The sequence below is a fragment of the Balaenoptera ricei genome, chromosome 5 (genome assembly GCF_028023285.1).
Source record: "Balaenoptera ricei isolate mBalRic1 chromosome 5, mBalRic1.hap2, whole genome shotgun sequence".
NCBI classification, from domain to species: Eukaryota; Metazoa; Chordata; class Mammalia; order Artiodactyla; family Balaenopteridae; genus Balaenoptera; species Balaenoptera ricei.
In genome coordinates, this window is record NC_082643.1 from 19,113,057 (window position 1) to 19,185,145 (window position 72,089).

A 72,089-nucleotide genomic window follows, 5' to 3' on the forward strand; every position below is an offset into this window, starting at 1 on the left:
CCTTGCTGGCTAGAGTAATCTTGGTTGTAGTTTCTTCCCTTTCATCACTTAAAATATATCATGCCTCTCCCTTTTGGCTTGTAGAGTTTCTGCTGAGAAATCAGCTGTTAACCTTATGGGAGTTCCCTTGTATAGTGTCATTTTTCCCTTGCTGCTTTTAATAATTTTTCTTTGTCTTTAATTTTTGTCAATTTGATTACTATGTGTCTGCATGTTTCTTGTTGGGTTTATCCTGCCTGGCACTCTCTGAGCTTCCTGGACTTGGGTGGCTATTTCCTTTCCCATGTTAGGGAAGTTTTCAACTATAATCTCTTCAAATATTTTCTCAGGTCCTTTCTTTCTCTCTTCTCCTTCTGAGACCTCTATAATGTGAATGTTGGTGCTTTTAATGTTGTCCCAGAGGTCTCTTAGGCTGTCTTCATTTCTTTTCATTCTTTTTTCTTTATTCTGTTCTGCAGCAGTGAATTCCACCATTCTGTCTTCCAGGTCACTTATCCGTTCTTCTGACTCAGTTATTCTGCTATTGATTCCTTCTAGTGTATTCTTCATTTCAGTTTTTGTATTGTTCATCTCTGTTTGTTTGTTCATTAATTCTTCTAGATCTTTGTTAAACATTTCTTGCATCTTCTCGATCTTTGCCTCCATTCTTTTTCCGAGGTCCTGGATCATCTTCACTGTCATTATTCCGAATTCTTTTTCTGGAAGGTGTCTATCTGCAATTCATTTAGTTGTATTTCTGGGGTTTTATCTTGTTCATCATCTGGTACACAGTCCTCTGCTTTTTCATTTTGTCTATCTTTCTGTGAATGTGGTTTTCGTTCCACAGGCTGCAGGATTGTAGTTCTTTTTGCTTATGCTGTCTGCCCTCTGGTGGATGAGGCTATCTAAGTGGCTTTTGCAAGCTTCCTGATGGGAGGGACTGGTGGTGGGTATAGCTGAGTGTTGCTCTGGTGAGCAGAGCTGAGTAAAACTTTGACCTGCTTGTCTGCTGATGGGTGGGTTGGGTTTCCTCCCTGTTGGTTGTTGGCCTGAGGCGACCCAACACTGGAGCCTACCCGGCTCTTTGGTGGGGCTAATTGCAGACTCTGGGAGGGCTCACGCCAAGGATTACTTCCCAGAACTCCTGCTGCCAGTGTTCTTTTTCCCACGGTGAGCCACAGCCACCCCCCACCTCTGCTGGAGACCCTCCAACACTAGCAGTTAGGTCTGGTTCAGTCTTCTGTGGAGTCACTGCTCCTTCCCCCTGGGTCCTGATGCACACACTACTTTGTGTGTGCCCTCCAAGAGTGGAGTCTCTGCTTCCCCCAGTCCTGTCGAAGTCCTGCAATCACATCCCACTAGCCTTTGAAGTCTGATTCTCTGGGAATTCCTCATCCTGTTGCTGGACCCCCAGGTTGGAAGCCTGACATGGGGCTCAGAACCTTCACTGCTGTGGGTGGACTTCTGTGGTATAATTGTTCTCCAGTTGTGAGTCACCCACCCAGCAGTTATGGGATTTGATTTTATTGTGATTTAGTCCCTTGTACCATCTCATTGCTATTTCTCCTTTGTCTTTGGATGTGGGGTATCTTTTTTGGTGAGTTCCAGTGTCTTCCTGTCAATGATTGTTCAGCCTTTAGCTGTGATTCTGGTGTTCTCACAAGATGGAGTGAGTGCACGTCCTTCTACTCTGCCATCTTGAACCAATCTCAACATAACATTTAAGTTAAACATAATATTAAAGGTTATATGTAAGGCAACACATGAATACTTGACATATAAGCTGTAGGAATATCTGTTTAGAGGTCAGAGGAGGAGAAATCTGCTGCCATGTCTTGTGATGTCCATGTTCTCATTGCTGTGCAGCTGTTGTTACAATAAAGGTGCTTTGATGTCTCTTACAGAAATATTTTAGTAGCTCATTTGTTTTTTCACATTTTTGTTTCTCTCATCAAAGGCTGTTGATAGTAATAATAGCAGCAATTATTTATCAATAGCTTTCTATGTGCAGGCAGTGTTCCATGGTAGTGAGTGTTTGATGGCATTTTATGTTTGGCAGACTTACCTGTGGGAGGAAGAGTAGGCTAGGTGGTGGGCCTCCAGTTCAAATTTTAGTGTGGGGTTTGGGAAGTCTAAAGTAACCCTAAGAAGTGTATTAGTTAGAAATGTATTCAAGAGCAAATAACTGAAAACTTGACTCTGAGGGGACTAAACACTTAAGAATTATTTTCTTACCAAATAATCATAATTTAGAAGTAGGGACTTTTCTGCATGTGTTCAGCAGCATGGTGACATGAAACCCAGGGTTTTTTTTTTTTCGCTGCATTGGGTCTTTGTTGCTTCACGCAGGCTTTCTCTAGTTGCGGCGAGTGGGGGCTACTCTTCATCGCGGTGCACGGGCCTCTCACTGTCGTGGCCTCTCTTGTTCTGGAGCACAGGCTCCAGACACGCAGGCTCAGTAATTGTGGCTCACGGGCCCAGTTGCTCCACGGCATGTGGGATCTTCCCACACCAGGGCTCGAACCCGTGTCCCCTGCATTGGCAGGCAGATTCTTAACCACTGCGCCACCAGGGAAGCCCAGAAGGGATTTCTTGAGGGAGGTATTTCTTTGCATAAGCAAAGGGATTTCCATCTGACTGGTGTGAGGTGGTAACCTCACTGTAGTTTTGACACTTAAATCACAATTTTGCATCTTGTAATTTTTTTCGGGTGGGGGCCATGGGAGAATTCAATGCTAGAAAAGGTGGACTTATACTACAGGGAATTATCAACATGGGAATCAACCCCGAATCTATATATTTAGCTCAGAACTTAATTCGTAGCTGCAGACTTTGTATAAACAGCTCCATATGAAAATCTTAGAACCACTTCAAACTTGTCAAGTCCAATGCCAATCTTAACCATCTTCACTACAAATACTTGGTGCTGTTCTTAGACCCCAAGTTGGTGAAGGGGCCTACTGTCCACACCCAGTTGCCAAGACAGACACATTGGAATAAGCCTCAATTCTGTCTCCTTCTACCTTGCATCCTGCACTCCATCAGTCTTTGTGCCAAGTCACCTATACTTCCTAAGAATATCTCATTTATCTGATGCACTCCTTCCCCTTTGACACTGCTCTAAAACAGGCTCCATTCCCTCTTGCCTGTACATAGCTAAAGCCTTCTCACTCTGTTCCTCTCGTCACTTCTAATGTCCCCTCCCCAGGGTTGCAAGAATGAATTTCTAATGTTTTAATATGATCATATCACCAATCTGCTCAGAAAATTTCAACAGAGGTCCCATTGCCCAGAGGATAAAATCTAAAGCTCTTGCAAGGAATTCAGAATTCACTGTTACCTGACCCTAGACATTTCCCACTGTGAAGTCTGCAGGTCAGCAGTACTAAATGCTTACATTACCTAAACATATTCTGCTCTTTCATGCTGAGCCCTCTGTCTGGGAAGCCCAATTTTCCTTCTGTCGAACTCCTCTTCATCCTTTCAATTTAGGTATAAATATTTGCTTCTAGGTAACAATCAACATAATCACAGAATGCAAATCTCAGGTTAAACAAAGACAATTTCTCCTTTAGGTATTAGTTTTGGATGTACTTGTTATCCTCTCCCCTACCTTCTTCACTCCCTTCTTTTTCTTCAGAACTATTGGAGAGATGGAGAACAAATGGCTCAGAGAGACTTAAATCTCTCTCACACTCAAAAGTCAACCAGCATATTCTTCAAAGATCTATTTTTCAATGTCCTTGAAGGAAGGGAAGGTAGCAAATATAAAATAAATGGTCATTGACAGCTCTAAATCTTTTCTGCTATTCATTATAGTTTGAAGACTTTAGAAAGATAAAACCAAATGCCTTAGAATTTCCTTCCATTAATGCAGGAGTGTACTTCACTCCAGCTTTTCTTTCACTTCTAATTTTCTGATGCTTGAATTCAGGTGCAAAATGAAATAGAGATGAAAAAGACTATAGAAAAGTTCAGTGAAACTAAGAGCTGGTTCTTTGAGAAGATAAGCAAAACTGACAAACCTTTAGCTAGACTTAACAAGAAAATAAGAGAGGGCTCAAATAAATAAAATAAGAAATGAAAGAGGAGACATTGTAACTGATACCACAGAAATACAAAGGAGCATAAGAGACTGCTAGGAACAAATGTATGCCAACCAACTGGACAAACTAGAAAGAAATTTTGGGAAACATACTACCTTCCAGGACTAAATCAGGAAGAAATAGAAAATCTGAACAGACTACTTACTAGTAAGGAGATTGAATCAATAATCACAAACCTCCCTACAAACAAAAGTCCAGGACCAGACAACTTCACTGATGAATTCTACCAAACATTCAAAAAAGAATTAATACCAATCCTTCTCAAATTCTCCCAAAAAATAGAAGAGGAGGTAACACTTCCTGATACCAAAATCAGACAAGGATACCACAAGAAAATAAAATTACAGGCCAAGATCCCTGATAAACATAGATGTAAAAATCCTCAACAAAATATTAGTAAACTGAATTCAACAATATATAAAAGGGATCATACACCACAATCAAGTAAAATTTATTCCAGGGAGGATGGTTCAATATCCTGAAATCAATCAATGTCATATACCACATTAACAAAATGAAAGCTAAAAATCATATAATCATCTCAACAGATGCAGGAAAAGCATTTGACAAAATTCAACATCTGCTTATGATAAAAGCTCTCAACAGACTGGTTACAGAGGGAATATACCTCAATAAAGGCCATATATGAGAAGCCCAGCTGACATCATACTCAATGGTGAAAAACTGAAAGCATTTCCTCTAAGATCAGAAACATGACACGGATGCCCACTCTCGCCACTTTTATTCAGCATGGTATTGGAAGGCCTAGCCAGAGCAATTAGGCAAGAAAAAGAAATAAAAGCATCCAAATTATAAAAGAAGGAAAACTGTCACTATTTGCAAATGAGATGATAGTGTATAGAGAGAACCCTAAAGACTCCACCAAAAAAACCTGTTAGAAATAATAAATAAATTCAGTAAATTTGCAGGATATAAAATCAATATACAGAAATCTGTTACATTTCTATACACTAATAATGAGCGACAAGAAAGAGAAAGAAAAGAATCCCATTTACCTGAAACCAAAAAATACCTAGAAGAAAATATAGGCAGTAAGCTCCTTGACATTGAACTTGGTGATAATTTTTTGTATTTGACACCAAAAGCAAAAGCAACAAAAGCAAAAATAAACAAGTGGGACTACATCAAACTAAAAAGCTCTGCACAGGAAAAAAACTATCAATAAAATGAAAAAGCCACCTACTAAATGGAACAAAATATTTGCAAATAATCTATCTGGTATGGTGTTAATATCCAAGATATATAAAAACTCATATAACTCAACAGCAAAAAACCAAACAATTGGATTAAAAATGGGCAGAGGACCTGAAAGACAGTTTTCCAAAGAAGAGATCCAAATGCCCAACAGACACATGAAAGGATGCTCCATATCATTAGTCATCAGGGAAATGCAAATCAAAACCACAATAAGATACCACCTCACTTGTTAGAATGGGTATTATCAAAAAGACAAGAAATAACAAGTGTTGGCAGGGATATGGAGAAAAGGGAATATCTGTACAATGTTGGTGGGAAGGTAGAAATTGATGCAGCCACTATGGAAAATAATATGGAGGTTCCTCAAGAAATTAAAAATAGAACTAGCATATGATCCAGCAATTCTACTTCTAGGTATATACCTGAAGAAAACAAAAAACTAACTGGAAAAGATATATCCATCCCCATGTTCACTGCAGCACTATTTACAATAGCCAAGATATGGAAACAAACTAAATGTCCAGATGAATGGATAAAGAAGAAGTGGTCTATATATACAATGGAATTTTATTCAGCCATAAAAGAGATGAATACTTGCCACTTGTGACAATATGGATGGACCTCGAGGGCATTATGTTAGGTGAAATAAGTCAGACATAGAAAGACAAATACCGTATGATCTCACTTATATGTGGAATAGAAAGACAAATACCGTATGATCTCACTTATATGTGGAATCTGAAGAAAAAAAAAACACATAGATACAGAGAACAGAATATTTGCCAAAGGTGGAGGTGCCGGGGGTGGGCAAAATAGGTGAAGGGAGTCAAAAGGTACAAACTCTCAGTTATTAAAAAAATCCTGAGGATGTAATGTACAGCATGGAGAATATATTAGTTAATAATATTGTATTGCATATTTGAAAGTTGCTAGGAGACTAAATCGTAAAGGTACTCATCACAAGAAAAAAAAATCAGTGTCAAAAGAAATACTTAGTCTTCATGTTATTTCCCAGTCTCTCTCTCAGCCATGCTGAAACATGGAATTACCTAGGAGATATTCAGTATTTAAATTTAGAATGAACTAAAATTCTTCTTGCTTCAAAGCTGTAGTTATGACCCTTTAAGGCAATTAGACATCTCCCAAATCACTATAAATTATTGGTTTATGGTGAGTAGTAGTCTTTTTTTTTTTTTAATTTTTGGCTGCGTTGGGTCTTCGTTGCTGCACGCGGACTTTCTCTAGTTGTGGCGAGCGGGGGCTACTCTTCGTTGTGGTGTGCGAGCTTCTCATTGCGGTGGCTTCTCTTGTTGTGGAGCATGGGCTCTAGGCGCGCAGGCTTCACTAGTTGTGGCACGCCCTAGAGCACCTGGGCTTCAGTAGTTGTGGCTCGCGGGCTCTAGAGTGCAGGCTCAGTAGTTGTGGCACATGGGCTTAGTTGCTCTCTGTGGCATGTGGGATCTTCCCAGACCAGGGATCGAACCTGTGTCCCCTGCATTGGCAGGTGGATTCTTAACCACTGCACCACCAGGGAAGTCCTGAGTGGTAGTCTTTAAACATCATTTTTAGATAAGAATTGTCTGATGATTTCTGACTTGCTTTTGTTCCTAATAAATCTACCGAGTTATTTTTTGACATGGCAAATACCTCAAAGAGCAAGACTGGAAAAGGAAACCAGATGCTTTACTCTGTCTAGTTATCTTTGCTCATGAGTTAGTTTTGTCTACAAGTTATTCAGCAACCTCTGGGTTCTTTTGATGACTGTGGTAGGGCTGTGCAAGATGATCTTCTGGCCCTTGGATCCCAAGTGAATGAAATGAGCAAACCAGGTAGACATATATGACAAAAAATTTCATCAAAATGGTGTTTGGCCTCTAGTGCTCCCACTCTAGTTTTATTCTTGCCACACTAATTTTGGTTTCTCTTCCTATGCAATGGTCCATTTCCTGAATGTTTGCTGGGTATTTGACAGATAAATATAATTTGATATACTTCCAAAAAATGGTCAATTTCACATTTTTGGAGAATACTTAATAGAGGTTATTTGTGCAATAATCATTTACTAACAGAATTAAGTTGTCAGGTGTCTAAGAATGTAATTATTAAATACATACTTGCTCTTACTCTACTTCAACTTCTGAGTAATTTTTTAATGCTTCTGTCAAAATGACTTTTTTTCTAATCCTAGAGTAGCTTGTGTCATTTGTAACGTAGCAAAGGGTTAAATCAGACTTTGATTATATGACTCCTTTTTGTTTATTTACTATTTCTGGAGGAGCTAAGTCACTGTATCAGAGCTATTAGTTAAACCATCAACATGAAATTCTTTCTCTTCAAATTTTGAAAATTTTCTTCATTTTGACTAAGTTTTTTTGCAGCTGGCTAAAAGTGAGTGCAAGCTATGTGCATTTATAGTTACACTTTTTAAAGGAGACCAACAAATATGGAAATTCTTGATTGTAGAGTCAAAATTATTGCTGGAGGCCAGCAGGACACACTGACCATGTGTACCGTTACAGGTCTGTCAGGATACCAGCCACTCTGTGGTTCCATTTTTCTGCTTTGATTTCAACATGCCTCCTTCCCCACCAGTGTCAGAGTAAATAGAGAGGAAGTTCTGAGTGCAAAAGGCACCCCCCAACCTCCCCGCATACACCTCATGGAGCACTGTGCCCCTCCATGAGAAAACTGACATGCCAGCAAATCCTGCTCTCCGCCTGCTCCCCACAACCTGGGAGGAAGGAGGGTTGGAGCTGGATGCAGGCCTCTGTGCAACCAGTAGGATTTTATGCCCACTATTGTGACATGGGCATTTAGAACTATCTTTTTTTCCTCTGAATCTCACATTATCAGCACCAATATAAAAACATTAGATTACCCAGTAACATGGGAACATAGTGTTCCATGATGTTAGGACATTCTGAAAACTTAGGGACATTCTGAAAGCTCCCCTAACCCTCAATATCTCCTTCAGTATCTTTGACAAAAGAATTAAACTGTTCCCTACATTTACGTGGCACTTCATAGTTGACAAAGCCTTTTTACTAGCATCATTCCATCTAATCTTCATGAAGCTGTAATGGGTTGGTAGAGTAATTTTTTAAAACAAAGGATAAAATGGGTTTAGAGAGGTTGAGTAATTTACTGAAGGTCACAAATAAGTGGTAGATCACTTGCTCTAAGTCTAGAGTCCTTTCCACAATGTCAAACAAATTGTAGACGTGGAAACAAATCACACTTTTAAAGATAGCTAAAACTCCTTAAAGGAATAAGCTTTTCATTACACATTTAGAGATGAAGCTGAAAGTGCAAATCTTCCCCTGAGAAAGCACTAACAAATGGGGACCATAGACTTTCACATGTTCAAAGAATTAATTCCAGGATTATAAACTTAAGACATGGTAGTTAATAGAAAAGTTCTAGTTTGAAAAGATTTTTTCAAAAATGTACATCTCTATGTATATATACATCTACTTAGAAAATCTATTGCTTTGGATGTTTGTGCCATTTCTTAGTTACCCTTTTTACACGCTGTTTCCACAACTGCTTTATTCCCATCCCTAGACTTCAAGCCACCGTATTATTTTTAATTACCTTAGGACTTATTTTCAGTCAGTTGTAATAATGAAGATCATTTAACCAATAAAGTACTTTCTTGAGTAAAAATTATAGACTTTTGGAATATGGTTCCAAGAGCAGTTCAATTTTCAGATTTACTATTCAAACCTCACATTTATCACATGTAGTATGAAACTGTAGTATAAAACACTTCCCTTCACCTTGAAAATATGTGACATTTCCCTAAGAAATTCCCTGCATTTAGAAGTTCTGGACCTTCTCCACTTATAAATCTGAGTGTATCCTTTCGCAGGCTACATGTTTTTACTGTAGGGTTTTGCTACATTTCATAAAAAGGAAAATACAGACAGTAGAAGTACAGGTAGAAGACTTGGAGCACAATAGTCCATCACATGTATGTTGGGGAATAAGTATCATGAGGACTTTCTCAATGACTAAGGCTTCAAAGACTAAGGGTGGCAAAGATACAAAAAGTGCAAAAGGTCAAAAGAAATACCTTTCCTCAGTGGGAAAGATGACATGATTCAACATGAGTGGAATGATTAAGAAGGAGGGTTTATTGGACTCAATTACCCATGTGATGGTTCATCTAGCTCTCACTTGAATTTTAAGCATTTGCTTAAAAAATGATTTCACATTAATTTTATTTCTTTTGGAAAGCCCCCATGTATAATTTATTGGTAGTATCTCTGAAGAATAGAATTATTGATGATGTTTGGCTGATGTTTCAGATGATGGAGGAGCCGGGAGACTGCTACAAGTGAAGGCATGTGTATAGTCTCAAAATGTCAGGACGGTACGGACACTGAAACAGAAAATAAAAGATACTAATTGTTTTAATGTTTAGATAATATACATTCTTCCATGTGAGAGTACAAGGAGCACTCGATTTGTCTCTTTGAAAAGCTATCTTTGTTTCCTGCTATTTCATTCCCATCCGTAATGCACTCAAGTCAAGTCAAGTAAAACGTCATCTCCTCTTTTCCTGTTGTGTTTTCTCCAACCTGAAGCTCTATTATATCCTGAATATGACTGCGATTTAGGCTTCATTAAGTATTAGATTTTCAAAATATAATTTTTGAGATCCCACATGCCTTGTATAATAAGGAATACAAAATAACAATGTGTAATGATATGTAATAAGTTCATGCTATTTGTCACATACTATGTAGATGCTTTTCATGTATTTTATCATTTAAACCTTTACTTAAACAACAATGCTAGGAGGCAGTTTCTAATATTATTTCCATTTTAGAGATTGTAGATACTGAGACTTGGAGAGACTTGTAACTTTCTTTAGATCACACATCTAGTGTGGGATCCTGGGATTTAAATCCAAACACAAAGTTGCACAAATTACAAGATGATAGGTAATGTGCCTAAAGGTGCTGATAATGTAATAAAGTTAAGAGCATGTTGAAAGTTTAATAGAGCTTTGATAAAGAAATGTTTAAGGAGACTTAGAAGTAGAAAAAAAAAGAATTGATTTGTACTGGGTGAGACTTTATTCTTGGAAACATCAGAAATGTTACATTTTACTGGAACTAATGTCCTTTCCAGAAACCATCTTCTGATGGGTAAATACTTTAGAAAAAGGTGGTCTTTGTATTTTAAAAAAATTATATATATGTATACGTGTGTGTGTATATATATAATATATATGAAAAATGTATGTAGATAATTAGAAAGTAAGGGACAGTATAAAGAAGAAAGTAAAGATAACCTGTAATCCCACAGCCCAGAAATAATCAGTGTTAATATTTTCTTGAATTTTGATCAACTTTTTCTAAACATATGCAAGTTTTTATTGCTCTTATTGAAAACTTGGAACCCTATTGTATATATAAGTTTGTTTTCTCTACTCTATAGCCTAAAATTACATCAGGAGAATTTCCCAATTTAATGAAATCATTTCTTTTTAAATGGCTTCATTGATTTCTAGTACATGTTTGGAATTTATTTAACTATCCCCTTAATGTTAAACTTTTGGGATGTTTCCAATTTTTGATATTATAGATAATAGATGAACATGCTTAAACATATGTACATTTGCATATCTCATAATTTCTGTAGAATATATTCTCAGAAATGGCATTGCTGGGACATGGGATCTAAGTTTTATTTTTTTGTTTTGTTTTTTAAGGTTTCTGATACAAATGACCAAACTGCTTTCTAGAAAGGATGTAATCTGGTACTGTTTGGATGCTAGTTTCTTTTCTTCCTCAATAATATTTATCAGACTAAGTGCCTAGTATGTGTTATGCGTATGGGTGCTAAACAAATATTGCTTAAAATTGAAAACCTCATGAGAAGAAGTGTGAAGTTGCAGAAAAAAGCAGGGACTATGGAACAAGAAGGGGAGAGTTAGGTAAAACTGCCTATTATTAATTGTGCCCCATATATAAATGCAAATGATAAAATTCTTCTTTTTAGGTTGTAAAAGTTAAACGTTAGAGGTAGAAAATGGAACTGGCTTGTTTTCCTAAGCTTTGAAGAACATGTAAGATTTAAAGATTTAAAATAGCATTATGTACCCTTCCTCTTTGCAATAATTTTTATATGTGAAAAATTCTTTGTAAATGGAAAAAAGGAATAACAATAATAACATTTTAATGAAGAAAGTAATATCTGTATAGAAAATAATGCCTATATAGCTCCACCAGCTCCCATAATGAGTTTTTGGGATGTCTTGAATGTAATTTAAATTTATAGCTATTAATAGTCAAATAGTCAATAGTTTTAGGTGGCCAGGCAGGGACTGCAGTAACTCCATGTTATAATATGACTGTGTGTCTCATTCTTTTTCCTTGCAAAGGTGAGAGTTCTCTTGTAAAGAAGGCAGAGGGCTCTGATCATTCAGATTTGCTGTGACCAACATAATTTGGGTTCAACAAAACAGGCAATGCAAAGCATTTAACTTCTCACAACGTGATCTTAAGTGTTCTACATGCAAAGATTGAACTGGGAATGGAAAACCAAGGTACTGCATCCTTGTCTTTCTCTCATCCTTCTACCTTTTTTTCTCTGTTAGTCAAACTGCACCATAAAAAGAAACTTAAAGTCTACCTCTTTCCTGAGCGAAGCAGGTCAAATCCTTCATTTATTTTTTCAAAGGGTAAAACATGGGTTATTAATGGATCCAGTGGAAACTTCTTAGCCATAAAATCAGCCACAAGTTTGGGGACAGAATCTTTACTTTTAAAGCCTGAAAAGGAAGTGACATCAATGTTAGATTCAGCCAGATATGAGGAGAATTGGAGAGGAGACTTTCCACATAGAATTTAAATGAAAGTTTATAAAACGTCCACAGACTACTATTACTGAGGTTAAGAGAGATGGTGTGTTTCAATATCCTTTTGGAGTGGTTTGACTTTTTAAAACAATCTCCCCAAACAAACTAGAGTCCTTGGTTACTATTTCTCTCATAGAGAACTCGTAGTACAGATGGTTATTCTCAAAGTGAAGAAGAAGATTTAACAACTGTCTAAATTTGGGCAGTGAGTGCAGACATAAATTATCGCTATGGATTTCCTGGATCCTCCTAGGTATTTCAGTGCATTGTGCAGTCACAAGTATCAAAAGAGATGATGTTGAAAGATCCTTGTTAGTTTATGGGGACTCATTAAAGTCTATCTTGGGACTTTCTGTGTGCATTAGTTCCACATCTAGTTGATTTGGAACCTATAGATACAAAGGAATTTTAGTTTATTTTTAAACTACATTGCATTTTATTTTTTAAAATTAATTAATTTTGGCTGTGTTGGGTCTTTGTTGCTGCGCGCGGGCTTTCTCTAGTTGCAGCGAGTGGGGGCTACTCTTCGTTGCGGTGCGCGAGCTTCTCATTGTGGTGGCTTCTCTTGTTGCAGAGCATGGGCTCTAGGCGCCCAGGCTTCGGTAGTTGTGGCATGTGGGCTCAGTTGTGGCTCGCAGGCTCTAGAGCACAGGCTCAGTAGTTGTGGTGCCTGGGCTTAGTTGCTCCGCGGCATGTGGGATCTTCCTGGACCAGGGATCAAACCCATGTCCCCTGCATTGGCAGGTGGATTATTAACCACTGCACCACCAGGGAAGTCCCTACATTGCATTTTAAAACCTGGCCTTGTCACTTGTAAAAAGGAAGAAATCCTGATGTTAGTAAGAATTTGGCCCTCAAGCCTAACTACGTACCACCAAAAATAGCTCCTTTCCAGGTACGTCCAGTCAACAGCAACATGGGGTTCACAGAGAGATTTTGGGCACTAGGAGGTATTCCTACAATGACGCTTACACCATATGCTTCTTGACAGCACAACAAGGCAGCCATCTGGAATAAAATTAATATGTAGCATCATTAAAGTGGATTTTCTGGTAGTCCCAACTTATGATACACAGTATCATGTAATATGGATCTAGCTAAATTGTGAGTGTGTGGCCGGAAGAGATTATGCCTTTTTCTTCATTCCCCATTATTTCCTAAAGCCACTAGGTGTGGCTTTGGAAAATGCCCAGAAAATATTTTTGAATGAGACAATAGATGAATGAATTTGTATGTTTGTATGTACTTAAGTCTTCTTTAGAAAATAATAAAGAGGTAAATATCATTACATATATATAATCTGATTCCTCAAATAAAGGTAATGTTTATCATCACATGACCCCTGGGCAATCTGAGTTAGTTAACTCATTCTTCATTTACTTATTAAGTAGATATTTTGAACTCAGTACTTTGAACCAGGTATTTTGATGGTGAACCAGATACAAGGTCAATTACATCATCAACATTTCTCTCTTTCCCACTTCACAGTCTCCCTTTTTAATGGATCCCCATTTCTACCACCCATTTCTAGTGGACACTTTTTTCCTAATTTGTGTACTTTATTTTTTTTCCAGTTTTGTTGTAGTATGAATGACAAATGAAAATTGTTTATTTTTAGGTTGTACAACGTGATTTTTTAGGGTGAACAATGTGATTATTTAATATACATATGCCATGTGAAATGATTACCACAATCAAGTTAATTCACATTCATCACCTCACATAGCTACTACCTTTTTTTGTAGTGAGAACATCTGAGATCTACTCTCTTAGCAAATTTGAAGTATACAGTACAGTAGTATTAACTATAATAACCATGCTGTACATGGAAGTTTCCAGAACTTACTCATAACTAAAAGTGTGTACTCTTTGACATCTACCCATCATTCCTCCCCCACTCCTCCAGACCCTGGCAACCACTGTTCTACTCAGTAGAACATGTCCATCTGTCCATCATGTCCATCATGTCCATCTATGTCCATCTGTTGTCAGTGGTTCTAAGAATTTGATTTTTTTAGTTTCCACATATAAGAGAGGTCATATAATATTTGTCTTTCTGTGTCTTCCTTATTTCACTTTGCATAATGTCCTGCAGGTTATTCCATGTTGTTGCAAATGGCAGGACTTCTTTTTTATGGCTGAATAATACTCATTCATATGAATTAATATTATATATATTATATATACATCACAATTTCTTTATCCATTCATCCATCAGTGGACATTTAGGTTGTTTCCATATCTTGGCTATTATCAATAATACTGCAATGAACATGGGGATGCAGATAGTGATTTCTATATTCTTTGGATATATACCCAGAAGTGGGATTGCTGGATCATATGGTAGTTCTATCTTAAATTTTTGGAGGAACCTTTATACTGCTTTTCATAATGGCTGTACCAGTTTTACATTCCCACCAACAGTGCACAAAATTCCCTTTTCTCCACACCATCTCCAACACTTGTTATTGCTTGTCTTTTGATAATAGCCACTCTAACAAGTATGAGGTAATATCTCTTTGTGGTTCTGATTTGCATTTCCCTGGTGATTAATGATGCTGAGCACCTTTCCATATAGTTGTTGGCCTAGAATGGGCATGTTTTAAATGTGCTTTTAACTCCGGTGTGAATTTACTTTAAACTACACCTATTACTCTGGAACTTGAAAAGAAAGTCTTTCCCCTCCAGTCAGGTTTTTAAGCAGGTTTGCAGTAAGAAAGTTGTTTAGGATCCCCCCCCAAAATATATAATAATCAGTCCTTTGATTTTGGAGTATGACATTTGGAAGACCAGAGAACTTTAGAACATGTGGCTATCAGATATTTAAAACAGTCCAATTCCACAAGAGAAAATGGAGGGAAACCCATAGAAAAATGGCATAAGGAGAAAGGCTAGAGCCTTGGAAGAAGTTGGATTGTATTGGAACTTCAGTCATCTATGGCATATTGTCCCAGGTCAAGGCTGCAAAGAGCTTTACTTTTTAGGTGCTGCTTCCTACTACCAACACTGCTGGGACTTACTGGAGAACCTTAAAAGTGGGCTTTTTTTTTTTGTTGGTCTCTGGGGGTTTTTTCATTAGGATTCTAGAGAATTCTGGTTAGGTGAAATGTAGCTAGGGATGTGTTCTCTGTTGCAATTGATAATTGTAATTATTTGAAAGTAATATCATGTATATTTTAAAGATGATGTAAGTGCTGCAAGATTGCAAACAGTACTGTATGTTGACGACACCAGCTGACGTTTATTAAGAGCTTGCTACTGACAGGTGGCACGTGCTAAGTATTTTACATGTTTATCTCACTTAATCCAGAAACAACACTATGAGATACGTATCACTTAAATTTTTTTGGTGGAAAAACCTGTTGACTTTTTAAAGTATTCAGTTCAACACACAGATTTGGATGCATATTATGTACCAGGCACTGTGCTGCCTGCTGTGGTAAAACAGGGCATATTTTCTGTTAATAAAATGATACGGAGCCTAAAGTTGCTCATTTTTTCTTTTGGCCAAAATATGATACCCATTAAAACCTATAAAAATTGTCAAACCATTTTTTGTTAAGAATGTGGGGGAAAAGTCAAACTTGCCAACTTGAAAACAGAATTTATATTCTTTATATTGACTTGAGTTTGAATTTTTTTTGAACTAAAAATTAAAATAAATTTATGATGGCTCAGTAAAAAAAACCCTCTTCTGTCTCTAAAAAGGAAATAATACTTGTGACAGTTATACTTAACTGATGGAATGAGATTCCTCATAATAATAATTAAGCAATCCAGGTAACAAATAGGAGATGGAAAATAGCCATAATTTAAAAAATATTCTTTATATATAATGTTTATATTCTGCTGCATAAAAGTAGACTCTAGAATACAGAAGCTGATATCTCAAGGCATTTCAGGGTACATACCATGGTGTCAAAACGACCAACGACTTCAAATGAAAAATCCACACCTCCACCACTCATTTCCTTCAGCACCTCCTCGATGGGTTTCTCATAGTCCCGAGGGTTGATGCACTCAGTGGCACCCACCTCTTTGGCCTTTACAAATTTGTCTTTGTTGATGTCCACTGCAATGATCCTGGCTGCTCCAGCTGCTTTACAGCCCATGATAACAGACAGGCCAACTCCTCCGAGGCCAAACACGGCACAGGTGGAGCCCTGGGTGACCTGTGTTTTCAGAAAATGCAAAAACAGATTAAGTAATGATTGTTAGAAAGAGCCTAAATTGTATAAAGTGCCATGCTTTTCCCTTGTCAGGAGCTACTCAAACTATGTCCATCTGTTGTCAAAACTTCTTTTGGCTTCAGCTGCTTCATGTTTAAAATGAAGGGGTTGAATTAGATCAGTGGTTCTCAAATTTTGCTGGACATTAGACTCACCTGGGGAGCTTTGAAAAAAATCTGAACACCCAGGTCACAGCCCATAAGCAATTTATTTATTTAGTTATTTATTTTTTAAATTTATTTTTATTTATTTATTTATTTATTTATTTTTGGCTGTGCTGGGTCTTCGTTTCTGTGCGAGGGCTTTCTCTAGTTGCGGCAAGCGGGGGCCACTCTTCTTCGCGGTGCATGGGCCTCTCACTATTGCGGCCTCTCTTGTTGGGAGCACAGGCTCCAGACGCACAGGCTCAGTAGTTGTGGCCCATGGGCCTAGTTGCTCCGCGGCATGTGGGATCTTCCCGGACCAGGGCTCGAACCCGTGTCCCCTGCATTGGCAGGCAGATTCTCAACCACTGCGCCACCAGGGACGCCCCCATAAGCAATTAAATCAGACTCTCTGCAGGTAAGACCAAGTCTCCAGGTGACTCCAATGGGAAACCCAAGCTGGGAGCCAGTGGACTGGATGATCTTTGAGCTCTAAATGCTAGTGACCCCCTCTTAAAGAGAATCTATTGACAGCCAGCTTCAGTCCATCACACATACACAAACACAATTTTGGGGAAATTAAATAATAAGTAGAAGAGAGGAGACTGAAAAAAAATAATCCAATTGAACCCTCAATAATTAACTCCTTGGTTCATTAACTTTCAGTAGTCATGACCAGTATAATGAGAGCAGAAATTAGCTGTGAATCATAGAAGAGTTATCCTCAGCTTAAAGCAAACTTAACAACAGGGGAAATTTAACAGGTAATTTTAAGATAATACTGCTTGGGAACAGTGTGCTCTGAGTGGGTCTTTATGTCTGCTTTTTAAAATACACTAATGAAGAATAATGCAATGAAAAGCTAGTCTATATTTTAATAATGGATGAAATTCATCATCACAAGTGCCCTTGGCTTCTGCTCTGTGTGTAGGTTCAGTTGGACCACCTGCTCAGATGATGCAGTTGCACAGGGGACTTAGTGCTAGGGTCACAGAAATTTGGAAAACATGTGCTCTCAATTGTTTAACTTGCCTAAGGAATTGTTTAATAAACCTAGTCTGCTATAGTTAGCCTTCAGTGTGGGTGAAATGTTCCTCCTGTCCCAAGTAAACTTTCTGTGGGGTACAACACCACTTTTTTACCTTAGAAAAACATGAGGCTTGTGATTGTGATTTAAAAGTGCTGGTAATTATGTATTATGGTTTATGATTCAGCAGGAGTTTTGAGAAAGAGGCTAGTCACAGCTGTCATATTAACCAGTCGTGAGATTTTGGGCAAATAGCTTTATGTCTCTGGACCTCAGTTTCATAAAATGAAAGGATACTACTAGATTTCCAACCTTTTGGGAAGAGGAGCCTTTAAAGAATTTCACCTTAAAATCTACCACTTCTGAAGTGTGTGTGTGTGTGTATTCGTGGCAGGGGTGGAGGTATAGCAATGGAATAAATGCTTCATGCATCATTGAAGCTTCATTGCTTTCCTCATAGAGATCCACAGAGTGGGTATGTTGGCGACCCTCAGTTTGGAAGTATATTGGGATATCAGGTAAGGCTTTGAAATCTACTGTTGATCCTAATTCTGGGAGTAGAAGATCCATGGACTAGATACTCCTCAAAGGCAACCCCTTCATTTCATTTACTTTTCCTGACTCAGAACTTAGTGGAAACTGCTGTGTATGGCTCATGTTGGTGCTAACTACAAAATGAATGACAAAATGAGCTCTCAGCTCTAAAATTTAGTAATCCCATAAAAAAACACATTCAGAAGAATAATTATTGAAAGCATCTTTACTTTCTCTTAGTTAATTATCAACAGCTTTTCATTTGTGATTAACATAAATTTTCTAGGATGTGCTCTCAATTCCTTCTGAGGGCATTTTCTACTTATAATCAACACCCTCAATTCTATGGAGCATGTCAATGTTATTATGGTGGTGGGGGGAGAAGCTACCAGTAAATCTGTGTAGAATGATCTCTGATTCCTGTGAGAAACTGCTCTCCTTTTAGCTCCTGACAGTCTGAGTGTAGCTGATTTTATCACCCATTGTAATTCCTACCTTGGCAACTTTGACTGCAGACCCATAACCAGTAGAAAATCCACAGCCAATGAGACAGACTTTCTCCAGCGGTGAGTCTGCATCAATCTTGGCCACTGACATCTCATCCACCACTGTGTACTGGGTGAAGGTGCTGGTGCCGATGAAGTGGTAGATGGGCTTCCCTCTGCAGGTGAACCTGCTGGTACCATCCATAAGGGTCCCCCGAGGCTTGGTCACACTGGTCAGTGCAACACACAGGTACATGAGGGTATGAGACAGGAGTATAACTGATGTGCAAATTCCTTGGCTGCATAAGGAGAGTATCAGAAACTTACGTGTTTTTCAGGCAGAAATTGCCTTCCGGGTGTTTACAAAGACTGCACTTTCCACACTGGGGAACAAAGAGTGGGATGACTTTATCACCTGGGGAAGGGGTAAAACAAATTCTTCTTAAATTTCTACCCAGGAATTAATAGAGCTAGAGCTTAAAGCTTACATATATGTATTAGAGGCACTTGACTTTGAAAAGTCTCCAAGAATAGGGTCCAGTCAGCACTATGTCTTGGTCATTGCCTGCCAGCATCGTTACCAGTTTGGGTTTACGTATGCCTGAAGATGCCCAAAGAAAATGCAAATGTGGAAAACAACATGGAGTTTTAGAAGTGGTTCCACTGTGTTGATAGTTATCTTTTATTGTGTGCCCTTTCTCTTGAGGATTTTATATGTATCATCTCATTTAATCCTTATAATTAAAACAAATATTCTCACTGTAAGTGTAAATATAAATTTAAGTTGTGAGCAGGCTGCCATAGTTCCACTAGATGATCCAGTATTTTGTAATAGTTTGGGGTACAATAACAGTGAGAATCTCAACAACTATTTCTTGGCTTTTCAAAGTGATTATGCTTATCTCTACTATGAAATGAGTCCTTTTTTTAAAAAAAAATCCTTTTTAAGGAAAACATACAAAAATAGGACACATAAGAACTTAAGAAATGCCTTTGAAAACCTCAACCCTCAATAATAAGTTAGACACTTTCTTTTAGGATAAGAACTGACTTTCCAATGTTTGTAGCTGATAATTTGTGGATAGTTCATTTTTACTGCTATGGTGGAGGGAGCAGGGGTGAAAAGTAGGGGTGTCATTTATTATTAATAGATTTCTAACTAAAGGAAATACTGAGAGCTGAAACTCAAACCAGACAACTTATTTTATTATTTTCTGTTCACAGGTCAATTAAGTATTTGGTAAGCAGGGAGGTCATATCTACTGGCTAAAGTGATTTTTTAGAATTAAAAATATTTATTTTTAATCATCTATACTACTTATCCAAAAGACTCAGAAAGATAACATTTAATAGATAAACTTTATATGAGATGATAGCATGGAAATTTTCTGTTTATTCACAGTTTACCTCTAAAAATATTTATCTGTATTAATACACAATAATATTAGGATAAAATAAATATTAAAGAAAAATAGTACTTGGTAACCAGTCACATTTAATCATGGTTAAAGGTAATAAAACAGATATTGTTTATGGCAGGATGCCTTCTGCTAGTTCTCTTTCATTTCCTGCCAACTAGTCTGTTTTGTTCATTCCGTGTTCAGGAAAGAAGGCCATATTGGAAGGGGAAATCAGTGAATGGGCTCCACTTCCCACCTGAGAAGAGATCATGTTGATTCAGTCATGGCCTCACAATCCCCATTGTGTGAAGTCAGCACAGAACAGGTTCCATACACTGATCTAGAGGCTCAGGACACAGACATGTTTTTTCCCTTGTCTCATTTGTAGTTTTCTTTGGACCTGATAGAAGACACTGCTTAGCAACACTAAAATGGGAATTAATTCATTATGAACTCCACCCTGGCAGGCACTGGGTCTTTTTTGATCCTCATGTATTCCCAGGATCTAACATGGTGGCTGACATCTAGTAGGTCCTCAAGAAATACTTGCTGAAGGAGAGAATACAGGAGTGCATGGATGCATACATGCCTGAGACAGGCAGGGAGGGAGGAAAGGAAGAGACCTCCAGTCAAGTCCTAGCTCAGCCTTGAGCAAGTGCTTTCATCTCTTATTACTTCAGTGTCATCATCCAGGCTGGATCGTCTTGGAGTCCTGAACCAAAGCACATTCCCCAACTGTGAATTCTGTACCTGGTTTTACTGTAGTCACCCCTTCTCCAATGCTCTCCACAATGCCAGCTGCCTCATGGCCTATGATCGCAGGAAGAGGTGTGAACAAAGATCCATTAATCGCATGGTCATCTGAGCGACAGACTCCTGTGGCCACCATCTACAGGGTAAAGGGGGGATGATTACATTCAGAAAAGATTATGACCCTCACTCAGATGGACTTAACATACCCAGTTTCCTGAATTTGCGCTAAAGAGTTTTCACGGGTTTTACTGATAATTCCTACTCTTCCCAAATACAGATTCAATTTATACCCAAGATTATTCAGCCTAAAACCCTCCTCTACTTTCCTTTCATGCATTAAACAATTTGGAATAATTGGTGAAATAATTGTTTCTGAAATATTTAAGTCATATAATATACAAGGAGGCCATTGTTTGTATAGAAGTAGGAAATGCAGATTAGCACCAAGAAAATAGTTACTTAAATGCTACCATCTAATGCTAATTGATTTAAAATCTGGATATATATTCCTTTGCACTTATTTTTCTGTATTAACACATAAATTCTTTTTAATTTTACTAGATTTATACTGTATATACTCTTTGGTCTCTCTTTTTTTTTTTAATCAGTCAATTTTATACACATCAGTGTATACATGTCAATCCTAATCGCCCAATTCAGCACACCACCATCCCCACCCCACTGCGGTTTTCCCCCCTTGGTGTCCATACGTTTGTTCTCTACATCTGTGTCTCAACTTCTGCCCTGCAAACCGGTTCATCTGTTCCATTTTTCTAGGTTCCACATACATACGTTAATATACGATATTTGTTTTTCTCTTTCTGACTTACTTCACTCTGTATGACAGTCTCTAGATCCATCCACTTCTCAACAAATGACTCAATTTCGTTCCTTTTTATGGCTGAGTAATATTCCATTGTATATATGTACCACAACTTCTTTATCCATTCGTCTGTTGATGGGCATTTAGGTTGCTTCCATGACCTGGCTATTGTAAATAGTGCTGCAATGAACATTGGGGTGCATGTGTCTTTTTGAATTACAGTTTTCTCTGTGTATATGCCCAGTAGTGGGATTGCTGGATCATATGGTAATTCTATTTTTAGTTTTCTAAGGACCCTCCATATTGTTCTCCATAGTGGCTGTATCAATTTACATTCCCACCAACAGTGCAAGAGGGTTCCCTTTTCTCCACACTCTCTCCAGCATTTGTTGTTTGTAGATTTTCTGATGATGCCCATTCTAACTGGTGTGAGGTGATACCTCATTGTAGTTTTGATTTGCATTTCTCTAATAATTAGTGATGTTGAGCATCTTTTCATGTGCTTCTTGGCCATCTGTATGTCTTCTTGGGAGAAATGTCTATTTAGGTCTTCTGCCCATTTTTGGATTGGGTTGTTTGTTTCTTTAATATTGAGCTGAATGAGCTGTTCATATATTTTGGAGATTAATCCTTTGTCCGTTGATTCGTTTGCAAATCTTTTCTCCCATTCTGAGGGTTGCCTTTTCATCTTGTTTATAGTTTCCTTTGCTGTGCAAAAGCTTTGAAGTTTCATTAGGTCCCATTTGTTTATTTTTGTTTTTATTTCCATTATTCTAGGAGGTGGATCAAAAAATATCTTGCTGTGATTTATGTCAAAGAGTGTTCTTCCTATGTTTTCCTCTAAGAGTTTTATAGTGTCCGGTCTTACATTTAGGTCTCGAATCCATTTTGAGTTTATTTTTGTGTATGGTGTTAGGGAGTATTCTAATTTCATTCTTTTACATGTAGCTGTCCAGTTTTCCCAGCACCACTTACTGAAGAGACTGTCTTTTCTCCATTGTATATCTTTGCCTCCTTTGTCATAGATTAATTGACCATAGGTGTGTGGGTTTATCTCTGGGCTTTCTATCTTGTTCCATTGATCTATGTTTCTGTTTTTGTGCCAGTACCATATTGTCTTGATTACTGTAGCTTTGTAGTATAGTCTGAAGTCAGGGAGTCTGATTCCTCCAGCTCCGTTTTTTTCCCTCAAGACTGCTTTGGCTATTCGGGGTCTTTTGTGTCTCCATACAAATTTTAAGATGATTTGTTCTAGTTCCGTAAAAAATGCCATTGGTAATTTGATAGGGATTGCATTGAATCTGTAGATTGCTTTGGGTAGTAGAGTCATTTTCACAATATTGATTCTTCCAATCCAAGAACATGGTATATCTCTCCATCTGTTGGTATCATCTTTAATTTCTTTCATCAGTGTCTTATAGTTTTCTGCATACAGGTGTTTTGTCTCCCTAGGTAGGTTTATTCCTAGGTATTTTATTCTTTTTGTTGCAATGGTAAATGGGAGTGTTTCCATAATTTCTCTTTCAGATTTTTCATCATTAGTGTATAGGAATGCAAGAGATTTCTGTGCATTAATTTTGTATCTGCAACTTTACCAAATTCATTGATTAGCTCTAGTAGTTTTCTGGTGGCATTTTTAGGATTCTCTATGTATAGTATCATGTCATCTGCAAACTGTGACAGCTTTACTTCTTCTTTTCTGATTTGGATTCCTTTTATTTCTTTTTCTTCTCTGATTGCTGAGGCTAGGACTTCCAAAACTATGTTGAATAATAGTGGTGAGAGTGGACATCCTTGTCTTGTTCGTGATCTTAGAGGAAATGCTTTCAGTTTTTCACCATTGAGAATGATATTTGCTGTGGGTTTGTCGTACATGGCCTTTATTATGTTGAGGTAGGTTCCCTGTATGCCCACTTTCTGGAAAGTTTTGATCATAAATGGGTGTTGAATTTTGTCAAAAGCTTTTTCTGCATCTATTGAGATGATCATCTGGTTTTTATTCTTCAATTTGTTAATATGGTGTATCACATTGATTGATTTGCGTATATTGAAGAATCCTTGCATCCCTGGGATATATCCCACTTGATGGTGGTATATGATCCTTTTAATGTGTTGTTGGATTCTGTTTGCGAGTACTTTGTTCAGGATTTTTGCATCTATATTCATCAGTGGTATTGGTCTGTAATTTTCTTTTTTTGTAGTATCTTTGTCTGGTTTTGGTATCAGGGTGATGGTGGCCTCATAGAATGAGTTTGGGAGTGTTCCTTCCTCTGCAATTTTTTGGAAGAGTTGAGAATGATGGGTGTTAGCTCTTCTCTAAATGTTTGATAGAATTCACCTGTGAAGCCATCTGGTCCTGGACTTTTGTTTGTTGGAAGATTTTTAATCACAGTTTCAATTTCATTACCTGTGATTGGTCTGTTCATATTTTCTATTGCTTCCTGGTTCAGTCTTGGAAGGTTATACCTTTGTAAGAATTTGTCCATTTCTTCCAGGTTGTCCATTTTATTGTCATAGAGTTGCTTGTAGTAGTTTCTTAGGATGCTTTGTATTTCTGCGGTGTCTGTTGTAACTTCTCCTTTTTCATTTCTAATTTTATTGATTTGAGTCCTGTCCCTCTTTTTCTTGCAGAATCTGGCTAATGGCTTATCAATTCTGTTTATCTTCTCAAAGAACCAGCTTTTAGTTTTATTGATCTTTGCTATTGTTTTCTTTGTTTCTATTTCATTTATTTCTGCTCTGATCTTTATGATTTCTTTCCTTCTGTTAACTTCGGGTTTTGTTTGTTCTTCTTTCTCTAATTCCTTTAGGTGTAAGGTTAGATTGTTTACTTGAGATTTTTCTTGTTTCTTTAGGTAGGCTTGTATAGCTATAGACTTCCCTCTTAGAACTGCTTTTGCTGCATCCCATAGGTTTTGGATCGTTGTTTTTTCATTCTCATTTGTCTCTAGGTATTTTTTGATTTCCTCTTTGATTTCTTCAGTGATCTCTTGGTTATTTAGTAACGTATTGTTTAGCCTCCACGTGTTTGTGTTTTTTACGTTTTTTTTCCCTGTAATTCATTTCTAATCTCATAGCATTGTGGTCAGAAAAGATGCTTGATATGATTTCAGTTTTCTTAAATTTACTGAGGCTTGATTTGTGACCCAAGATGTGATCTATCCTAGAGAATGTTCCATGCGCACTTGAGAAGAAAGTGTAATCTGCTGTTTTTGGATGGAATGTCCTATAAATATCAATTAAATCTATCTGGTCTATTGTGTCATTTAAAGCTTCGGTTTCCTTATTTATTTTCATTTTGGATCTGTCCATTGGTGTAAGTGAGGTGTTAAAGTCCCCAACTATTATTGTGGTACTGTCGATTTCCTCTTTTATAGCTGTTAGCAGTTGCCTTATGTATTGAGGTGCTCCTATGTTGGGTGCATATATATTTATAATTGTTATATCTTCTGCTTGGATTGATCCCTTGATCATTATGTTGTGTCCTTTCTTGTCTCTTGTAACATTCTTTATTTTAAAGTCTATTTTATCTGATATGAGTATAGCTACTCCAGCTTTCTTTTGATTTCCATTTGCATGGAATATCTTTTTCCATCCCCTCACTTTCAGTCTGTATGTGCCCCTAGGTCTGAAGTGGGTCTCTTGTAGACAGCATATATATGGGTCTTGTTTTTTTATCCATTCAGCAAGCCTATGTCTTTTGGTTGGAGCATTTAATCCATTCACGTTTAAGGTAATTATCGATATGTACGTTCCTATGACCATTTTCTTAATTGTTTTGGGTTTGTTTTTGTAGGTCCTTTTCTTCTCTTGTGTTTCCCACTTAGAGAAGTTCCTTTAGCATTTGTTGTAGAGCTGGTTTGGTGGTGCTGAGTTCTCTTAGCTTTTGCTTGTCTGTAAAGCTTTTGATTTCTCCATCAAATCTAAATGAGATCCTTGCCGGGTAGAGTAATCTTGGTTGTAGGTTCTTCCCTTTCATCACTTTAAGTATATCATGCCAGTCCCTTCTGTTGTAGAGTTTCTGCTGAGAAATCAGCTGTTAACCTTATGGGAGTTCCCTTGTATGTTATTTGTCGTTTTTCCCTTGCTGCTTTCAATAATTTTTCTTTGTCTTTAATTTTTGCCAATTTGATTACTATGTGTCTCAGCGTGTTTCTCCTTGGGTTTATCCTGTATGGGACTCTCTGTGCTTCCTGGACTTGGGTGGCTATTTCCTTTCCCATGTTAGGGAAGTTTTCAACTGCAGTCTCTTCAAATATTTTCTCTGGTCCTTTCTCTCTCTCTTCTCCTTCTGGGACCCCTCTAATGTGAATGTTGTTGCGTTTAATGTTGTCCCAGAGGTCTCTTAGGCTGTCTTCATTTCTTTTCATTCTTTTTTCTTTATTCTGTTCTGCAGCAGTGAATTCCACCATTCTGTCTTCCAGGTCACTTATCCGTTCTTCTGCCTCAGTTATTCTACTATTGATTCCTTCTAGTGTAGTTTTCATTTCAGTTATTGAATTGGTCATCTTTGTTTGTTTGTTCTTTAATTCTTCTAGGTCTTTGTTAAACATTTGTTGCATCTTCTCGATCTTTGCCTCCATTCTTATTCCGAGGTCCTGGATCATCTTCACTATCATTATTCTGAATTCTTTTTCTGGAAGGTTGCCTATCTTCACTTCATTTAGTTGTTTTTCTGGGGTTTTATCTTGTTCCTTCATCTGGTATATAGCCCTCTGCCTTTTCATCTTGTGTATCTTTCTGTGAATGTGGTTTTTCTTCCACAGGCTGCAGGATGTAGTTTTTCTTGCTTCTGCTGTCTGCCCTCTGGTGGTTGAGGCTATCTAAGAGGCTTGATGGGAGGCTCTGGTGGTGGGTAGAGCTGACTGTTGCTGTGGTGGTCAGAGCTCAGTAAAACTCTTTGGTCTCTTTTTAAAAAGTTTAACAATTTATACTTACAACTTTCCTTGGCTATGAATGTAATTCCACTGTCTGGATAACCACATGAAAAGTGCCTCTTAATGGATTTTGGTAATTTTCATTGTTACTCTCTGAAATTTTTAAACCTAAGATTAAATAGAAATGGAAGAAAGTTTTACCTTAATACGAACTTCATTGGCCTTAGGGGGTGCAACCTCCACCTCCTCAATGGAAAATGGTTTTTTGAGCTCCCATAGCACAGCTGCTTTGCATTTTATTACCTGAAAATTGAACAGAAAGATGATACCAGTTTTTCCCCACCCTTGAAGTCAGGGGTTGTGTCTTTTACCTTTTTACGTGCAACATCTAGCCCCATGTCTGGAACCTAACATTGTTACACAGAAATGAAAACCTTTGATTTGCAAAAAGAATAATAGTACCTCTTTATAAAAATGTGTAAAGCAATACCACAAGGAAAGAGAAACAGAATTAACTATAGTGAGACACTGAGATAAAATGGAATATATTCTTTTATGAAGAAAGAACATCATGGGGTTTTTTTTTCCTCTAAGGATTGTTTATTGCTTCTATTTCCTAATGCGGTCCTGAAATTGGTTGTTTACCCAAAACTATTGGCTCGTATGTGAAGTTCTAAATCACTATCACTTTGCCGACAGATTCAGCGTCTGTTCACATTATACTGATTTCTCCCTTGCTCAGTTCTGCACTTAAGCCAAAATGATCTGACTTTATGATTCCAATTATGGACTTGCCTCCCTGCCTAGGGTTTCTCTCTCTCTATTTGCCTGTTCCTTTGATTTTCTCTCTACACTTGTTCTATGTGCTATTTGTTTGCATCGCTTATTTGAAAGTTAGCTTTGGCAGCTCTGTTTTGTTATATAATTTGTGTATAGGGATTTCTTCCAAATTACACTTGAACCCAAAATTGTAGAGGTTAAAACGCTACACACACACAACACACGCATGTATTTAAAAATGGGACAACTGTGTATTTGACTTTCTAGCTAGCATAGCTTACTTACAGGTGTTCTTACAAATAAAAGTTGAACACATTTTTAGTACTTGGGAATGTAGTATAAGACTTGTGTTCATTTTTGCAAAGCTTGTGTAGTTGACAGTGTTTTCTAGAGAGAATTAACATATTGCAAATATGATAAAAATTCAATTGAAATTTATCTGATAATTTATTTTCATTATTTGTATGTGAAATCCTTCTACTTTGCAAAGTGTTTGTCATGGTCAGTTCCACAATAAATATAAGAGTATTTGGAAATAATACACTAATGGTAGATAGGTGTTGATTATTGGGTGCCAATGATGTAGCAGGCACAAGTGGCTGTGCTGGGTGAGTTATTGATACATGTTTGACTTTTAAACTTCACAGGGCAGTATTATTGAATTATTAGTTTTATTTTACAGATGAAAAGATTGAGGCTCAACTGAGTTAGTAATTGACTAAGCACTTTTCCCAGAATCACAAAGCTGGGTGTCCAAAGAATTAACATCATTTTATCTTTTCACTACTTGATGGTAGTAAAAGATTAACAAAAGATTAGAGGTTAGATAGCAATAACAACAGTAATAGCAGTGACTAATATTTATTAAATTATTTCTATGTGCCAGGCACTATTTTCAATGCTTTCCAGTATGAAAAAATTTGATATGAATTTATTAAATTCTCACAACCACCTTATGAAAGTAGGTATTATTATTGTTGCCATTTAGCATTTGAAGAACATACAGTGCAGGAAGGGTAAACATAAATGAAGTGTTATCATATAGCTAAAATTTATTGATGTTGCACCTGAGGAGTGAGGATTGATTGCCTATAATTTATAATTATCATTAATACATTTGGTTTACCCTTTTGATCTCTGTGAACTCTTTCAAGCTGAGTTTTGGAAAATTTAATTTTTCTTTTTCTTTACTATTCTTCATTTGAAATGTAATATGCCACTGTAAATGCTAATCAGTAATGGATGAAAATAAAGTTAGAATAAGAAAACTGACAATTGGTTACCCATACGATTTCCAACCAATCTCATTGATATAGGCCTTCTGTGTGTCACACACACAGAAAATGTGTGTAGAAACCTCAGAATCTTTCAGTTGAGTCATTATAGCAAGGTATTATATTGTGCAATCAACTCTTAACACAGCAAACCTACTGGAAACAGTTACACAGGCTTTTGCCGTGAAGAAGTTAAACAACATGAATTGATTGTACTGAATAACCACATGTATTTCTCTGTAACTGTAAGCACATTGAACAAATAAACATGAATCTATGGAAGACTTAGACCCAAATATCTCTGTTCCCAGTGCTAATAAGTGGTTCAAACTGTATCAGTATTAACTTTGTTTTTTTTAAATCACATTGACTTTTACATGAAGAAGATGTCGTTCTATAGCAGTGGTCCCCAACATTTTGGCACCAGGGACTGGTTTCGTGGAAGAAAATTTTTCCACGGACCGGGGGGTTGGGGAAGGGGGATGGTTTAGGGGGTAATTCGAGCGATGGGGAGCAGCAGATGAAGCTTCACTCGCTGGCCTGCCTTTCACCTCCTGCTGTGAGGCCAGGTTTCTAAGCAGCCCAGGGGTTGGGTACAACTGTTCTATAGGATTTCTATGGAAATTTCCTGAATTGTGCCATAATAGGACCCTTTTAAATCATAATTTGCATGTTGATGTTGGTTTGTTTAGTCTTGATGGTTCTAATGCTTTGAGATCAATAAAAGTTTTGTCACACTTAACTTTACTGTATTCATAAAAAGAATATGATTATAAAGAATAACATTCATATTATGGTATCTTAACATAAAGATAACTTCTTGATAAAAACATTTCATTTCTAACTTTAGATTTGAAAATTACTCATGATTGGACGTACTACTTCACATTTATTTAATATATGAAATATAGACTGTAGTAGGTATAATGCTATACATTTTGTTAAAGATATTTAGGTATTGCCCATCTCAGTTGTAGTTTAATATACCTTGTATATTGAAGCATATATTCTATGTTGTATTTCAGTATATATTATTTCTAATTTTTATATGAATTTTAAGTTATTCATTAAATACTGTATCTCTTTGTGTATTATATTAATTAGAATATAATTCCAAAAGTAAAAGAAAAGTTGCCTTACTTTTCCTGCTGTACTCATGTTTCTGCTTTCTCTGCAGGCCAGGAGATGTGAATTCTTACAGACTCTTCCCTGCTTAAGTATGTACAACAGATATATTGCACAGATTATTGTTTGCTTGGATAATGCCCAATTCTACACATGTGATCCGCGATCTTTAAGTCCCGCCCATAAGCTTATCTTTAACCAAGTCAAATCAGGAAGAACAGGGCACTCAAACACTGACTGTTTGCAATATGCTGATTTCAGATAACAAATTGATTTCGTCAGGTTAAATATTTCCCTAGATATATCTTTTTCCTGGATTACGTATTTCTCCTCTCTCAGTCCCACACAGGATGTTCAGAGTTCTGTTTTCCCTTTGTGTGAACTAAGCTCCAACTTCTAATCCACATAATACAGTTAGCAAGGAGGAGGAGTAAGAAAGCAGCACAAATACCTTTGGACGGAGAGAGTTACAAGCCTAAGGAATGTGTTTGCTTCAGCACTTTCCTCCTCTTCACAGCAGAGAAGTCAGACACCAGTCAGTGACAGCAAAGGTGCTCACTGTTTCTGGCATTTCTGCTCCACTCAATACCAATTAGCACTGGCTGGGAACTTCCCTGTTCCAGACACTCAGCTGGGTACCGTGGGGTGACAATGATGGATAAGAGATGGCCTCTACCCGTGCCAGGAGGCATTATGAGGCGGTGGTTATAGCATGACCTTGGATTTGAGCAGACCCTGTCCTTACTAGCTGTGTGAACTTGGTCTTGTTATTTAACTGTCCTTGGCCTTAGTTTCCTTATCTGTAAAATGAGGATGAATAGTAGTGCCACCTGAAAAGGTTGTTTGATGGACAAATGAGTTAATCCTTTTAAAGCACTTAGGGTGCCTGACACACAGGACAGCCTTTAATAAGTGTTAGCTACAATGATCATCCATAAAAGTAAACTCACAATCTATGGTGGAAAAAGACACAGGCAACCAAGTCAGACCATCTGTGATGTTCTATATCAGAGGGAGGGCATTCTGACTGAAGGACTCAGAGGCGGCTTTGTAGAGAGAAGACATTTAAGTTAGAAACTAAATAATGATCACTTTGGCAATTAGTCAAGAAAACTCCTGTGCATTTCCATTGTCCTTTGTTCAGTGCAGTGAGTATGAGAAAGAGTTTGATTTTTAATAAATCTCAAGTCTTTTACCAGCACTTGGAGGACATAGTGCATTCAACTACTTAATTAGATTTAGTCTGTCAACATGTATATGTTAACCAAAAGGGTATGTTTCTCTGGAATTGTCAAGGGAACAACACTATTGTCTGTTTCCAACTTTACTTATGCAGGTGTAGAAAACCATACTAGGGTTGCACTACATCCACCAAGAGGAGAAGCAAGAAAGGTCTTCAATCTCACTGTGGTCTTATAATCATTGAGTAGGCACCACTTCTAAGGAATGGCCACCACCCTGCTCTCACCACCTTAACTTGTGGAGGAGAGCAGTGCAAAGAAAGGGAGTCTGACCACTTTTTAGAGATTCTGGATGGTATCAAGGGGCTGATATATCCTAACCAATTTGAAAGACTCATGGGATTCATGTGTTTATAGGATAATGGAAGGATAGGGTATGGGGAATAATGTAAATTCTTAATAAATTGGTGGTTTATTTATGAGATATAAATTTACAGGAAGCTAATGGCCACCATTAATTGAGCACCTACTATGTTTCCAGAACTCTACTGGGAGTTTTTCCTACATTCTCATATACAATCCTCAGAGCAATCCTACAAGGAAGATACTATTATTATTCCCATTTTACAGATGAGATAATAGAAGCTCAGAAATTATACATCACTAAATACCCTATCCAAGTCAGAAATATTGGCTTCAAGAACATCAAGATACTCAGGCTGATGTTAATAAGAGTGTTAGGGTATGAATATAATAGGCAATCACATAAGCATCAAAGGACAAGAAGTGAATGGTATGCCCTGAAAAAGTGAAATATCAGGGCTAACTGGCTATTTCATATCTTTGATTCCCTCTCCCTCTCTTTCTCTCTCTCTCTCTCTTTCTCTCTCGGAACATAGCTTGGCCGTAAGTCTTCTATCTTTTAACTAAAGTCTCTCTGTCAAGCAGTTGGGTCAGGTGCTGTCTTAGTCTGTCTGGGCTGCTATAACAAAAATATCATAGACTGGGTAGTTTAAACAATAAACATTTATTTCTCATAGTTCTGGAGGCTGGGTCAAGGTGCTGGCAGATTCTGTGTCTGGTGAGAGCCTACTTCCTGTTCATAGATGGCCATCTTTTCACTGTGTCCTTACATGGTGGAAGGAGCAAGGGAGCATGCTAGGGCCTCTTTTATAAGGGCACTAATCTCACTCATGAGGGCTCCACCCTCATGACCTAGTCACCTCCCAAAGGCCCCACCTCCAAATACCAGCTATTGAGGATTAGGTTCAAACATATGAATTTTGGGGAACGCAAACATCAGTCTGTATCAGGTGTCCAGCCATGAAATAGTCAGTTAAAAACAGATGGTTGAGTTTATGCAGCTGTAGAGAGCTACACCATCTCAAATGGTATCATGAAGCTGGAAAGTGGCAATGGAAGAATCCTAAACGAGGTCTGCCCAATTCAGAAGCCCATATTTTTCCCACTACTTTATAAAAAGAAGGCAGGGCAGAACAGTGTTTGAATAAGACATTCAGCTATCTATCCACAACAGTGGGCCCCACATTTTATAAGGCCTGAGAAAGAACTCTTTAACTAGCAAGGAGATTAGAAACCATCCAATCCAAATTCTTTATTTTATAGGCCAAATGACTTGGCAAAACAATGTGGTTAATATTTACTTAAAAGATATTTGGAAAGGAAAAAGATGTAACTCTTCTCATGGGTGCATAAATAATCTAATAGCTTTCAAATATTGTGGGGTTTGGGCAGCGTAAAGAGGGAGGTTAGCAACAGCCAAACATTTAAGTTGCTATGGCAATATGTTTAAACTGCCCAAATCCAATACTACAAATCAAGTATTGGACTTCCCTGGTGGCGCAGTGGTTAAGAATCCGCCTGCCAATGCAGGGGACATGGGTTTGAGCCCTGGTCTGGGAAGATCCCACATGCCATGGAGCAACTAAGCCCATGCACCACAACTGCTGAGCCTGCGCTCTAGAGCCTGAGCCACAGCTACTGAATACGCGTGCCACAACTACTGAAGCCCACACACCTAGAGCCCATGCTCTGCAACAAGAGAAGCCACTGCAATGAGAAGCCCGCACACTGCAACGAAGAGTAGCCCCCGCTCGCCGCAACCAGAGAAAGCCCGTGCACAGCAACAAAGACCCAATGCAGCCAAAAATAAAATATAAAATAATTAATAAAAAAAAAAATCAAGTATTTACTTAACATTTTACTTTGACATTGAAGCCTAAGTTTTTGAGGGAGTTAAAGTTATCTCCTTTTCCCCCAAGTTAGAAAATATTTTGGCAACTTTGACCCCTGATCCTGACCTAAAGAGCATGTATAGAATGTTTAAAATATTTGTAGATCTCCTTGTGAAAGGTCTTAGGAAATAATCTCAGAGAAGTGTTAAGACAAAGCCATGCAGATTTTCTTGACAGTTTTCTCTGAGTTCCAAGTTCGAATTATCTGAGTGCGTAGCAGATGTTTTAGTGAAATATTATGGATCAATATGCTGAAGTGCTACACAAATGATAATTTTTGAGATGATGCAGAAACAAATATTATGTAATGATTTTTTAAAAATTGAAGTATAGTTGATTTACAATGTTGTTTTAGTTTCAGATATACAGCAAATTGACTCAATTATACATATCTATCTACCTATCTACCTCTCTATCTACCTCTCTATCTATCTATCTCTATCTATCTTTTCTTTTTCAGATTCTTTTCCCTTATAGGCTATTACAAAATATCGAGTATAGTTCCCTGTGCTCTACAATAAGTCCTTGTTGGTTATCTATTTTATATATAGTAGTGTGTATATGTTAATCCCAAACTCCTAATTTATCTCTCCCCACTTTCCCATTTGGTAACCATAAGCTTGTTTTCTGTGTCTGTGTCTATTTCTGTTTTGTAAATAAGTTCATTTGTATCATTTTTTTAGATTCCACATATAAGCGATATCATATAATAATTTTAAAGCAATGCAAAATGGCATGAATTCCGCACTTTAAATAATACGAAAATATGTACCAGGGAAAGATGCAATCTACACACTGAAAACAGTTGTTTAACCACGAAGAATCTATGCTGATTTTCCAAAGGATAGTATTTTTTTTTATTGATCATCGCATTATATTACTAAATATAGCCAAATTTTATTGAGTGATTACTTTATTAGTGCTTTATTTACATTGTTTAGCTTAATATTTATTAGGAAGATATTATCATACATCACCCTTTGTAGATAAGAAACTGAAGATAATATATTAAAAAGTTGATTGAGGGAAGATTCTAAGAGGTTTTCTCCAAAGTTCTTAATAAAGAATAATAATGATGATACTAGTAGCTAGCAAATACATAGATTAAGCATGTGCCAGGCACTGTTCTAAGTGCTTTATATTTACTAAAAATTTTCAATCCTATGCAGTACTACTATATTCCTTTTTATAGATGAGGAAACCCAGGCCCAGAACCAGGTTCCCCTGCCAATGTGGGGCAGAATAAGGATTCTAACAGTTCAGCTCCAAAGTCTGCACTCATCTCTTTACTGCTCTAGTCCCAGGGCTTCGTGAAAGTAGCAAAGAAAGAATGAAAAGAGAAATTACAAAGGAAAAATTAAAGTACGTGTGATAAATCCAAAACAACTCCATGTTCCAGTGTGAATGCGTAGGAGAAAGTGGTTTTGTTGACTAATAGGGGAGGTTGATTTGAACATGTTAAATTTTAGATAACCTTGAAATATTCTGAGTGGAATGTCCAGCTGGGAAACATGGGAATGTAATAGGCAATATAAAATGACTCAGTATGTAGATTCGAGAGTATGCAAAGAGAGGTAAGAGAACTTCTGGTTTTCAATCTGGCACGCAAGAAGCTTGGAAGTCACCACACCATCGTAACAACAAGTAATACGCTAAACAAACTGAGAAATCAACAACTCTTCCTAGATCCATAAGAGAAATGAGGTCTCAGGGCAGACTGCTGCCCCCCAAATTGGAGAAACCAACAGGCGAATACAGAGGATCACAACTAACTGGAGCAGTGACTGCCAGAGAAACCAGCATTGGGTAGCAAGACCTGAACTGCAACTGAAGAATTGCTGGAGGCTCAGTTAAAAACAGAGAGTGGGCTTCCCTGGTGGCGCAGTGGTTGAGAATCTGCCTGCTAATGCAGGGGACACGGGTTCGAGCCCTGGTCTGGGAGGATCCCACATGCCGCGGAGCAACTAGGCCCGTGAGCCACAGCTGCTGAGCCTGCGCATCTGGAGCCTGTGCTCCGCAACAAGAGAGACCGCGATAGTGAGAGGCCCGCGCACCGCGATGAAGAGTGGCCCCCGCTTGCCACAACTAGAGAAAGCCCTCGCACGAAACAAAGACCCAACACAGCCAAAAATAAATAAATTAAATAAATAAATAAAGTAGCTATAAAAAAAAAAACAGAGAGTTAAACAACTCCAGGGGGATTCAGTCAGAAGGAGACCTCCACACTTCTGAGTTTTACCTCCTGGATCTTGACCGGATTCTCAGTTATTATTGGAGAAAAATCCCCTCCTGCTTCCTGCAGGGGGGATGAGAAGAGGAACCTTTTTGAAATATGCCAGCATATTTTGTTCCTCTCAACAAGGCCTTCCCTCAGGAGCAGCTATTTAACCAAAGCCTAATCTTCTGGGGTTTTTATCAGAGCCTAAGTTACCTGGGGGAAGGGAAATAGCCAGCTCCAGGCAGCTCTAGCCATCCTGTCCCACCTAAGGGGGTGGGAGGGGGACTGAGAAGCCCTGATGAAGTTCACAGTGCAGGGGCACAGCCTCACTGAAAAACTCATAGGGCCACAGAATCCTTCCCCTCTCGCCACACCTTACCACTGCATTACTAAATTATATTTTCATCAGTTCCTTTTACCCAACACAACATGTCCAGATATCAAGAAAAAATTACAAGGCGTACTAAAAGAGACAGAGGATCCAGACTCCAGGAACGAGACTCAGATATGGCAGGAATGTTGGAATTATTAGACTGGGAATTTAAAACAACTATGATTAAGATGCGAGGAGCTCTCATGGATAAAGCAGACAGCGTGCAAGAGCAGATGGGCAATGTGAACAGAGAGATGCCCTGTCCTTCCCTAGAGGGAAGTCAGGATGAGTGTAGTTTGTCATTAAGTAGGTATAAATGCTTTGCTGTTAATATTGATCTATTGTAACAATCATTTTACCCTTTCGTAGTCTACTCTGTGATGCTGGAGCTGTGACTCTCCCAACTAAATTTCCCAGAGTCCCTTGACATGTAGTTTCCCTAACGTTTCTGTCACAGAGAGATTTGAACATAGGAGAAGGGAGAGGGGACTTTCTTTCCAGTTCCCATTAGTGTCACAACGTGTCACACGGTTGGCTCCATCCGCCAGCTGCTTTAGGTGCTCGGGGCACCAGTCTTGCTTCAACCCTCAGAGGCAGCAGCAGCAGCTGGGCCCAGCTCTCTTGGCAGAGTGAGTGTGAGCTTTGCCTTCTGAGCAACCACTAGGCTGTACCCTCTCCTCACGTGGTCTGAGCCACAACCCTGTGGGGCCCTTTTGCTCAGGTTTCTGTTCTGGCAACCCCACTACTTTCTTTTCATTCTCCCAGCCCTTTTGGGGCTTAATGCTTTTAATGTTCTTGGTGACTTCAATATGCCCTTTGTGATCTTTCTAACAATTCTATAACCAATTTTTCTGTATTAAATTCCACTTTACTTGAAATACAGAGTTGTCTGCTTTCCTAACTGGGCACATTGGTACAGCTCTTGGCAGCAGGAGTGGTTCCAGAAGCAGACCCTCAAAGAAACAAGTGTTAGCGCAGATTGAGTTGATGTCTTATTAGTGGTCATAATTTGCTGAAATAGAAAGCACTGGAATGAGTATGTTGAAGGATGTGAGAAGAAAGGCAAAGACCCAGAATCGTCAGCTAAGGAGAAGCCACTAAGGATGACTAACAGGGCCCAGTTCCTCTTTCCCATGACAGATTTATATGGGTCTGATCTGCAGTGTTTTGCACACCCTCCATGTGCCTTCAAGCAGAAGTTTTCCAGAACATTCCAAGGTGTTTGCAATATAGTACCTTTTGAATCTTTATCTGATACAGTCACTGAAAATGTAATGCTCAGCTACATATACCTATTTGTACAGTGCTATGAAATTGGTTTTAAAATGTCCATTCACTTTGTATTTTATTAATCCTAGAATGTAACCAACTCTTAATGTCTTCATCATTTTTCCAGTTTTTTATTTTTTATTTTCATTTTACCAAAGTGATACATGAATATACACTCACAAATTTTTTTTCCTACAAAGTCTAACAGCAGTATTTGCTTTCCCACTTCTTCCTACAATTACTGCTCCCTAGAAGACACTGCTTTCAACTTTTGAAACTTATCATTTTGTGTTTTATCTCTACATCTCTAAGTAGCATGCATATATTCCTAACTTGGTTTTTCTTTGGGCATTTTGTTGTTCTCACTTTGAAGGATGAGAATTTGGGGCAGTCATTACCACAAAAAGACTCTAGTTCTCCCCTGTTTCCCAAGCGAGTAATAGATATTAGAGTAATTTATATTATTATGACAATGTAAATGCTACTTACAGATGAGCCATGCAGTTTGCACTGCTTTTTTTTTTCTTTCTACCTGAACAATTTCATTTTTTCCTAGGATTAAATACTGGCTTTAAAAAAACTAGTTTGGTTTTGTCTTTATACTTAACAAGTAATTCAATGCCCAAAGCATAGCCAGTTATCTAATTCTCCATTCAAGGCATGCAGATGTATCAAGTATCCCATCAATTTAGTCTTGACGGGAAGTCTCTCCCATAGTCTTTGACTTGCTCCAGAATGGCCTGGGTGCACTCTGCATCTGGGGCAGTCTGTTGTGTTGCTTTCTTTTGGCTGCTGTAACAAATTACAGTAGTCCCCCTTTAGCTGAGGGGGATATGTTCCAAGACCTCTAGTAGATAGATGCCTGAAACCTTGGATATATACTGCCTGAAACAATATGTATGGTACCAAACCCTATATATACTCTTTCTCCCTGTACCAACAGGTGGGTAGCCTATACAGCATGGATATGCTGGACAAAAGGATGATTCACACACTGGGCAGGGTAGAGGGGAATTGCATATTTCATCATGTCACTTAGAAAGGCGCTCAATTTAAAACTTATGAATTGTTTATTTCTGGATTTTTTTCATGTAATGTTTTTGGACCATGGTCGACTATTGGTAACTGAAACTGCAGATAAGGGGGGACTACTGTACCACAAAGTGGATGGCTTAAAATAACAGAGGTTTATTTTTCTCTCAGTCTGGAGGCCGAAAATCTGTGTCACTGGGCTGAAATCAAGGCGAAGGCTTGGCTGTGCTCTCGCGGAGACTCTAGGAGAGAATCTGTTCTGTGACTTTTCCACCCTCTGGTGGCTGCTGCATTCCTTGGCTTGTGGCTGCATCACTGTAGCCTCTCCTTCTTCTCTGCTCCTTTTCTCCCTCTTCCTTTTTCATATTGTCTTCAGAAGCTTGTAGGATGTTTTGTTAATTCCTAGTAGTCTGAAATTTTCCAATGATCTGTTCTGAGTGTGGGTGTATTTCTGTCCATTTTACTGGCATTCAGTGGCTTCTAAAAGATATGAAGATTAACTTCCTTCAGTTCTAGAAAATTTACTTACATTGTTTTATTAATGCTCTTCCCTTCCTGCCCCTTTCACTCTGCTTTGTCTGTTCTTTCATTCTGGAACTCCTACTGCTCATATATTGAACATCTTGATTTGGTACTCTAATTTTCTCTCCCCCTGCCCCTTTCTCCTTTTTTCTATCTCTTAATGTTTTCGCTCCCTCCAGCTCCAAACTCCCTCTTAAAATGAAGGCACAGGTGGCAGCATCAGGGTTTGCAGAGCATGGCACAATCTTCCTAGGGGTTGGGGGCATTTATAAACCTAGTGCTGGCACTTCATCTTTAGTTCCACTGGGGGGAAGCAGAGGATTGGAACAGAGCCTCAGTAATGTCATGCAGTAGTGTACCAGCTCAGAGTGACTTCCTGGCTCCCAACAATGACAAATTTGATTTCTAAGATCAAGAACTTCTATTAATCTCCCCCTAATTGTCACCCTTTGAATTTTCAGACCTTATATTCATGGAAATAGGGGCCCTGATTTTTTGCTTACCATGCTAGCTAGTACCCTGAGAAATTATGAATGATATTTATATGATGATTGTTAAGTTCGTGGTCCACTTAAGACTTGTGCTACTGCTTGAACAGTTATAGCTAGATAATATAAGATCTCGGTTTGCCAGAGACAGTTACTGTTGTCCCAGTGTTAATTATTGATAGCTCACTTTTCACTTTCAGGAGTGTTCTAGTTGTGATCACCCTACTTACGCCTGGGTATAACCTAGATTTAGTCAGTTGCAAAAGGCTTCCTTGGGATAAAGAAAACTTTCAAAGTTTCAAGACTTAGAAGTTCATGTTAATTATTTAACCAATAGCTCCTGTGGTGGTGACCTATTTCAGCAATATTGCAACAATTAAAAGAGTAATATAACACTTAACTAATTTGTACTACTTTATGAATCATACAAGCTAGTCTAGGATTAGAAAGAGCAAAGGCTAATGTGACTTAAAAAAATTAGATAGATTCATAAGAAAACTAGTCTCAGAAGCTATGTTAGAATGAATCAAAGTCTATTTCAATAACTACATAATATTTAAATATTTAATTTTGTTAGGGACTGATTATTACAAAACCTCAGTTAAGTGTTCACTGAAAGATTTGAAAGTGGTGATTATATTGAAGTATGTCAATTTTTATTTGTATAAAACTTGCAGTAACCTGGAAATGGGCCATTGCATGAGAATAGATAAAATTATTGAAATGAGAATACATGAAAAGTACAGTAGTCATATTGTAGCTTTATCAAATTGGTGTTTGAATTTGAGATTAATTCAATGAGATTAATGGTCTTATATGCGGACTTGATTTTTTTTTTTTTTTTTTTGACTTACAATCCGGAAGACATTCTGTGTGCTGCTGTCACAAGCATCACACAACACCAGAACTTATTTATTAGCCTAAGCTGCATGCTAAATGGAACTTTAAAAAAAATTCTGGTTTGCACAGCTGTGTGAAGTATTATCCAGATAAACTATTTAACGTGTTAATATTTGTCAACAAATATTACGAAATTTTCTTTTGAAAACAAACCAGAAAAAAAGCAAGATTTTTCTTATGTAAGCATTATGTTTTTGGTCTACTGCTCACCCGGAAATCAATGAATTGCAGTAAACTTGGTGGTATTCAGTTGCCTTAAGGTAGATCGCTGCAGTCTCAAAACAGAATTAATATTTGTTTATTCTAATGTCAAAAATAAATATCCTCCTAGGATGCCTTGTCTGGGATCTGAGTTGCAGGGAGGGGAAGCAAAGGATGCCAAAAAATAACTTAAGGAATAAGTATTTCTCCAGAGTCTAAACTCAGGCCTTGGGAAAGTAGAAGCTAAAAGGAAGCTAGAGTGAAGTATATTCCTCTATCTCTAAAAGAGAATTCAAAAGCACCCCTCCCATCAAAGCGCAAATAAAAATAAATAGCAGGAAATGTTTGGAGGAGTCATGACCTATTTCTGTGACAGACAGAAACTTCCTCTCTTATAGGGATATTCCAAGGCACACAATACTCACGCCACTGATTATTTCCAAGTTTGAGGGGTTCTGGGCTTTTTGAGCAATTTTTATTTATTTATTTTAACATTAATTGTACACATTGGTGAGTCTTGCCCAATTAATATACTTCTAAATCTACTCTAAATCTACCACCACAAACAAAATATGGAAAATTTCCATTTCCTTAAAAGTTCCCTCATGCCTCTTTGCAGTCAGTCCACCTACACACACCCAGGCCCAGGCAACCACTGATCTGCTTTATGTTAGTATAGACTGCTTAGCTTGTTCTAAAATACCATATAAATAAAATCAAGCCAGGATAAACTCTCACGTATTTAGCTTCTTTATTCAGCATCATGTTTTTGAGATGTAAACGTGTATATCAGTAGTCTGTTTCTTTTTATTGTGAGATAGTAGCTCATTGTATGGATTTACCATATTTGTTTATCCATCCACCAGGGGATGGACATTTCAGGTGCAATTTTGGCTAGTGTGAAAATAGCCACTAAAAACACATGTGGACAAGTCTTTTTGCGGACATATGTTTTCTTTCTTTTGGATAAATATCTAGGAGTGGAATTGCTGTGTCATATTGTGGGTGGATGTTGAACTTTTTAAAATATAGCCACACTATTTTCCAAAGTAGTTGTACCATTTTACATTCCCACTAACAGTGTATGTGAATTCCAATTGTTCCACATCCTCACCAACACTTGCTATTGACAGTCTTTTAAGTTGTAAGGCCAGACACCATGAAACTCTTAGAGGAAAACATAGGCAGAACACTCTATGACATAAATCACAGCAAGATCCTTTTTGACCCACCTCCTAGAGAAATGGAAATAAAACCAAAAATAAACAAATGGGACCTAGTGAAACTTAAAAGCTTTTGCACAGCAAAGGAAACCATAAACAAGACGAAAAGACAGCCCTCAGAATGGGAGAAAATATTTGCAAGCAAAGCAACGGACAAAGGATTAATCTCCAAAATATACAAGCAGCTCATGCAGCTCAATATCCAAAAAACAACCCAATCCAAAACTGGGCAGAAGACCTAAATAGACATTTCTCCAAAGAAGACATACAGATTGCCAACAAACACATGAAAGGATGCTCAACATCACTAATCATTAGAGAAATGCAAATCAAAACTAGAATGAGGTATCACCTCACACCCGTCAGAATGGCCATCATCAAAAGATCTACAAACAATAAATGCTGGAGAAGGTGTGGAGAAAAGGGAATCCTCTTGCACTGTTGGTGGGAATGTAAATTGATACAGCCACTATGGACAACAGTATGGAGGTTCCTTAAAAAACTAAAAACAGAAGTACCATACGACTCAGCAATCCCACTACTGGGCATATACCCTGAGAAAACCATAGTTCAAAAAGAGTCATGTACCACAATGTTCATTGCAGCTCTATTTACAATCGCCAGGACATGGAAGCAACCTAAGTGTCCATCGACAGATGAATGGATCAAGAAGAAGTGGCACATATATACAATGGAATATTACTCAGCCATAAAAAGAAATGAAATTGGGTTATTTGTAGTGAGGTGAATGGACCTAGAGTCTGTCATACAGAGTGAAGTAAGTCAGAAAGAGAAAAACAAATACCATATGCTAACACATATATATGGAATCTAAAAAAAAAAAGGTTCTGAAGAACCTAGGGGCAGGACAGGAATAAATACGCAGATGTAGAGAATGGACTTGAGGACACGGGGAGGGGGAAGGGTAAGCTGGGACAAAGTAAGAGAATGGCATGGACTTATATACACCACCAAATGTAAAATAGCTAGTGGGAGGCAGCCGCATAGCACAGGGAGATCAGCTCGGTGCTTTGTGACCACCTAGAGGAGTGGGATAGGAAGGGTGGGAGGGAGACACAAGAGGGAGGGGATATGGGGATACATGTATACGTATAGCTGATTCACTTTGTTATAAAGCAGAAGCTAACACACCATTGTAAAGCAATTATACTCCAATAAAGATGTTAAAAAAACTTTTTTTAGCCAATCTAGTGAGTGCAGTGTTATTTCAATGTGGTCTAAATGTTCACTTACTTCAAGACATTTTTTGAGCATTTTGCCCTATTGGTCATCTGTATAATTTCTTTTGTGAGCTGTTTAAATCTTTTATTTTTATTGGGCTATCTTCATCCTGTTTGGTGGCAAGAGTTCTGTATACATTCTGGGTACAAGTACTTTGCCAGGTATGTGTTGAGAATATTTTATTCCATTCTTTGGCTTGCATTTTCATTTCCTTAATGGTGTTATTAGAGGAGCATAAATTTTTAATTTTGATAAAGTCTTATTTATCAATTTGCTCTTTTATAAGTAGTACTTTTATGTTCTAAGAAATATTTGCGTTAAGCCAATATGCGAAGATTTTTCCTGTGTACTTTTCTAGAAATTATATAGTTTTAGCTTAAACATTTATGTCTATGATCCAAGTTAAGTGAATTTTTGTGTATGGTGGGAGGTAAGTGTTGAGGTTCATTTGTTTTCCTAAGGATAGCTACTTGTTCCTGCCCCATTTCTTGAAAATCTCTCCTTTTATCCATCACATTACTTTGGCACTTTTGCTTAGACACACACACATGTGGGTCTATTATTTCTGGATTCTGTAATCTCTAATATGTTCTATTGCTATTTGTTTATCTTTGTGCTAATATTGCGCTATTTTGATTACTATAGCATTACAGTAATTCCTGAGTCTTCCAACTGAGTCCTTATTTTTCAAAACTGTTTTGGAGATTCTAGGTCCTTTGAACTTTCATGTAAGTTTTAGAACCAGCTTGTCATATTCTACAAAACAAGCCCACTGGGAGAGTGATTGGAATTATATTAACTCTGTAAATGAATTTGGGGTCAAATGATATCATAATAATCTTGAGTCATCTAATCCATAAACATGGTATATCTATTCTTTTATCATCATCTATAATAAGTGACAAAAAAGTTAAGTAGATTTCAGTGTATAATTCTTGTACATATTTTGTTCATTTTATACCTAAGTATTTCATATATTGAATGATATGTAAATGAAAACTATTTCCCAGTATTTCATTGTTACTATATTAAAATATAATTGATTTCTATATATTGATATAGTATTCACTAACCTTGCTAAATTCACTTCCTAATTCTAGAAACTTTTGTTGCATTCCTTAGGATGTATACAATCATGACATCTGTTAATAAAAGCAGCTTTTTTCTATATCATTTAAAAAAATTTTATTGGAGTATAGTTGATTTACAATGTTGTGTTAGTTTGAGATGTACAGCAAAGTGAATTTGTTATACATATATCCACTCTCTTTTTTTTTTTTTAGATTCTTTTCCCATATAGGCCATTGCAGAGTATTGAGTAGAGTTCCCTATGCTATACAGCAGGTTCTTATTAGTTATCTATTTTATATATAGTAGTGTGTATATGTCAGTCCCAATCTCCCAATTTATCCCTCCCCCCCTTATCCTCTGGTATCATAAGTTTGTTTTCTACATCCGTGACTCTACTTCTGTTTTGTAAATAAGTTCATTTGTACCCTTTTTTTAGATTCCACATATCAGTGATATCATATATTTGTCTTTCTGTGTCTCACTTACTTCACTCAGTATGACAATCTCTAGGTTGCTACAAATGGCATTATTTTGTTCTTTTTTATAGCTGAGTAATATTCCATTGTATATATGTACCACATCTCCTTTATCCATTCCTCTGTTAATGGACATTTAGGTTGCTTCCATGACCTGGCTATTGTAAATGGTGCTGCAACGAACATTGGGGTGCTTGTATCTTTTTGAATTATGGTTTTCTCTGGGTATATACCTAGGAGTAAAATTGCTGGGTCATATTGTACTTCTATTTTTAGTTTTTTAAGGAACCTCCATACTGTTCTCCATAGTAGCTGTACCAATTTACATTCCCACTAACAGTGTAGGAGGGTCTCCTAATAAAAGCAGTTTTACTTCTTCCTTTCTAATATTAAGGCCTATTATTTGTTTTTCTGGCCTTAAGGAACTTGTTTGGACCTCCAGTGCAATGTTGAAATGGTGAGAATAGAATTCCTTGCTTTGGTCCCAAACATAGGTATACAGTCTTTTTAAACTTTCTATTTATTGACATTCTCTATTTTTAAATTAATTTTTATTTATTTATTTTCTTTATTTTTTTTGGCTGCATCGGGTCTTGGTTGTGGGAGTCTTCGTTGAGGTCTGTGGGCTCTTCCATTGTGGCGTGGTCTCTTCATTGTGGCACACGGACTTCTCTCTAGTTGTGGTGTGCGGATTTTCTCTCTCTAGTTGTGGTGCGTGGACTCCAGGGCACATAGGATCTTTTGTTGTGGCACACAGCCTCTCTCACTGAGGCGTGCAAGCTCAGTAGTTGTGTGCGGGCGTAGTTGCCCCGTGGCATGTGGGATCTTAGTTCCCCGACCAGGGATTGAACCCGCGTCCCCTGCATTGGAAGGCAGATTCTTTACTACTGGACCACCAGGGAAGTCCCGGCATATGGTCTTAAATTAAGTGTGCTGCTAGCTTTAGATTTTTCATAGTTTGCCAAGAGATTTTTCTTATCATGCATGGATGTTGGATTTTGTCAAAGGTTTTTCTTGCATCTGTTGGGATAATCATATGACTTTTCTCCCTTACCCTGTTATGATTTACACTTACTCTGTGGTGAATTACATTAATACATGTATATTAAACCAACTTTTCATTCCTGGGATAAATCCCACTTGATCATGATGTTATCATTTTTATATATTATTGATCTGCTAATATTTTGTTAAGGATTTTTGTGTCTATGTTCATGAAATCTGTAGTTTTCTTGAAAAATGTTTGTTTGGATTAGATGTCAAGGTAATACTGACTTGATAAAATGAGTCCCCTCTTCCTCTATTTTCCAAAGTTATTTGAGTAAAGTTGTTATTATTTCTTCCTTAAGTGTTTCCAGTTAGAAGTGGAGTTTACTTGTGGGAAGACTTTTAGTTAAAAATCCAATTTAAAAAATAGGAAAGAAGTGCATGATTAAGCAAAGTGCCTGAGCCCTTGAGTCAGAGTTGACTGATTGCTTCCTACTCATGTTTTCACGATTGGGTAGTTATTTAACTAACGAAGTTTAATAGCACTGTGTGTTTTGGCACCTCATATAAAATAATATACTCAAGAGTCTGAAAAAATAAGCTCAGTAAAAGTTAATCATAAGGTGAGTTTGTAAAACTTCTAAAAGTAATAGATACTTGAAAAGAATATGTGTGTAAGCTTATTGTATGGAATATGAAAATAATATTAGGATGTAGAATTAAGCAAAAGATTATAGTGTTTTCTCTTTCTACCATAAACTTAAACTTTTGCACCTGCTTCCACATGTTTATTTATTCTCTAATCTCAGAATTGCGTAATTAGTGACTCGAAATTTAATGTCAACATTATATAATATTCCATAAAGAATATTACGAACTCTAAGTCCTCTGCTTCTTGAAAATTTGAGAACCTCTGCTCTGTAAGGCTTTTCTGCCTCTAAAACTTTGTAGGAAAAAGAAAACTCCTATTTCACTTTGAGATTTTGTCACAAACATTCTATGGTTGGATGGGATCATTTAGTTTAAATTATTTTTCACATGATAAAACTAAAGGTCCTATATGAGACTATGCAATTTATTCGGTCACATAGAGTTGGTGAAATATCTGGAATGGGAACTCCATGCATTTTCTAATATACCTTACTAATATGGGGGTCTGACCACAAGTTTCTTAGTTTTCTAGGTTATTGCATCCCTGGGTTTGGTTATAGGGTTAACATAATAGGAAAGTAGCCATGCCTGCTACACCTCCACACAACCAAACCAACAATGATGAAAAAAAAAAATGGCACCCACAGTAGAAATTCAAAAGGCCACAGTAAGAATAGATTTCCCATTTATATTGAGAAGCATATATTTTGAGGCACACCACGTACTTCAGCCTTTGAACCAGCTTGCAACTTAACAGAGGAAATAGAAAAGTATTTTGTTTTATCTCTCTTCTCTGTGCTTTTTCCAAGGTGAAGGGCTGTACAGACCATTGGGCAATTTGGCCATTCCTGAAGTACAAAGTATTGTCTTTGCCCATTAGAATTATTCTACTCTCCTAGCCACATCCTACAAAATTACTGCCTCCCTTTTTCCACCTGGACTCTTCCACGAATGCTATGTATTACATGAGAGGGGTCTGGAGAAAGCACATGGCATCCTTAGATGCTTAGTGACCTAAGGAAAAGTGTTGCAAATGTGGATAGAATGTGGGAATAGTTCACATGGAGGTCTAGTCCCATGTATAATATTGTTCAGTTAAGAACTGCACTCTGCATGACAGTTGCATTGCTAGTCAATGTAAAAGGAACTAGGAGCTGAGCACATAAATTAGCTTTAGCTACAGAACAAGGCTAAGGTAAAGGCTGGAGTCCAAGTGGTATCTGAGTGAATGGGAAACTTATACAATAAGCTATAGGTACAAGTTTAAAAATCCCCTCAAAATGGAAGCAGTAAAGAGTAGAATTGACGTTCCTGACATCAAATCAACAAACTAGAGAACAAACTTGAGATACTCATCAAGAAAGCATAGAGTGGGTAAGGAAAAAAAAACAAAAACAAAAACCAAACCTTGCAAAACAAAATGATGAAGTTTAAAAATTGAAGAATGGGTGATGACTTTATTCATTTGATTAATTCTTATTGAACATCTATTGTGTTTTAGGCATATATTGGGCAAATTCAAACAAAAATCAAGATGGTTTCATAAACATCATATAGAGTTCAAGGCAAAGAAGCATGAGACCAGGTAAAGAGGATCACTTTGTATTGATAAAAGGAAAGCTGCATTGTCAAGAAATATCCTGGCATTAAATAATGTAATATTTTAGAAGTTTTAATTACAGAGAAAATGATAGAAGCAAACACTTAACGAGAACTTGGAAGTGCTAATCTACCATAAACAGGTTGGAACACTCTATCCATGAGAATGCCTGTGCTACAAGTTACAAAATACAAATGAACAATGGCTTTAACTCTTGCTAATCAATGTGAGGTCCATGGACCAACAGCATGGGCATCAGCAAGGAGTTTGTTAGAGATGAAGAATCTCAGGGCCCACCCCATACCTACTAAATCAGACTCTACATTTTAACAAGATCCTCAGGTGATTCAAATGCACATTACTCATTAATATGAGTAATGATATGTAAAGTACTTGATATGTACTTGATATGAGTACTTGATATGTAAAGGTTTTGAGTAATAAAAATAATAAGGTAAAATTATATATGCTATATACTCTACTTACAAAGGCTAGCCTCTTATTTGAACATTTATGGAAGACTTACAAAATGCATCACTAGGCTAAAAACAAAATTCCTATTAGCTCCAAAGAGTAGAAATTGTAAAAGTCATATGGTCTGGGGACTAGCTTAAAATTTAACTATACAGATTTGAGCAAAAATCAGTCAACCAAACAGTAAACAGACAAAAAACTCTAGTTAGCTATCATTTCAAAGAAGTAATTATAATTATTGATTCTTCCAATCCAAGAAGATGGTATATTTTCCATCTGTTTGGGTCGTCTTCAGTTTCTTTCATCAGTTTCTTATACTTTTTGGAGTACAGGTCTTTTGCCTCCTTAGGTAGGTTTATTCCTACATATTTTATTATTTTTGATGTGATGGTAAATGGGATTGTTTCCTTAATTTCTCTTCTGGTAGTTCATTGTTAGTGTATAGAAATGCAACAGATTTCTGTATATTATTTTTATGTCCTGAAACTTTACTGAATTCATTGACGAGTTCTAGTAGTTCTCTGGCAGTGCCTTTAGGATTTTCTGTGTATAGTATCATGTTATCTGCAAACAGTGACAGTTTTACTTCTTCCTTTCCAATTTGGATTCCTTTTATATTTTTTCTTCTCTGATTGCTGTGGCTAGGACTTCCAAAACTACATTGAATAAAAGTGGTGAGAGTGGGCATCCTTGTCGTTTTCTTTACCTTAGAGGAAATGCTTTCAGCTTTTCTCTGTTGAGTATGATGTTAGCTGTGGGTTTGTCATATATGACCTTTATTATGTTGAGATATGTTCCCTCTATGCCCACTTTCTGGAGAGTTTTTATCATGAATGGATGTTGAAATTTATCAAAAGCTTTTTCTGCATCTATTGAGATGATCATATGGTTTTATTCTTAAATTTGTTACTATGGGTTATCATATGGATTGATTTGTGGATATTGAAAAATCCTTGCATCCCTGGAATAAATCCCACTTGATCATGGTGTATGATCCTTTTAATATATTTTTGGATTCAGATTATGGACTTCTTTTTTTTTTTTTTTTACATCTTTATTGGAGGATAATGGCTTTACATTGTTCTGTTAGTTTCTGCTGTACAACAAAGTGAATCAGCTATATGTATACATATGTCCCATATCCCCTCCATCTTGAGCCTCCCTCGCACCCTCCACATCCCACCCCTTGAGGTCATCACAAAGCGTCGATCTGATCTCCCAGTACTATGCAGCAGCTTCCACTAGCCATCCATTTTATATTAGGTAGTGTATATGTGTCAATGCTACTCTCTCACTTCTTCCCAGCTTCTCCTTCCCCCACGTGTCCTCAAGTCCAATCTCTGCACCTGTGTCTTTATTCCTGCCCTGCCACTAGGTTCTCAGTACCGTTTTTTTAGATTCCACATATGTGCGTTAGCATATGGTATTTGTTTTTCTCTTTCTGACTTACTTCACACTGTATGACAGACTCTAGGTCCATCCACCTCACTACAATTAACTCAATTTCGTTTCTTTTTATGGCCGAGTAATAGTCCATTGTATATATGTGTCACATCTTCTTTATCCATTCATCTATCGATGGACATTTAGGTTGCTTCCATGTCCTGGCTATTGTAAATAGTGCTGCAACAAACATTGTGGTACATGTATCTTTTTGAATTATGGTTTCCTCAGGGTATATGACCAGTAGTGGGATTGCTGGGTCATATGGTAGTTCTATTTTTAGTTTTATAAGGAACCTCCATACTGTTCTCCATAGTGGCTGTATCAATTTACATTCCCACCAACAGTGCAGGAGGGTTCCCTTTTCTCCACACCCTCTCCAGCATTTATTGTCTGTAGATATTTTGATGATGGCCATTCTGACCGGTGTGAGGTGATACCTCATTCTAGTTTTGATTTGCATATCTCTAATGATTACTGATGTTGAGCATCCTTTCATGTGTTTGTTGGCAATCTGTATGTCTTCTTTGGAGAAATGTCTATTTAGGTCTGCCCATTTTTGTATTGGGTATTTTGTTTTTTTGATATTGAGCTGCATGAGCTGCTTGTATATTTTGGAGATTAATCCTTTGTCAGTTGCTTCATTTGCAAATATTTTCTCCCATTCTGAGGGTTGTCTTTTCGTTTTGTTTATGGTTTTCTTTGCTGTGCAAAAGCTTTTATGTTTCATTGGATCCCATTCGTTTATTTTTGGTTTTATTTCCATTTTTCTAGGAGCTGGGTCAAAAAGGATCTTGCTGTGATTTATGTCATAGAGTGCTCTGCCTATGTTTTCCTCTAAGCATTTATAGTGTCTGGCCTTACATTTAGGTCTTTAATCCATTTTGAGTTTATTTTTGTGTATGGTGTTAGGAAGTATTTTAATTTCATTCTTTTACATGTAGCTGTCCAGTTTTCCCAGCACCACTTATAGAAGAGGCTCTCTTTTCTCCATTGTATATTCTTGCCTCCTTTATCAAAGATAAGGTGACCATATGTGCATGGGTTTATCTCTGGGCTTTGTATCCTGTTCCATTGATCTATATTTCTGTTTTTGTGCCAGTACCATACTGTCTTGATTACTGTAGCTTTGTAGTATAGTCTGAAGTCAGGGAGCCTGATTCCTCCAGCTCCATGTTTCTTTCTCAAGATGGCTTTGGCTATTCGGGGTCTTTTGTGTTTCCATACAGATTATAAAATTTCTTGTTCTAGTTCTCTGGAAAATGCCATTAGTAATTTGATAGGGATTGCATTGAATCTCTAGATTGCTTTGGGTAGTATAGTCATTTTCACATTGTTGATGCTTCCAATCCAAGAACATGGTATATCTCTCCATCTGTTTGCATTGTCTTTGATTCCTTTCATCAGTGTCTTGTAGTTTTCTGCATACAGGTCTTTTATCTCCTTAGGTAGGTTTATACCTAGGTATTTTATTCTTTTTGTTGCAGTGGTAAGTGGGAGTGTTTCCTTAATTTCTCTTTCTTATCTTTCATTGTAAGTGTATAGGAATGCAAGAGATTTCTGTGCATTAATTTTGTATCCTGCTACTTTACAAATACATTGGTTAGATCTAGTTGTTTTCTGATGACATCTTTAGGATTTTCTATGTATACTATCATGTCACCTGCAAGCAGTGATAGTTTTACTTCTTCTTTTCCAATTTATATTCCTTTTATTTCTTTTTCTTCTCTGATTGCTGTGGCTAGGACTTCCAAACCTATGTTGAATAAGAGTGGTGGGAGTGGACATCCTTGTCTTGTTCCTGATCTTAGTGGAAATGCTTTCAGTTTTTCACCATTGAGTATGATGTTGGCTGTGGGTTTGTCATATATGGCCTTTATTATGTGGAGGTAGGTTCCCTCTTTGCCCATTTTCTGGAGAGTTTTGATCATAAATGGGTGTTGAAGTTTGTCAAAAGCTTTTTCTGCATCTATTGAGATGATCATATGGTTTTTATTCCTTAATTTGTTAATATGGTATATCACATTGGTTGATTTGCATATACTGAAGAATCCTTGCATTTGTGCGATAAACCCCACTTGATCATGGTGTATTATCCTTTTAATATGTTGTTGGATTCTGTTTGCTAGTAGTTTGTTGAGGATTTTTGCATTGATGTTCATCAGTGATATTGGTGTATAATTTTCTTTTTTGTGATATATTTTTCTGGTTTGGGTATCAGGGTGATGGTGGCTTCATAGAATGAATTTATGAGTATTCCTCCCTCTGCAAATTTTTGGAAGAGTTTGAGAAGGATTGGTGTTAGCTCTTCTCAAAATGTTTGATAGAATTCACCTGTGAAGCCTTCTGGTTCTGGACTTTTGTTTGTCGGAAGATATTTAATTACAGTTTGAATTTCATTACTTGTGATAGGTCTGTTTATATTTTCTAATTCTTCCTGGTTCAGTCTTGGAAATTTGTACCTTTCCAAGAATTTGTCCATTTCTTTGTGGCTGTCCATTTTATTGGCGTATAGTTGTTTGTAGTAGTGTCTTATAATTCTTTGTATTTCTGCAATGCCAGTTGTGTTTTCTCCTTTCTCATTTCTAATTTTACTGATTTGTTTCCTCTCCCTTTTTTTCCTGATGAGTCTAAGGGTTTATCAATTTTGTTTATCTTCTCAAAGAACCAGCTTTTATTTTTTTTGATATTTGCTATTGTTTTCTTTGTTTCTATTTCATTTATTTCTCCTCTGATCTTTATGATTTCTTTTCTTCTACTGACTTCGGCTTTTCTTTGTTCTTCTTTCTCTAGGTGCTTTAGGTGTAGGGTTAGATTGTTTATTTGAGATTTTTCTTATTGAGGTGAGATTGAATTGCTATAAACTTCCCTCTTAGGACTGCTTTTGCTGCATCTCATAGGTTTTGGGTTGTCGTGTTTTCATTGTCATTTGTTTCTAGGTATTTTTTGATTTCCTCTTTGATTTCTTCAGTGACTTCTTGGTTGTTTAGTAGCATATTGTTTAGCTTCCATGTGTTTGTATTTTTTACAGTTTTTTCCTCTAACTGATATCTAGTCTCATAGTGCTGTGGTCAGAAAAGATGCTTGTTGCAATTTCAGTTTTCTTAAATTTTCCAATGCTTGATTTGTGACCCAAGATTTGATCTATCCTGGAGAATGTTCCATGTGCACTTGAGAAGAAAGTGTATTCTGTTGCTTTTGGATGGCATGTCCTATAGATATCAGTTAAATCTGTCTGGTCTATTGTGTCATTTAAAGCTTGTGTTTCCTTATTTATTCATCTCTGTTTTTTCACTCTTTAGTTCTTCTGGGACCTTGTTAAACCTTTCTGGTATTTTCCCTATTCTATTTCCGAGATTTTAGATAATCTTTACTATCATTACTCTGAATTCTTTTTCAGGTAGTTTGCCTATTTCCTCTTCATTTACTTGGTCCTGTGGGGTTTCATCTTGTTTCTCTGCCTTCAAGTTATTTCTCTGTCTTCTCATTTTGTCTAATTTACAGTATTTGTGGTTTCCTTTCCCTAAGCTGCAGGGTTGTAGTTCCTCTTGCTTCTGCTCTCTGCCCCTCCTGGTGAGGTTGATGCCGTGGCTTGTGTAGGCTTCCTGATGGGAGGGACTGGTGCCTCCATTCTGGTGGATGGAGCTGAGTCTTTTCCCTCTGATGAGCAGGGACGTGTCAGGTTGTGTGTTTTCGGTTGTCTGTGAGATTAGTATGACTGTAGGTAGTCTGTGTGCTGATGCGTGGGTTTGTGTTCCTGTCTTGTTTGTTGTTTGGTGTCAGGCATCCAGCGCTGGGAGCTGCTGCAGTTGGGTGGAGCCAGGTCTGGATTCAGTTAGAGGCTTCCGTGAGAGCTCTTGGTGATTAATCTTCCCTGGGCCTAGGAATTCTCTAGTGGTCCAGCTTCCTGGACTTGGTGCTCCCAGCCCTGAGCCTCAGGCCAGACTTCCAGTGCAGGAACCAAGACCCCACAAGTCGCTCATCCCAGCAGTAAAGGGGATTAAAAAAAAAAACAACACTAACAAAACCCCAGACAAATGGTAAAAAGTAAAATCAAACAAACTAAAACAGAAACAAGGAAACATGCACACACAAAACAGAAACAAAAACAGAAGCAAATAAAACAAAAAGCAAGAGAACAAGCAAACAAAAGAACCCAAGAATGAAATCAAACAATTAAAAAGAAAACTGACAAAAACATAAAACCAAAAAACAAAACCAAAGCAGAGTGCCAACTGCAGAATGAAGCAAAGAAAGAAAAGAAACCGACAAAAATGATTTTAAAAAAAAGAAAAAGAAAAAGGGGAAAGAAAACAGAAGAACTGAAAAGCAACGTAGAAATAGAAATGCAAAAAAATAAAATAGAAAATATATTAAAGAAAAAAAAAGACAAAACCCCAGAGAAATGCTAAAAACAAAATCAAACAAATACAGAAACAAGGAAATACACACACACACAAAAGAACCAAAAACAGAACCACATAAAACAAAAAGCAAGAGAACAACCAGTCAAATAGAAGAACTCAAAAACGAAATCAAAGAATTACAATCAAACTAACAAAAACACAAAACCTAAAAACAAAACCCAAAGCAGTGTGCCAACTGAAGAATAAAGCAAGGAAACAGAACTAACTGATAAAAATGATTTTAAAAATAGTAATAAAATAAAAAGGGGAAAAAAACAGGACAACAGAAAAGCAAAGTAGAAATGGAAATATATTTTAAAAAGAGAGAGACATATATTAAAGAAAAAGAGGAAGAAAAAAATAAGGGGAAAAACACAAAACAACAGAAATGCAAAGTAAAAATAGTAATGTGTGAAAAAATAAAAATAAAAAATAAAAATATGTTATAAAACATGGAGATCCCAAAAGACTAAATAAAAAAAAACTAAACAACAACAAACAAAAAAAGAAAGAAAAAGAAACCAAAAAAAAATTCTAGAACCAACAACAGAATGAATCAAAACATAATAAAATTAATACTAATAATTATGTTTCCCTGGGATCTCTGCTGTGAGGGTCCTTGCACACACTGTGAGCCACAGCCCACCTCCGCCTGCCCAAGAGCCCCTGCTCTGCCTCTGGGCTGGTCTCTGGACCTGCTGTGGGCCCTGTGGGGACCCCTCAGACTCTGATCTGGCCCATTTCCCACGTGTGCTGGCCCCAAAGTCCAAAGCTGCCAGAGCTAGACCGTTTTCATTTGTGGGAACACTCATTGTCTACTCAGATGTTCCATAGATGCAGGGTCTTCCTAGCTGATTGTGTGGATTTAATCTGCAGCTTGTACAGCTGATGGAAAGATTTTTGATCTTATTCCTTAGTCACCATGTCCCTGGGGTTCAGCTTTGGTTTTATCCCCACCTCTGCATGTGGTCCGCCCACAGGAGTCTGGTCCTGAGACTGCCTTGGAGCTCTTGGGTCTGCCCCTGTGAGGACCGGGTGCAGAGGTGGTATGACTGCTTGGATCACGGGAGCCCCAGCAGCGCCAAATGCACAGGGAAGCCAGTGGCCATGGATGCAAGAGATATGGCCCTAGTGAGGGACTTTTCTTGTGCCCAGTGTAAGGCACATGAGGGCCAGCCCTGGGTGGGGTTTTTCTGGCACCTGGCAGCAGGTGTGCGAGGGCCAGCCCTGAGATGGCTTTTTTTTTTTTTTAATTGCCCTGCAGCCAGCACATGAGGGCCAGCTCTGAGCGGGCTTCTTTTATTATTGTTGGCCGGCGACGACATTTGGGAGAGAGAGGTTACAATAGTGGATTCTTCCCCTGCGTGTGACTCAGCAATAGCGCCCTGCTTCCATGGCAGTCCAGTCTTCCTCCATAGGCAAATGCCTGCAGATTTCCTCCCTCCTGTCCCCTTAGTCCGTCTCCCCACAACCAATAGCAGTTCGCCCTCTGGGCCTGTTCTCTAATCCCCATGCACCAGCTCCCAGCCCCCTTCCACACCTGTGAACACACATCCCAGTCTGGGGCTTGTAGGGCTGCAGTACGGACCATCTGTGTATTTCTCATTCTGTCCCCTCTGACACAGATTGGCCGCTTCACCCTCTTCCTACAGCCTCAAATGCTTCCCTTCTGTCCCAATCGAGTTCCCTGTTGGAGAGGGGTTTCCCTGCATTCGGGAATCTCTCCTCTGCTTCAGCTCCCCCTCCCTGGGGTGCAGGTCCCATCCCACTTCCTCTCCTCCTCCTTCTTCCTTCTTTTTTTCCTTCCTACCCAGTTATGCAGTGATCTTTATAGTCCTTTTCAGTGTCCAAGGTCTTTTGCTAGTTTTCAGCTGGTGTTCTGTGAGAATTGTTGCATCTATAGATGTATTCCTGATGCATCCATGGAGAGAGATGAATTCCATGTACACCTACTCCTCTGCCATCTTGAATCTCCCCTCCATGTCTGTTTTACTCACCGCTGTGAGCTAGGTGTTTACCTAACTCAGTGCTTGGTACGTGGTTGAAGTGAAAAAAAAATTGCCTAATAAATTAGTACTTTTCACACATGATTTAAGTGTATAAAATTCTAGATTATTTTTTAAACAAGAAGCTGGATATTTTGTTTAACATGCCTCTAACTATTTCTTACTCATTTATCCTCTGATTTAATAGTCAAGAACTCAGTTTGACACTGCTTCATTGCTTCATTGACTAGAAATGAAAAATACATAAAAACTATCAATTTACTGATCTCTCCTTAGGACCAGCATTTTCTGATGAAATGAAAAACTACTCATAGGCAGGTTTCCCTGGCAAGATTGTAGAAGGTCTTTCTGTTCACTGTTTGGCCATGACAAGCTCAGAAGTGAGAAATGATTGCACAAAGTTTCATAATAAATACTAAAAATATAAAATTGTGACATACATAATGATTAAAAAATATAATTGATAAGGAGCTCTAGGCATAAAGTGGAGTTCATTTCAAAAACTGATCTGAGAATATAAATGTTTATTCCTTTTGGGATTTATTTCTTCTGATGTAACTATATTTGTATATAACTTTTGCTATCCTTATGTAATAAGTTTTTTCAAAATTTGAGATAAGGTACATAAACATTAACCCATTTTACATATGGATTAAAAATGCTTTTGGGGGGGTCAGTTTTCCTTCATTAATTAGGTCATAGGGTCCTAACTATAGATGTTGCTAATGGATGAGGGAAATGTCTCTGAATGATGCTCAGGTGGAGATTGTGTGTGTGTGTGTGTGTGTGTGTGTGTGTGCGCGTGTGTATATGCATATATATTTTTTTCTAATAAACTGTGACTATTTATAAGTGCTTTGAGAATTGCCATACCTAAACAGCTTGATGAAGGGATTTCATATAGTTTTTAGATATTTCTCCTGTTTTTTGTTTTGCTTTGTTTTTTAAACCTAGATTAAGCAGACCAAAAAACTGGTAAAGAGACCTTTTACCCCTTGAGTTCAAGCCACTTTTCATTGGGAAATATTCATTGTGTAAAAGTGACTCATAATTACCTGGACCTTTTGCAATCTCCCAAGGCAGGACTGTCCAAGTTATATGACAACCTTATATTGAAACCTCCTATTTCTGCTATGCCCACCTTACTTATTTTTCTTATAAAATATTTTGTATGTTTTCCAGGTGCCTTAATACTTTACTTTCGTCAATAAAAGCTTTATAACATATAAAACTGCCCTCTTCAAACAAAATATATCACCACAAAACATTTTATAAAACATTTAAATTTTATTAAGAATTTTAAGTATATCATATATATAGATATAGCTAGATATGCCAGTGCAGTCGTACCAAATTGAAAACATTTTTTGGTTAAATGAGTCATTACTAAGTAAAGTGGGACTTAGGGATTTATAATTCTCCTTTATTGAGCTGAACATTAGTATATATATTACAGTATGATTCTAGCTGCACTTTTATATTTAAGTAGTATTGCAAAAAGACATTTTCTGAAATGTTAATGTATGCTGGCAAATCGCCTCATGACCCCTTATAGGATGCTTCTCAGTTTCATCTAGTTATAAAATGATTCTTAAAGTTAATCATTTAAAGTGTGCCCCTCCCTTATATTTCACTATTTCTTTTCTAAACTAATCAAGTAACTTGCACCATGCAATGAGCTGATTTCAAAACCTACTTCAAGTTAATTTGTAACAAGTGCTTTTTAAAAATATTTACATTTACATCCAAAAAGAAAGGTTACAATGTGTTAAAGACTATCCATAAAATTAATATTACTGTAGGAAATACACGTACCATATCTTTATATGCTAAATCTGCTCTAAGTGGTGGCAGCTGGGTAAAAGTCTTTTTTAAAAATCTCTATTCCAACGTAAAAATCCAAGTGTGTGTTTGTGTGTGGGTGTTTGTATACGCACATATATATCTCAAAATATATAATTATGGCTTTAGAACATGTAAATTAAAAATTTTAATATTGTTGACCTAAACGCCCTGCTGATTCCCAGGTCCTCATAAGACACTAAATCTTTATTTCATAAAGATTATATATCTTCATCAAATCTTGTACTTCTGCTTGTATTTATGAAACAGATCCATGGTCACAGCAGAGGAAATGTGAAAAGGGAAGCCCAGGTCACCATCACGTGACACAGACCTTCTGTAACTTAGAATCTCAAAATGTCAGGACAGTTCGAATGCTGAAGTGTAAAATGATGGTTTTTAGTGATTTGTTTCCATACGTTCCAAACAAGAACATTTTATGCAATTGTCCTTTCTGCCTCGTTTAGGAAACTTGAGGTAAATTCTGTTACTGGAAATCCTTCTGGGCCTGAGGTCCCAACCAGAAAGAAAATGAATCGGTATATGAGCATATGAATATGGGTATCTGAGCTGATTCTTGAAGCATCTGTACAATTGAAAAGGCTGACAAGAGGAAAGGGGTTTCCTTGCTGAAGGGAAAGCATGAATATGCTAGGAAGGTGTGAATAGGAAGGATAGTCCAGTGTGCTTAGACTTCTGGGTGCCAAGGAGAAAAGTAGGTGAGCCCTGCTCCCTTACTTTATCCCCAGAGCCTAGCACACAGGCTGTGATAGAGTGGGTGCTAAATTCTCCGTTGTTGAATAACTGGGTATACTAATAAAGTAGGTTGTGGTCCAATAGTAAAGGCTTTCAAAACCATGCTAAGGCATTGATATTTGGGGGCCACTTGAGTTTTAGCAGCTTAGTGAAGCCTGGCTAATATGGTAAAATACAGAAGGCAGGAGACATATTATCGTGCTACTGTGTTAACATGTCCAGGTGAGAGATTACTGGACTGAACTAAGGTAACAGTCATGGGCAATGAGAGGGAGGATCCTGGAGGAAAAACTGGACCGTGCACTATCAGAGCTTAGCATCAGTTTGCATGTTGTAAGCAAGAGTGAAGAAGGAGTCAAACGTGATGCTCTGGCTTCTAGTCTGTAAAAGCAGAATAAGTGGCATTATTTGCTGAGATAAGATGTATTGGTGGAAGCATTATTTTGAGTGAAGTTGATGCAAGTGGGACATTCGAGTGGAGCTGTGTGGAAGTCGATGGAAATTGAAGAGCTTAGGTTTATAAATGTCAATTTAGAAGCCACTGCCTTAGGGTAATATTTGAAACAAAATTCCTAAGAGTAGAATTTATGTTTCTTTGGATAATAGCTAGTAACTATTTTTCAAAGTGACCATATTAAGCTATTAATATTGCTTGACTAAGTAAAGGTGTATGTCGGAATAGACATTTTTCCAAAGAAGACGTCCAGATGGCCAAGAGACACATGAAAAGATGCTCAACATCATTAATCATCAGGGAAATGCAAATCAAAACACAATGAGATATCACTTCACACCTGTTAGGAGGGCTGCCATCAAGAAGATAAATAACATGTGTTGGCGAGGATGTGGATAAAGGGAACCCTCATGCACTGTTGGTGGGAATGTAAATTGGTGCAGCCACTATAGAAAATAGTATGGAGGTTTCTCAAAAAAATTAAAATAGAGCTACTCTGTGGCCCAGCAATTCCACTTCTGGGTATTTATCTGAAGAACCCAAAAACACTAACTTGAAAAGATATATGCACCCCCATGCTCACTGCAGCACTGTTTACAATAACCAAGATATGGAAACAACCTGTGTCCATGGATGAATGAATGAATAAAGAAAATGTGGGGGTTGTGTGTGTGTGTGTATAATGGAATATTTAGCCATAAAATGAATGAAATTTTGCCATTTGCAACAACATGGATGGACCTCAAGGGCATTATGCTAAGTGAAATAAGTCAGTCAGAGAATGACAAATACTGTATGATCTTATTCGTGTGTGGAATCTAAAGCAACAACTTCACAGATACAGAGAACAGATTGGTGGTTGCCAGAAGCAGGAGTACTGGGTGGGAGAAATAGATGAAGGAGGTCAAAAGTTAAAAAACAAACAAATAAGCAAACAAAACCTAACCTTCAAGGATCGGAAGAAAACACATTTTAAAAAGCACTTTGAAAACTGTAAAGTAAGGAAATTTTGTGGCATTACTTGAAGAAGTGAGCAGCTTTGTGCTGAAATAAAAATAGCCAAGATGAAATCAATCTAGTACAAAAAAATGAAGTCCAGAAGTTTTTTTAAAAATTGGTTAATATAAGACGATGACATAATAAGTCTATGAAGAGGAAGTAATCAGCTTTATCAATCTTGCTACATAAAATAATCAGAAATAAAATATGAAGGAAACAGATGCATTTATAAATACTAAATTTAAAAAGTGACCTATGGGGAGGAGACAAGAGAACCATAAAAAACAGATAACCTTTGATGTGAGTAGAGCAGTTCAAAGCCTTCATTGATTTGTTTAAAAGGGAAAACATGGGTTATCAATTGGTCCAGGTCAAATTTCTTTTCCAGGAAATCACTCACTAGTTTTGGAACATCATCTCTGCTTTCCCAACCTGTAAGTAAGCATACATGTTCTCTTTAGACTTTACTGAATGATCTTTATGTGTTACTATATTTGTTCCTTCTCTCTCTTGCGTTATTACCTTTTCCCCATACGGGACTATCCTTAACAACACACAAATGAGCTGTATTTCTCCCATCTTAAGAAACAAAGGCAAAAACCCCATGAGGAACCTCTATTGCCCCCACAACTTCTAGCTACTCCATGTCTCTGCTCCTTTTACAGAGAAACCACTTTACAGTTCACTGCTCCACTTCCTCTTCTCCCATTTTTTCTTGAGCCCACTCAGCACTTGGCTAGTACAGCCCTTGTCGAGGTCACCAAAGATACAGACAATGGTCAATGTGAGGCCAAGCCTTGTTCTCTTTCCACAGTACCGGGTGCACAAAAAATGAGAGGCTGGTTGGTACAGATGAGATTCTTTAGAGAGGGCTCCTTCAAGGAAATAAGACTTGAACTGAGAAATACACAAGAGGTACAAGTTGAGCCTCCTCACTCTGACTATTTGTGTGATGTGGGGAGATTATGGATTGCCCAGGAATTAGAAGTAAAATTCAGTTATTCACCAAATATCTTTTGGGAATATGCTAAGGACCAGGCACTGTTTCCAGGGCTGGGAATAGGGTAGAGGTATAACATACCCAGTCCCTGCTCTCAGGAAGCATGAGAATCCTCTCATTTAGTGCAGAGAGACTGACAATAAACAAATAAGGCTCTGCCATTCTTACCTGCAAAAATGCATCCTTTCCATGTGCGTCCATGGAAGAGCAGCCTTGGGTCATAGGTGAGCATCTTGGCTGATATAGGAGCCTCTACCACCACGCTGACCCCATAGTTCATGTTGTAGGATGCAAGGGCATCGATCTGAGTTTAGAATGAAGGAGACTTTGTTTCTCATGTCTCATAATATGTCATGGGCTCAGAAATGCCCTACATACTATTGCAGTTCCAGTAGTTGGTTTTGTTTCCAAGTCATGAAGTGAAATTAGGCCCACATGCCTTTTTCTTTCTGCTTGCTTTTTTTTTTTTTAACTTTCCTTTTATTTATTTATTTATTTTTGGCTGTGTTGGGTCTTCGTTGCTGCACGCGGGCTTTCGCTAGTTGTGGCGAGTGGGGGCTACTCTTTGTTGTGGTGCGCGGGCTTCTCATTGCAGTGGCTTCTCTTTTGCGGAGCACGGGCTCTAGGTGCACTGACTCAGTAGTTGTGGCTCACGGGCTCAGTAGTTGTGGTGCACAGGCTTAGTTACTCCGTCACATGTGGGATCTTCGCAGACCAGGGCTCAAACCCGTGTCCCCTGCATTGGCAGGTGGATTCTTAAGCACTGTGCCACCAGGGGAGTCCCTCTGCTTGTTTTAAAACACTCTCAACACAATTTTAGTCATGAATTAAACTCGTTCATACATTTGTCCTTTAAGGCAGAAAGTAGAAATTAATGTGTTCAGTGTTCATGGCATTTTCAGTTTACCATGGACCAAAATGCAGGGGGGAAATTCCTATATTTTCAGACCAATATCACCACTTCAGATAAGGTTTGGAAAGCCATTTGAGCTAAACTAAATCAAATTACCTATACTGAATCAATTAATCCAGTTTTTTTAAAGTTTAGTATGAAAATTAAATCAAATGCTAAAATGTGGGACAAAGGAATCCCTTTCTTGCTTACATTTCTGAGACTAACCCCACATTTTCTGGTCATCCACCCATCCAGTCATTCATTAATAGTTTTTTGAATACTTGGTTGGTTGTAGCAATAGATGTTGGCATTTTTCAGAGACTAATGTTCATTAAAGTATCATCTGGAAATCAGTAGGCCATAGCAATATCCAGTATTGCATATTGGCTGTGTAAACATGGTATTTGTTGCTATGGAATAATTCTAAGTGACACTAGGGAAGGGGAATGAAAACAGTGGTAAATTAAAGACTACTTATTCCTAAAGTACCAAAAGTATTAGAGCGAATTTAGTCTCCTATTCAATTGTGAGCAGAATTGACTTTGTCCCATATTTCCAAGTCTCCCTCCCTACCTTATCCCAGGCTGGGGCTTTCCAATCCAGGAGATCTGACCTGTTTCTCAGATTTAAATGGAAGTCTGGTGCTACTGACTGCCACAAGGGAGGCATATTTTAAAAAGTTGAAGGCTCCTATTTTAAGAGAATTCAGAAAGGAGAAAGCAAACTCAGGTACAGAGTGAGAAGTTGGCTACATCGTGGTTTTGAGGGAAGAGACTGCCAAATTTGGAATAGTTCCTTTCACCCCTGGATCTCCTCCTTCTTTGTCTCCAGAGAGTCACTTTGTGCTGTTTGACTTGCTAACGTTCAAGAGATGGAATCACTTTTGCCAAAAAAGCCATACATACAAAGTAGATTAACACTTAAACAATTTGCCTAGATGGTTGACTCCCTCCCTGGCAGTCTGATCACATGAGAGTGGTATGATATGATACTTTGGTCAAGCAGACCTGCACATAAGTTTTGCTTGACTTCTTAGGCACAAGTGCTTCATGATTACCAGGTATTTTGCTTAACGGGTAGTCGCTTTCAGTAAAGCTGTGGAAAATGAGTTTACCCTGTGCGATCAAGGTAGCTTGGGTATTGTGTGGCTCCTCTAATCTTGGCTTTCACCATAGGTTCAAGATGCCCAGTAACTTCAAAACTGTAGCCCACAGTGTCGCCTATCATTTCTTTTCTTTTCTTCTTTTAAATAAATTAATTTTATTTATTTAGTTTTGGCTGCTTTGGGTCTTCGTTGCTGCATGCAGGCTTTCTCTAGTTGTGATGAGTGGGGGCTACTCTTCATTGCAGTTCATGGGCTTCTCATTGCGGTGGCTTCTCTTGTTGTGGAGCATGGGCTCTAGGTGCACTGGCTCAGTAGTTGTGGCTCACGGGCTCAGTAGTTGTGGTGCACGGACTTAGTTGCTCCGTGACATGTGGGATCTTCCCGGACCAGGGCTCAAACCCGTGTCCCTTGCATTGACAGGTGATTCTTAACCACTGCGCCACCAGGGAAGCCTCGCCTGTCATTTCTGACAGCACCTCACTGATGGGCTTGGTGGGCTGATGCACTCAGTGGCTCTGACAGCCAGGGCCTTTTCAAATTTGTCTTTGTTGAGGTCAATCCCAATGATCCTGGATGCATCAGCTGACTTACAGCCCATGGTGACCAAAAGGCCAACTCTTCCCAGGCCAAAGGCCACACAAGTCGAACCACAGGTGACCTGTGGAGAGACAAGTTCCTGTAAATGTTAGACCTAGGGTTAAAATGTGGAACCTGCAAAGTATCTCCAATATTAGAACACAAAATTCAGAAGATCACTATGATGAGTTATTAGGACTGGATGACTTGTTCTTGTGAGAATGCCACAAAGAGAGCTAGAAACAGCAGAATGTCTGAGAACAGAAAAGGAACAAAATCAATATTTTGCAGATAAATGGAAACCTTTGATAAAAAGTTACATCATTCAGGCCTTTGTTGTGGGAGCTTTTGCAGCCTTCTTGGACACCACCCATAACCTCATCTAACCTCATAACAGGATTAAATAAGCACTTGGATCTCTATTACTCTTCTCCACAAAACCATGCTAAATCTGTTTTAGATTTGGGATAACTAGCATTTTCTTAATAACCATAACCCTGAGTCATTTGTAAATAAATTGTTTTTTCATTGAAGTTGAACTTCCATGTTGCAATTAGATGATCCATCTGTAGCTCCAGGAAGGAAATGTAGTTAAATCAATTGGGGGATTTTTATCCTGTACTGTGCTATGTTAAAGAAGGTTCTAGCCAAAAGTCATTTTCCTGCTAGTAGAGTCCTAATCCTGTTTCATAGCAGGGATCAGGGAGACCTGAAAACCAGGAAACCCACGAAAAGGGTATGGAACTTATTGTGATCATTTTTGTCTTCTTTTCCTTTCTTTTTTCTCCTCCCTCCCTTCTTCCCTTTCTTCCTTCCTTTTTTTTTTTTTTTTTTTTTTCGTTTTCTTTTTAACATGCAAAGGCTTATGTATGAGCAGGGTGTGTTGTCAGATGTCCTGATTCTCCAGTTTTGTCCTCCTTTGCAGGAATTACCTGAAGAAATAGCCTGTGTGTGGAGGTCTATGTATGCATGTGTTTTGAAATGTCTGAATTTATAAGCAGATATTTAAGTGGGTACAGAGGTGCTGTAGTTTCAGCTACGGCATCCTAACCCCTCAGTTCATTTCCTGAATTTGGAGCTCTGAAGTTAGTGTGGCCATTCTCTCAAGTATCATTCAGTCATTCACTCATTTATGCAGCAAACTTTATTGATGGATTCTTTGTGGTCAGCATTTTATGCCAGAAACGAAACTGGGCGTTCTCTACCTTTTCTACTAGTTTATCTGCTAGCTTTATTATCTAGATCTGAGATGAAATTTTTTGTTGATGGTTGGATTCTAAATCTAGAATTTTATGATTCTAGCACTGTCTTCTGGGACCTCTTTCAGCCTTCCTTATTTAATCTCTAGCAAGCCTTAGGCTGTGGTGGCCCTGAAGTGTGATATTTCTGACCACCTGGGAACTGTGCCTCCAAAGACTTCTCCCTAGGACTCCATCACCCATCTGGAAAGTTGTAATTTTTGACCTTCCTGTCACCCTGACTCTAAGCCTTTAAGTGGATCATGGCCCCAGTCTCTTGCTAACTTCAGATGTCCCCCCACCTGAAAAACAAAAACAAAACCAAAAAAAACTTCTCTTCCTTCCCAACCTTCTTGTTCTACAGAATGGGAACTGGAGATTAATATCTATAGTGAATTATCCATATCATTATTATAGAAGAAAGTTATAGTCTAAAATAAGAGTGTCAATTTTAGGTCACTTAAAATTTTTTATTATTTTAAATAATATTTTATTATTTTGTATTTTAAAATATAGTAAGCTTCCACTTTTCAGTATTATTTTTCTTTACTCTTCTGATCCCCTTCATGATCTTTAATAAATACTTAAATTTCACTATTCCAAAGAGCTTTAGGACCTTAACCAGCTCTTGGGAGATAATTTTTGAGTCCTTGGAATATCCTGTCCACTAAGAGTGTCTTTGTACATCTGAGACATTGGGCTACTCCAGATAGTTTATGCTAACAGTGTGACTTACGGTGAATCCTTGTTTTCATATGTCTGGGGCTTTGATCCATCAGCTTAACTCCTGATGCTACTGGAGTCTGAGTAGCTGAGGTCAGTCCTGTGTGTGCTGTGTGCCTACATGACTGTTCCCACAATAGAAACCCTAAACACCAGACTTGGGTGAGCTTCCCTGGTTGGCAACACTTAATATGTGTTGTCACACATTGTTGCTGGGAGAATTAAGCTCTGTCCATGTGACCCCACTGGGAGAGGACAACTGGAAACTTGTACCTGGTCTCTCCTGGACTCTACCCTATGTGGCTTTTTCCTTTGCTGGTTTTAATCTGTATCCTTTCACTGTAACAAACTGTAGCTATGAGTATAATAACTGTTCTGAGTTTTATAAATCCTTCTAGTGAATCATCAAATCAAAAGAGTGTCTTGGGGGACACCAACACATCCTCATACTGTTAGTTTGACCTATTTTCAAATAGGCAAAGGCAAGAATATGTGTTCATTCAAGTAATTTGCCTTAAGATATAGCTTCCAGTAAAAAATTATACCTAAAAGTGGAGAATGTCTTGGTTAATAATATATTAGCCAAGTACTAATATGGTACCAATATATCAAGTACAATAAAAAACTTAGAATACTAACATAAAACCATATCCAATGTCCCTTCTCTCACCTCTGTCTTGGTAGAAAATTCTTAGTGGAAGGTCTCGAGGAATGTTCCAGCACCAAGATTTTCCAAAGAAATTTAAAAGCAAGTGGTTACTAACATATGTCATTGACATATACATGCATGCTAATGTAATACATTCATAGATCTCAGACCTGTCTTGAACCTATGTCTGGGATAAATCTGCTTCAACACCCATATGTATATTTTCCACAAGCTCCTCACCTTTTTATTCTTCCACATATTTGGACATCCCTTTCCTTATTCATTCATACATCTCTTTTTTTCCAACTATTATTTATTAAGTCATTACTATGTCCAGGCTCCTTGCTAAGTACTGTAGTGAATAGAGACTTGGTCCATACCTTCTTGGAGCTTGTGGTCTAATGAAGACTAAAGGTATAATAAGAATTTGAGATTTGGGACACATACTGTTAATGAAGCAATCATGTAGCCTTGAATAATGGAAAGAGATTCCTGCTTAGATGGAGTAGACAGAAAAAAAAAAAACAACTTCTTTGAGCAAGTGGGTTATCTTTTTTTTTTTTAATTTAATTTTATTTATTTATTTTTGGCTGTGTTGGGTCTTCGTTTCTGTGCGAGGGCTCTCTCCAGTTGTGGCAAGTGGGGACCACTCTTCATTGTGGTGCGCGGGCCTCTCATCATCGCAGCCTCTCTTGTTGCGGAGCACAGGCTCCAGACAAGCAGGCTCAGCAATTGTGGCTCACGGGCCCAGTTGCTCCGCGGCATGTGGGATCTTCCCACACCAGGGCTCGAACTCGTGTCCCCTGCATTGGCAGGCAGATTCTCAACCACTGCGCCACCAGGGAAGCCCCAAGTGGGTTATCTTTAATCTGAGAATAATGTTAATGAAGCACCTACACAAGGGCTCGGTAGATGAGTGTTCCAGACAATCAGAATAGCTTGTGTAAATGTCTTCATGTAGGAACAGCTCAGCAGGCTTACAGATCTCAAGAGAGGCGAGTGAGTGTGAGTGGATCATAGTGGAGGAGACGAGATTGTTCCAAGTATGGAAGCTACTGAAGGATTTTTGGCAAAGAAGTAATGCAGACCAATTTATGTTTTATAAAATTCCTCTGGCTTGTAAATGGAGAATTATTGGAGATGGTCAAGAGGAGTAATGAAGACTACAAAAGGGAGGCCATTGCATCTGTCAAGATATGATGATGGTAGTGAGTTGAAGAAAATGGAAAGATTTAAAATATACCTTGTAGGTAAAATTAACAGGACTTGCTGCTGGATTACATATAAGGTAATGGAGAGGGAAGATCAAGGGTGAAGAAAATTTGAGTGAGCATAAATATGTTTGGGCGGTAGGGAGGAAGAAAATTAAGAATTCTGTTTTATACATATTCAGTTTGAGATACCTGTGAGACCTTCAAAGGGAGAGGTCAGGTAAGGAGTTGGACAAAAGAATTTGGGGTTCAGAGAGAGTTTGAGATATAAATTTGGAGTCAACTAACATATAGGTAATTTTTAAGACTTCGGAGTTGGATGAGACCACCACAGTATGGAGATTGCTTGTGGGAATGGTTTTACTATTTATGAACTGTGTGTTATTCTACTTACTTCTTTGATTCATTAAGAGTGACATAAATTGAATCCAAATAATCATTCTTAAAAATGCATTCATGGGGGCTTCCCTGGTGGTGCAGTGGTTGAGAATCTGCCTGCTAATGAAGGGGACACGGGTTCGAGCCCTGGTGTGGGAAGATCCCACATGCCGCAGAGCAGCTAGGCCCGTGAGCCACAATTACTGAGCCTGCGCGTCTGGAGCCTGTGCTCCGCAACAAGAGAGGCCGCGATAGTGAGAGGCCCGCGCACCGCGATGAAGAGTGGCCCCCGCTTGCCACAACTAGAGAAAGCCCTAGCACAGAAACAAAGACCCAACATAGCAATCAATCAATCAATCAATTAATCAATAAAATAAATCTTTAAAAAAAATGCATTCATGTTTTCATACTATATGCCAACCATTATAGGTTGAATTGTGTCCCCCCGCCCAAACCTGCAAATTCATATGTTAAAGTCTTAACCCCCAGTACCTCAGAATGTGATCTTATTTGGAGATAGGGTCTTTGCAGAGGTAATCAAGTTAAAATAAGGTAATTAGGTGGGCCCTAATCCAATATAATTGGTGTCCTTATTAAAAAGGGGAAATTTGGACAAAAAAGACTGGCATAGAAGGAAGGTGATATGAAGAGACATAGAGAGAAGACAGCCAAGGAGAAAGGCCTGGAACAGATCTTTCACTCACAGCCCTCAGAAGGAACAAATCCTGCCGACCCTTTGATCTCGGGCTTCTAGTTTCCAGAATGTGAGACAATAAATTTGTTTTGTTTAAGCCCCCCAGTCTATGGTATTCTGCTACAACAGCCCTAATAAACTAACAAACAAGCATTGATATTTATTTTGTGAAACAAAATATTAATTTTATTTTATTTATTCTTTTTAACATCTTTATTGGAGTATAATTTTTGTGTGTTACTTTCGGCTGTATAACAAAGTGAATCAGCTATATGTACACATGTATCCCCATATCTCCTCCCTCTTGCGTCTCCCTCCCACCCTCCCTATCCCACCCCTCTAGGTGGTCACAAAGCACCGAGCTGATCTCCCTGTGCCATGCGGCTGCTTCCCACTAGCTATCTATTTTACGTTTGGTAGTGTATATATGTTCATGCCACTCTCTCACTTCATCCCAGCTTACCCTTCCCCCTCCTCGTGTCCTCAAGTCCATTCTCTACGTCTGCGTCTTTATTCCTGTCCTGCCCCTAGGTTCTTCAAAACCATTTTTTTTTTTTGTTTTTTTAGATTCCATATATATGTGTTAGCATATGGTATTTGTTTTTCTCTTTCTGACTTACTTCACATTGTATGATAGTCTCTAGGTCCATCCACCTCACTACAAACAACTCAATTTTGTTTCTTTTTATGGCTGAGTAATAGTCCCTTGTATATATGTGCCACATCTTCTTTACCTATTCATTTGTCGATGGACACTTAGGTTGCTTCCATGTCCTGGCTATTGTAAATAGAGCTGCAATAAACGTTGTGGTACATGACTTTTTTTGAATTATGATTTTCTAAGGGTATATACCCAGTAGTGGGATTGCTGGGTCGTATGGTAGTTCCGTTTTTAGTTTTTTAAGGAACCTCCATACTGTTCTCCACAGTGGCTGTATCAATTTACATTCCCACCAACAGTGCAAAAGGGTTCCCTTTTCTCCACAACCTCTCCAGCATTTATTGTTTGTAGATATTTTGATGATGGCCATTCTGACGGGTGTGAGGTGATACCTCATTGTAGTTTTGATTTGCATTTCTCTAATGATTAGTGATGTTGAGCATCCTTTCATGTGTTTGTCGGCAATCTGTATATCTTCTTTGGAGAAATTTCAATTTAGTTCTGCCCATTTTTGGATTGGGTTGTTTGGTTTTTGTATATTGAGCTGCATGAGCTGCTTGTATATTTTGGAGATTAATCCTTTGTCCATTGCTTCATTTGCAAATATTTTCTCCCATTCTGAGGGTTGTCTTTTCATCTTGTTTATGCTTTCCTTTGCTGTGCAAAAGCTTTTAAGTTTCATTAGGTCCCATTTGTTTATTTTTGTTTTTATTTCCATTTCTCTAGGAGGTGGGTCAAAAAGGATCTTCCTGTGATTTATGTCATAGAGTGTTCTGCCTATATTTGTCTCTAAGAGTTTGATAGTGTCTGGCCTTACATTTACGTCTTTAATCCATTTTGTGTTTACTTTTGTGTTAGGTGTTAGCGAGTGTTCTAATTTCATTCTTTTACATGTAGCTGTCCAGTTTTCCCAGCACCACTTATTGAAGAGGCTGTCTTTTCTCCATTGTATATTCTTGCCTCCTTTATCAAAGATAAGGTGACCATATGTGTGTGGGTTTATCTCTGGGTTTTCTATCCTGTTCCATTGATCTATATTTCTGTTTTTGTGCCAGTACTATGCTGTCTTGATTACTGTAGCTTTGTAGTATAGTCTGAAGTCAGGGAGCCTGATTCCTCTAGCTCTGTTATTCTTTCTCAAGATTGCTTTGGCTATTCGGGGTCTTTTGTGTTTCCATACAAATTGTGAAATTTTTTGTACTAGTTCTGTGAAAAATGCCATTGGTACTTTGATAGGGATTGCATTGAATCTGTAGATTACTTTGGGTAGTATAGTCATTTTCACAATGTTGATTCTTCCAATCCAAGAACATGATATATCTTTCCATCTGTTTGTACCATCTTTAATTTCTTTCATCAGTGTCTTATAATTTTCTGCATATAGGACTTTTGTCTCCTTAGGTAGGTTTATTCCTAGGTATTTTATTCTTTTTGTTGCAATTGTAAATGGGAGCGCTTATTTAGAAATAAAATTTCGAATCTGAATTTTTTCTTCCAGTTGATTTGGCATTGTGTAGAAACAGTCTGTACATGAGATATTTTCAAAAGTGTTTTTCCCCAAAAGCTTCAGTTTTTCAAAAAAAATTATTTAAAAAATAAAAAAGAAGGAACTAGCCCACCCTGCTGCTTACCTTGCCAGTTTTAATAGCAGTCCCATATCCAGTGGAAAATCCACATCCAATTCAACAGACTTTCTCAGAATGAGCTGCATCATCGATCTTAGCAACGGAAGTTTCATCCACCACCGTGTACTCAGTAAATGTACTAGTGCTCATGAAGTGTTAGACTGGTTTGCCCCTGCACGTAAATCTGGTGGTGCCATCAGCCAGGACTCCATGACCAGTAACGCTATTTGATACATCAAATGATCATATTAATTCAATTCAAAAATTAGCACAGGAACAACTAAATGGCATTAGAGAAAAGTGACTGAAACCTACTCACTCCTTATACAAAGGTTGCCATCTGGGTCGCGACAAGCATTGCATTCTCTACATTGAGGCGGAAAGAGGGGGATGACTTTGTCACCTAGAGGGAAAACATCATGATATGAGGCATTGGTAATTAATATTAAAGGCTGAAATAGACGAATGTGAATTGAGCTCATGCCACATGCAAGAATTTCTTAAAAGTAGAGGCATACCTTGGAGATATTACAGGTTTGGTTCTAGAGCATCACAATAAAGTGAGTCACAAATTTTTTGGTTTTCCAGTGCATATAAAAATTATGTTTACACTATACTGTAGTCTATTAAGTATGCAATAGCATTGTGTTTAAAAAAACAATGTACATACCTTAATTAAAAAATAATACTATTGGAAAAATGGCACTGATAGACTTGCTTGACGCAGGGTTGCCACAAACTCAATTTGTAAAAAAAATTCCACTTTGAAGCACAGTAAAGCAAAGGGGTAAAACTAAGGGGTGGAGATCCTCAGTGAGTAGCTTCCAGCTGTTCAGTTGGTTTTGGTATAGTTATTCAATTAAGTAAGTTTGCTGACATTATTGAAATCAGTGAGGGGTGGAGGGAGAGATAGAGAGAGAGAGGGAGAAGGAGACAGGGAGAGATTTTTCTTGTTTTCCCATCCTCAAATCTGTCTAGGAATCGTATAAAATATTTTAATTAATTTGTTCAGATACAAAATGCGTTATCTCTCATCTTACTTGTCGACTAACATACCACTCCTAGAGATCTCCTTTAGATGGATGGTTACATGGCTCTTTTGCAAGTGATTAAGTGTGAGAAATGATATGCTGGAAATAGATGAGAGGCTGAAAGCCATCAGTGACTTTAACATTCACCCTCTGCCTCTGCAAGGCAAATGTCATGGGTCACAGTGCAATGTGGGCCAATCTCGAAGTTAGAAATCTCACACCACAATCCCACACAAGTTCCTGCTGGATTAATAGTTGAGATTTAAAGTCAAACTATTTTATCGATAAGTAAAGACATAAATATCAAATACATGGAGAATGGAGAAACTTTTATGCTTGAGGATGATAGAAAAAGTCATAAAGGAAACATCTAAGAATGAAAATTTTGTGTGTTGAGAAACAGTAAATAAATCTTCCAAATGTAAGTAATTCAAGCAAGTAGTCTGAGGGAAAAAAGCTTAAAGCAAAAATGACGAGTTAACATTTTTGATATATACAATGCATAATCGAATTGATAGGGAAAGCATTAAAACTTCCACTCCTACCTCTTCTGTCTTCCCACATATTTTACTCCTACCTGGAGATACACGCAAAGAACATAAAGAGGAAA

General features: G+C 37.8%; 2 protein-coding genes across 2 annotated transcripts; both read right to left on the reverse strand.

The window, feature by feature from the left end:
- Nucleotides 1–9,493: 9,493 nt before the first annotated feature.
- On the reverse strand, nt 9,494–29,712 carry LOC132366347 (alcohol dehydrogenase S chain). The gene is made up of 9 exons (XM_059923914.1): nt 29,640–29,712; nt 26,647–26,748; nt 20,743–20,881; nt 18,920–19,007; nt 18,603–18,822; nt 16,086–16,346; nt 13,047–13,182; nt 11,949–12,087; nt 9,494–9,687 (listed from the first exon to the last, which is right to left on the reverse strand). The coding sequence occupies exons 1-9, from the start codon at nt 29,655–29,657 to the stop codon at nt 9,663–9,665; spliced, it is 1,128 nt and encodes a 375-aa protein (XP_059779897.1). The 5' UTR covers nt 29,658–29,712; the 3' UTR covers nt 9,494–9,662.
- A 28,124-nt stretch (nt 29,713–57,836) lies between these two features.
- Nucleotides 57,837–70,846, reverse strand: LOC132366346 (all-trans-retinol dehydrogenase [NAD(+)] ADH7-like). Its single transcript, XM_059923913.1, is given in 8 exon segments — nt 57,837–57,861; nt 59,987–60,125; nt 60,862–60,997; nt 62,759–62,808; nt 63,151–63,186; nt 63,189–63,351; nt 70,455–70,632; nt 70,764–70,846. Coding segments are annotated over 7 exon segments (693 nt in total). The 5' UTR covers nt 70,599–70,632; nt 70,764–70,846.
- Between the last annotated feature and the right edge of the window lie 1,243 nt (nt 70,847–72,089).

Coding starts and splice junctions, on each gene's coding strand:
- LOC132366347 (XM_059923914.1), bottom strand. Junction 12,088..13,046: donor GAAAGGAGCTATTTTTGGTG/GTACGTAGTTAG, acceptor CTTCCTTTTCAG/GCTTTAAAAGTAAAGATTCT. Junction 9,688..11,948: donor CTGCTTCGCTCAGGAAAGAG/GTAGACTTTAAG, acceptor TTTCTGTTTCAG/TGTCCGTACCGTCCTGACAT.